The following is a 72,089-nucleotide window of genomic DNA, read 5'->3' as shown; positions in this document are numbered from 1 at the left end:
TGGCTTCCAGTTTCACAAAGCTACCCGGGAGGCATTTTCCTTCTTCATCCCCAAAGGTTGCCGGCTCGTGGACTCTCTGCTTCGTACTACTGCAGCATTCTCTGCTCTCTCTGAATCTCCCATCTCCAAAATGTTCCCTCTTTTATAGGACTTCAGAAACTAATCAAGACTCACCAAAATGGGTAGAGACATGCCTCTTAACAACTTAACAACCACTCTTGATGAAATCACATCTCCAGGGAGCTGATCTAATTACAGATTCAAACATACAATATTGAATAAGGATTATTCTGCCTTTACAAAATGGGATTTAGATTAAAACATGTCTTTTCTAGGGGACATACATCCTTTCAAACCAGCACACTATCAAGTGGTGAACCCAAACAAAAGAGATCAAGCATTTTACTCCATAATTTAATGAACATGTAAATAAATGTGTTAGCATTTCAATCACACTTCGTGTACATATAAAAATAAATACAAAGAAAAAAACTATAATGTAATATAGTTCTGTTATTTAATATTAATCAGTAGTATAAACAATTACATAAGATATTCATAGAAATTCTATTTGAACCTCTCTGTCATTAATTACATCATTTTATTTTTAATGGGCTGCTTAGATAATAATAGATACAAAAAAATTCCAGTTTAAAAACTTTATTAAAGATCTTAATGTATATTGAAATTCATATGAAGGCAATTATCCATTCAAGCCAACTATTGTAAGATTTATATTGTTACTCATGTTTTAGTGGGCAAACATTGCATATTTAATTGCATGAAAATATTTTAACAAAAAATTCAATGAACAAGTAAAATAATTGCACTTTTCCACAAAAAAAGAGTCTGGAACTTATAAGATGTCTAATAACTTACAATATCCTACAAAAATAAATAATTTATGATTATTTATGATGTAGAAAATGAACTAATGACTCTTTAAGGATAAAAGTGATGACATAGGTAGATAGAGCCTGCTTGGAATATTCAGGATTTTGTTGCTTCATATGTTTTTACTAATTCCACATGGTTCATATGCTGTAAAATGTTTCAACTTTGTTCCAAGCACAATATTACCACCTAAAATCAAAATTAGGAAGCAGAATTTTTTAATAGCTTCAAAATGGCAACTATTTAAAGAAATTTCATCATTAATATATTTAAAATGTGAAAACAAAGTCAATGCGTAGATTCCCATGACTACTTAAAAATTTAAATGGTGATTAATACTTTCAGAATTTTTGTGTTTACTAAAGTACTAGAATTTCCAAGTATTCTTCATGGCATTTTCAACTCTGTCTTTATAAAAACATATTAGTGAATTATGTAATTAAAAAATATGATTTCTCAGATTGTATTTAAATAGGAAAAAATCAGCTCTTATATAAGTTTTCTTATTAAGACAATAAACACAAACCATTATAGAATTCCTACTACAGATTTCCATAATGCTAAACATAAATTCACCTATTTTAATGTTATTTTTATCCACCTTACAGACAAGATTTTGATGCTCAGCTTCACTCCTGGTGAGTAGTAATGGAGTTGAGATTCAAATGCAAACAATTAAATCTAAAAACTGTGTTTTTAATCATCACACTGTAATGCAGTGTATCGTAGTTACACATTTTTAACTTTATTGTTTTATTCAGCATCTAGTATGGAGTGTTTCCAGTTATAGTGCATGGCAATATGAAATAAAATTATAACAAAATGTTTAGTTTTGCCAATTTTTTTTGGAAAATAAATCTTCTTATAATATGACATACTTGAAGGCATCATACATGAGGTAACGAAATGGCAGGGTAGTTACCTCCAAACTGAATAGAAATTTTAAATAACAAATAAAAGCTTTCAGAACCAACATTGACAAAAATCTGGAAAGCAGACAAAGGTTTATAGAGACTAAGAAAATTCTGATTCAAGGAAAAAAGTAGTTAAAATTGTTGGGAAATTTTAAAAATTGCCCTTGAGTCAACTCTTCCCTGGCTGAGTGGTAGTATTGAAGATGGCAGCACTTGTTCTCAATGTGGGAGCCTGATCCCTGGATGCAGTGGTGCGGAGCAGAACTCAGTTAAAAAAAGAAACTATTGCTTTGTCTATTCGAATCTTGTGGTTGGGAGCTTTATGGAAGGGTGTTCATTTTTGTTTCACCTAGCTCAGAATGCACTTGGAATGGAAATGCAGAGTGCAGTTCTGTAATTTGTTTTTTTTTAATGAAGAGGTTGTGGATTTATAGAACAATCATGCAAAAAATATAGTATTCTCATAAGCCATCCTATAATTAACCAAATAATTAATCAATAATGATAAACCAATGGTAATTAACCAAATGTACCATTGGTCTGGTACATTTGTATCAATTGATGAAAGCAAATTTTTAATAATTCTTCTATTACTTATAGTATATGATTTAACTTATGATTCACTGTGCTATGCTGTTACATGAGTTTTTAAACAAAAATTATCCTAGTAACATATATACAACCTAAAATTTCCCTTCTAACCACACTTGCATATATATATAATTCACTGCTGTTAATTACATTCGCAGTGTTGGGCTACCATCACCACTATGCATTACCAAAATTTTTCCATTGTCTCAAAGAGAAACTCTCTATATTTTAAGCCATGACTCCTTAATCCATAAAATATTTTAAACCTAAAAGAAAAACACTTAGCCACTTGGGGGGAAAGATTTTGGTTTAGCCTTATAATAGGTCACTTAAACCCCAAGAAGAAAGGAAAAGGAGAGATTCTTCATGAAATTAGGGCATGTAAAATTTCCCGTTTATTTTGGGGAATTTATAAATTTACTTGCATGCAAAGTACAGGATACATGCTCACAGAAGTCCTGAAAATACTAAAATTTAAACTCTGTCTTGTCTCTAGGCTCAGTGCAAACAGAAACTGAAAATTAAGGAAGCCTTGGAATTGGCCTGGACAACAGATAATGAAGTGCAACAGGTGACAGCCAGTGTGTAAAGACTGTGGGCAGTGTTTTGGGTGTATCTATTTATTTATAGTTCCTGGAGTTCAGATACATAGCCATCAAAATAACAGCTGGATATGAAAGAAAGTTACAAGGAATTATGAAGATTTCAGGGACCACGTAACAAGGCATATGGTTCTGCAAAAAATTTTAGTAAACATCAGCAAATCAAAAAATACAGCATCCAATAATCAATAACAGCAGACCCTGGTTTATAGGAAAAATTTATGATTTCCAAGGTTACCACATAATGTTCAAATGTCCAGTTTTCAACAAAAATAACAAAACATTCAAAAAAGAGGAATGCATTTACCATTCAAAGGAACAAATTAAAATAACTGAAATCATCACTGAGGAAGTCCAGACTATTAATTAATTTAACAAAGATTTCAATGAACTATCTTTTATCTTCTCAATGAGTTAAAGAAAAACATGGACAAACAGCTAAAGGAAAATGGCTTATGAACAAAAGGAGAATATCCATAAAGAAAGAGAAATTAGAAAAAGTAATCAAGTATAAATTCTGGAATTAAAAAGTACAGTTACTGAAATGCAAAATTCAGTTATGGGTTTAACAGCAAATTGGCAAAACTAGAAGAAAGAATCAGCAAAATTGAAGATAAATCAATTGAAATTATCCAGTCTTAGGAGCAAGAAAAAAAAAAAGAATGAAAAAATAGAATGGAGTTTAAGGAACCTTAAACTTGTCATCAAGTGATTCAACATACATACTACAGGAGTATCAGAGAAGAGGGTGTGAAAGAGGCAGAAAGAATATTTGAAGAAATCCTGATTTAAAATGGTCTAAATTAGCTTAAAGACATAAACAAAGTCCCCCCCACCAGAGCCTCTTTTATTGCTCAGATGTGGACACTCTCTAAGCTAACTCTGTAAATACATTCACTACAACCTGCTTACACGGGACATGACTTGAGAGGTCTAAGTCAAGTGTGGCACATGAATCCCGGGGTATGAGCCTGGCCCTAGCTAGCAGGATTGGCAATTCCTTCTTGACTAAAAGGGGAAAAAGAAATGCAATAAAAGTGTTAGTGGTTAAGGAGATAGCAAATAGAATTTAGAGGTCATTCTGAAGGTTACTATTTTGCAAGCTTCAACCAGATATTAAAAATTGCCAGAGTATGCCAAGCCTTCAACAATAGTATTCCTGAAAACCCTACAGAATACCCTGGGCTCTATCTAATATTCTATAAAAGCTTTTTCTGTAATTTTTTCAGAAAATTAAGGCCTTCAGATTGTTCCTATTTCCAATAATCCCTGAAAGCCAGGGGTCCCAGTATCTCCAAGAATATCAACCAGTTTTACTCCTCTACCCCAAAAGGTACACATGCCTTTCCGGCATGAAGAAATTAAAATGGTAATTGCATAGATATCCCTGACGATTGAGAGAATGACAAAATAAGAGGGATGAGGTATAACTGAGAAATTAGCATTTAACAAATGATTATTACTGCTGACTCATTATATAGATATTTATTTTTATTGTCCACGGTATTAGAATAGCTGGAAGGAATACCTGAAGTAGTTGAACTATAATCCAGTAGACTCGATTCTCGATGATGATATAACAATATAGCTTTTATCATGTGGCCATGTGGTTGCTTAAACCTTACGAATGACATTGTCTTTATCCAGTGTATGGGTAGATGAGTAATAAAATAACAACACAGAAAATAGTAAGTGGGGATAAGGGGTGTGCAATTTTTGAGGTGTAACTTTTATTTTTATTTCTATTTTATGGAGTAATACAAATTTTCTAAAATTGATTGTGATGATGAATGTATAACCATATGATGATGCTGTCAGTCATTGATTGCATATTTTGGACGGGTTACATGGTTTGTGAATATCTCTCAATAAAGTCGCATTATTAAAAGAGATGCAATCACATCCAAAAGTTTTACAAAATTTAATAAAGATAAACTCAAAATGATCTACAAGTAACACATTTTATCAAGATGCCAGAGTCAACGATAAGGACAGAATCCATATAACAGCAAGAGGAATTCATGCTGTACAAGGGACTTTCAGTAAACTTACAGCTGATTTCTCATCAGAGATCATGGAGACCAGAGGGCCGCGGGGTCATATATTTAAAGTGCTGAAAGAAAAATCTCTCAGCCAAGAGTTCTACAAGAAGCAAAACTCTTTCAAAAATGAAGGAAAGATTAAGACATGCTCAGAAAAACAGAAACTGAGGGAGTTTGTCACCAGTAGACATGCCCTACAGTAAATACTAAGACAGTCCTTCATATTGAAATAAAAGATACTAGACAGTAACTCAAAGCTGTCTTCACAAATGAAGTTCTCTGGTATTTACCAAATAGGTAAATATAATGACCAGTAGTATAATTGTGTTTTTTTGGTATCCACACTAGTTATTTGTTGCATAGTTTCAAGACAAATGCAAAGAAATAATTATAAATACATGTTATTGTTTGTGCAATGTCTAAATACATAATTTTTTCCAACAAAAGTATAAAGTGGGGAGAATTATGGGGCAGTGTAAGAACAGTAAGCTATAGAAGCTAATTTGTCATAAATCCAAATTATATTTTTATAAATTCTGGATGGTAATTATAATAAACATTTTAACCACAAGAAAATATATTCTAAATATATGCCAAAAATTGAAAAGGTATCAAAATGGCACTGAACCAGAAAATCAACTAAGCATAAAACAGAAATTAATGAATAATATAGGAATAAAAAAGCAAAACCAATAAGCAAATGACAGAATTGAGCATTTCCATGCCATTAATTAGCATAAATATAAATGGGTTGAATTCAATCAAAATACAAAGAATTCACAGAATGAATAAACACACTGATCCAACTCTAAGTTGTGCACTTCAGATCTAAGGACACATAAAAGTTGAAAATGAAAGGATAGAAAAAAGAAATCCCATGAAAATGCTAACCAAAAATGAACTAGAAACTCAAAAACTATTACAGTAAACAGAGAAGGACATTATATCTTGTTAAGATGTCAGTTTGCAGGAATATATAAAAACTTGAAACATATAAGTCCCAAACAAGCATGTCCCAAACTATATGAAGCAAACATAGATAGTTCTACGATAATGTTTGGTTATTTTATTATCCCACTTGCAATCATGGTTGATTCCACTAGACAAAAACTAATAAGGAAAGAAAGGACTCAAAGAACAGTTTGAAAGCAGCTAGAGCTAACAGATGTGTGTTGGACACTCAACACAACAAAAGAGGTATATATATTTTTCTGAAGTGTACATATTATATTCTCCAGGATAAGGCACATGTTAGGCCAAAACAAAGTTTTATTGAACTTAGAAAAATCAAAATCATGGAAAGTATCTTGGTCAATCACAGTAGAATGAAACTAAAAATCAATATCAAAAGGGCAACTGGAAATTGTACAAGTGTTTAAATAAAACAACACACTCATCATTAACCAATTGGAGAAAGATGATATCACAGGATAACTATAAATATTTAGAAATGAATTAAAATAAAAATGAAACATTATAAAATTTATGGGATGCAGAGAAGCCAGTGCTCAGGGGAAAATATACAGCTGTAATTTCTTAGTGTTTTAAAAAAAATCTTGAATTAGTAACTTTGTCAGCTTCTCCTCACACTTAGAGAAACTTGTAAAAGAAGAGCAAACCAAACCTAAATTTAGCTGATGGAAAGGAGATAATGAAAAAGATTAGACAGGAGATAAATGAAACAGAGATTACAAAATAGTATAGAGAATATATAAAATCACATATTAGTTCTTTCAATAAAATGATTACATTGACAAACTTTTAGCTGGACTGAAAAAAGAGAGAAAAGACCCAAATAACTAAAATAAGAAAGGCAAATCATGACCCCACTCTAGACAAAAAGTAAAAAAGGTTATGAGGTATACCATGAACAATGTACACCAAAAAATTAGAAAACCTGGATAGAAATCAATGTTACTAGAAACATGTAAATTTATTAAAATTAACTCAAGAAGAATTACAAAAACCTGAACAGACTTACAACAAGTAAAGATTTAACTAGCCCCACTGTTGAATTCTACAAAACATTCAATGAATAATTAGCATCAATCCCTCTCAAATGCTTCAAAAAAATAAAGGAGGATGGTACATTTCCAGATGTGTTAAATGAGACCAGCATAACCCTGGTATTGAAGAAAGGTAATGTCATCACAAGAAAGGAAAATTACAGACCAATGGACATTTTGAATATACGTGAAAAATCTGTGACAAAATAACAGCAAACTAAAGTCAACAGTACATGGAAAGAACTGTACACCATCATCAAATGTGGTTTATCTCAGATATGTAAGGGTGCAGTGGTTCAGAATAAGATGTAATACACGATATTAATAGAGCAAAGGGAAAGAAAAAATATACAAGACCAATTCAATTGATGCAAAGCAGCATTTGACAACATCCAACATCCTTTCAATAAAAAAAAAAAAAACACTGAATATTAGGAAGAGGAAAGAACTTCCTCAACATGACATAGGATATTTAAGATACAAAGAGAGTTTACATTATTTTCAAAGGTGAAAAACTGATGACATTCGTTCTAAGACCAGGAACCCAATAAGAAGGCCCACTTTTGCTACTGAAATTCAACATTATATGGAGATTACTAACAGTAAAATAATGCAAGAACACTTTTTAGAAAGGCATCACTTCTAGTTTGTGAGCTGCTAGAATGTGATATACCAGAAACAGAATGCTTTTTATAAAGGGAACTTTAGAAAGTTACAAATTTACAGTTTTAACCCTATAAAAATGTGCGAACTAAGAGATCCAGGAAATTATACCTTAATTCAAGGAATGTCCATGGTTCAGTAACACCTCTGTTAACCGGGTAGTCACATGGCTGGCATCTGCTTGCTCCTGGTATCCATACTTTAAGCCTATATTACTGTAGGGGTTCCTCATTTTGCTTCTTCAGGGCTGGCTTTCATCTCCTGGCTTTCCTTCACTCTCTCCAGATTCTGGCATGCTTACCATTTCATGGCAATGTCTGCTGGGCTCCAAGCATGTCCAAACACCTGTGTCTCTGTTCTCCAAGTGTTGGCATCTGTGTCAGCTCTGTTCTGAAGTTTCTGTTGGCTCTGTCATTTCTCTCTCCAACATGTTTCCCCCTGCTTTTTTTTTTTCTTCTTTTTTGACATGGGCAGGCTTCAGGAATTGAACCTGGGTTCCCTACATGGCAAGTGAGAAGTCTACCATGGAGCTATCCTTGCACCACCTCAAAATATTTCCTTTTTTAAGAGATTCCAGTAAACTAATTAAGACCCACCCACAATGGGTGGAGTCACATCTCCATTTAATAAGGAGGTCAATTAGCATCTAACATTAATTGATTTTGATAAGAATGCCAAGACCATTCACTAGAGGAAAGAGTATCTTTTCAGCAACGATGCTGGGAAAACTGAATGCCTACATGCAAAAAAAATATTGGAGCCCTAATTCACATCATATTTAAAAATTTCAAAATGGATCAACATTGTAAAATAAGAGCTAAAACCATAAAACTTTTAGAAGAAAACATAGAATAAAATTTTCATGTCCTCCTAAGATTTGACAACGGGTTCTTAGCTATTATACAAAAAGCATAAGCACCAAAAGAAGCAGGATAAATTAGATTTTCATAAAAATTAAAAACATCCAAGCATCAAAGGCCATTTTCTAGAAACTGCAGAACTCTCCAGAATAGGAGAAAATATTTGCAAATCATGCATATTATAAGGGACTAGTGTCCAGATTATATAAAGAACACATCATTCTACAGCAAAAAGACAAGCACCCTAATTTAAAAGGGCAAAGAATTTAGATAGAATATTCCCCAAAGAAGATATAAAAAAATGCCAACAAACACTTGAAAAGATTCCCACTATCATTAGTCATTAGGGAAATGCCAATCAAAACCACAATGAGTTACCCTTCACGCGTAAGTATAACTCTAATAATATATACTACTACTAATGATAAAGCATGAGCAGAGATGTAAAGAAATGGGAAGCACTGGGAATTATGGTGGGAATGTAAAATGGTGCCACCATTATGTGAAACAGTTTGGCAGCTCTTCTAAAGGTTAAATATAGAATTATCATATGATCTGACACTTCCACTTCTTGGTATATATCAACAAAACTGAGGACAGAGATTCAGATACTTACCCACTAATGTTAATAGATACACTATTCACAATCACAAACAGATGGGAACAGCTCAAGCGTCCATCCACAGATGAATGGATAAATAGCATATGTTATCCACTTGAATATCATTCAATCATAAAAAGTAATGAAGTTCTGATACATGCTACAACATAGATTAGCTTTGAAAATATTACTCTAAGTTAAACAAGCCAGACACGATGGGACAAGTGTTGTTTGATTCCACTTATATGAGGTATGTAGAATAAGCAAAATAATAGCAGCAGAAAGTATATAATAGGTTACCAGGAGCCAATTAAGAGTTACTGCTCAATGACTACAGAAATTCTGCTTGGGGTGAGGAAAGATTTTGGTAATGGATGGGGTGATGGTAGACCAACAGTGTAAATATAATTAATGACCCTGAATCTTTTATCAACAAATGGTGAAAATGACACTTCAAAGCCAAGGAAATAAACAACTTCCATTATAGAGTTATAATTGGAAAAGTCATTAAGATAGCTAATTGGAATAATTATTCAAGAAAAAGCCAGGTATAATAACCGTTATGCTTATTCATTTGTAAACTGGACCTCATTTTGACTAAGCAAAAGGAGATGACTTTTGGAAGAATGCTGACTAATTAAAGCAATTAAGGAAAGGTTTGAACAATCAGAGTTGTGAAGCCGAGAATTGATACAATTCATAAATTTTCACAAATAAGTTTCTGTGACTATTTCAGAAACTAACAAAAGGACTAAACTTTTGCATCTTCTAATGTGTGTGTGTGTGTTTATTGTTCAATATTCAAAAATTGATTGGCCTAGCTTTTGTCATGTGACCAATCATATGCTCAGGAGGATTAAGTCCTGCAACCAACAGAGTATGGGTGCTGCAGTTCATCCAAAGATGTCAGGATGGAAAGAAAGAAAGGAGAGATAGAAATGGAGATAAGGGAGGAAAGGAGAGAAAGGTGGACAAACTGCATTATAGATAACCTACTTAAAATGTATTTCCTTGCTTAATGGTAAGATGCATGTCTTAGTTTGCAAGCTGCCAGATGTGAGCAGCTTTTAAAAAAGGGAATTTAATAAGTTACAAGTTTACAGTTTTAAACCTAAAAAAAAAAAAAGTCAAAACTAAGGCATCCAGGGAAAGATACTTTAATTCTAGGAAGGTTGATGGTACAGAATACTGTCAGCTGGGAAGTCACATGCTCGCATCTGCTGGTTACTTGCTCCTGGACTCCATTGCCTTCAACATCTGGGTTTGTACAAATTTCTCACTTTGCTTTTCCAGGTCTGGTCTTCCTCTCTTGGCTTCCCCTAGTTCTCTCCAGGTTCTGGCTTGCTTAATATCTCATGGCACTGTCTGCTCAACTCCCAGTATCTCCAAATATCTGTGCCTCTGCCTTCATGTGTCAGCATCTGTCAGCTCTCTCTCTGTTGGATCTGTTGTTTCTGGCTCTCTCCAGTATGTTTCCTCTTTTAGAAGATTCCAGTAAACTAATCAAGACCCGCCTGAAATAGGTGGAGTTACATCTCCATCTAATCAAATGTCACATTTGGTCATGTCACATCTCTGGGGAGATAATCTAATCAAAACAGTCTAACCTAGGGTATTGAATCAGGGTTCAAAGAAATCGTTGTTCCCTCAAGATTGGATCAGGATTAAAACACGACTTTTCCAGGGTATATAATACTTTCAAACCAGGACAGTGTAAAAGTGTAATAAAGGGTGCTACTCAACTTTTTATGTTTGACTATTGATTGATTTCAAGCCCCACCTCTTGTTCATTCCATTTTGCCTCACATCTGGGCAAGATGATAGGCTTTGTCTGTCCCACTAGGAAGGTCAAAGCATGCAGATTCTGACCCATGTATGTGGGAATCCTCACTATTCCACTCTTAACCATAATAAAGACCAAAGTCACTCTTCCCCCTTGCTCTTGTTTCACTTGTAACTGATTCTTAATCCTTCTCTGTTGACTCTTTTTTTCTGTTTACTATGTGAGGAATAAACTTCAGTTTATTTCCATTCCATTGGTGCCTGTTAATCACTCATTTCAATACTGATAAATTCCTGGTCAGGAGGCTCGCCGGTGTCAGGCAGAATATTCTAGGAACACAAATAGAAGAAAAGTTTAATAGAAAACAGAATTTAAAGGATAGATCAGAGATAAGAAAGCCAAGAACAAAAAATTCCTTAAGGGTAGTTACAGCTCTTCGTTTTATCTGTCTCTATATTATTTTACTAAAATGGGTTAATTATAAATATCCCATTTTCCAGTTACAACAGGTATATGTTGTTAACAAATTACATATTTAGTTCTATGGTCCAAACAGTCTATTTTTATAACATAAACCCATTCCTGCTTCCCTCCTTCCTTTACATGCAAAAGTGCTTTAATTGCCTTTATTCAGACTTATGCTTCTAAACATAAAACTTTGTTTCTATTTTATCATCCATGTAATCCTTTGTGTCATTTGCATTTTGTTTTATAATATTTCTGTTTAAAGATTTCCTACTGATTTTTCTCTCCCATTCTTTGTTAATCAGTTCTACATATGATAATGTGAAGTTTCATGTTTTTAATTTGCATTTCATCTGTCCTTTGAGACTTCTCTCATTATTTTTAATACTTTTGCTCACTTTGTTATTTTAAAGAGGAAAACCATTGTCTGAAAACTCCAAATGGTAGATATGTACATTTACTTTACATGCTCTGATTGTTTTTAAAATTAAAACAGTTTTGTTATTCAAAAAGAAACAAAGATTCACTCAGACATGTTTCATATTTTGTTATAACTTAGAAAATTTTAGTCAATGTATCTGAAATATGTTAGTTTTTAATCAAGCCAGAACTAGAAATTATGATTTATCTTAATAGTCAATTTTCCATCACCTCATATAGCACTTTCTACCCCTGCTCCAGACAATTATGCCTCATTTTTAAGCTCTTGCTTTGCATGTAATATGGTACATTAATATGTCTTGTCTTCTTCTTTGGGATGTCTGTACAAAGACATGGTTACATTGCACAGCCCCAGATAGAGGGCACCATATATATTTTAAAAGATGTCGTTATTTACATACTATGATCATTGCTTAAATTATGATACATTTATAAAACATTTTAATATTTTGAAGAGCCAGTTCCTCATTGATGTTTCAAAATGTTAAACAATAAATAAACCGATCATTCTTCTACATAACTCTTAGTGTATAATTTTATATTTCCTCCAAAGGAAATAAAATCCTATAAGAATTTTTGTGGGAAAACACTATTTTCATGTTGTTATTATGGATGAAATTTTATCCCACTATATGTTAATCTGACTTGTATATTTTACACAGTACTTATTTAAAAACAAACTATGAAAAACACTGCATGGTATAAATTCATTAAAATACCAAATGATATAAATTCTTAAGAGGAATAAATTAAAGAATTGAAACACATAGACTGAGGTGTCAATTTCTCCATTTTCTTCCATTTTCCCAACTCTTATTTTGAAGGAGGATGTAGGCATGACCTTGGAATTTCTTTTTTCCACATGAAAATTGTGGTAATCAGGTCCTTTAAAACACAATTTTATTACATTGATCACTCATTTCTAATTAAAAATTTATTTCCTCGGAAATAATAATTTGAAGTTCATATGAAAAATCCAGTATTTGAATTTCAAGGACTGTACATGTTTCCCTTCTAATTATCATGATGAATGAAATCAGAACTCCATCTTTTCTTTCCAGACACTCACATGGTTACCGTTATGGAAGGTACTCAGAGGATACCTGTCAGAGATTGGATCATGTCCCCAACATAAGACATTTTGAAGTCCTAAGCTCTGGTCCTGTGGGTGTGAATCTATTTGTAAATAAAACATTTTAAGAAATATGTGGCCTCATTTGTGGATTCATTTGTGAAGACGGTCTTCAAAATTTTATTTAAATGAAGCCAAAGGGATCTTAACCCACATGGCTGGAGTTCTTCTACACAGAGGACTATTCAGACACAGTCAGTCAGCAGGAGCCAATAGTGAGTGGAACTCAGTATCAGACACAAGAAGAGGGCAGGAGCTCTCCATGTGATTAGGCATGGCCAGAATGCTACTGACTCTGAGACAAAGCAAGCCCTGCCAGTACTTTGATATTGGACCTCTAGCCTCCAAAACTATGAGAAAATAAATTCCTGTTGTTGAAGCATGTCCTTTGCATGGTATTTATCCTAGAAGCTCTGGCAAACTAAATAATTTATTTTTTTTAATTGCACCTTCCTTGGGTTTCATGTGACTGATAAAAAAGATTTCTTCTGAACTGTATCATTTCTATTACATTTTTGTTATTTATTTATCATTACAGATTTTGAAATGCAAAAGTTAATTATATTTATATTCATTGTTTTTCCCTCTTCTTTTTTTGCATTTAATCCCTATACACTATGTTTATTATTCTTTTTATTTTCCTATGGGTAAACTTCAGCACCTTGTCATTTACAGCTAATCCCTAGTATTAAATATATTCCTGTTCCTATGCAATTCTGTTCATAACTGATCACAATAAAGAAGGGTTTTCATGGTAGTAAATGTCAACTATGTTTTAAAAACTTAACATGCTATAATATAGTACTATACAATTCATGTTTTGGGAGTTAAAAATGTAATTACCCTTCTTTATACAGCTTTATTTAGAAAATGAGTGCATGATATATAACATGCAAATATCTAACTTTATTCCATAAGAGTAATCTATGAGAAATTCAGAAGATTTTGATAAGAAGATTTGAGTTATTGTGAATTATGGTATATGCACAACTTGAACACAGAAATAACGAAAATAATTTTAAATGTATTTTACAGGTTTATTTATCATATTAACAGTAAATTGTAAATGCATCATACTCTTTTATATGCCTTTCCTATGCAATATTTCCTGTGAGGAAAAATACTAAGAGCTACTGTAAAGTACTGGTTAAGGAAATTCAATAAATATCATACATGGGTCTAGAAAAGCAGTAAACAGCTATATTTAAAAACATTTTTGGCAATTTAATAAAAGAATACTGGGAGAAGCATAAATATTGTTTCCTTAAGATATGAAAATATGAATAAGTCCCATATCTTCATTCAAATCTTATATTAAAAAAAGATTTAGTCATTGTTGAGATTTGATAAGCTGATTTTAAAGTTGTATAAAATAAACAAGCTAAAATACAATGTCTGCCCCTTCTAGACTTTCCTTGCCTTCCTTATAAGATTATCCTTTAGATTTATGAAAATAATTTAGTATTTATTCTCTTTCCCTCTGATTTAATCTTTCAGCATCTTTCAGTCCTTTAATCTCTGCCTCTTATTCACTCTCTTTGGTTTTTGGGATATTTTTGTTTATCATGTTTTTTGATGTTTTTTCTGTATCTTTCTCCATGTGAGTTTGTATATTTGTAACTCTAATAAACACATCAGGTGACAGTCTCTCCATGTATGAGTTCTTTTTCTCCATGTTAATCAAACCTTGTATCATATTTTATATTTCCAGCTGGTTGACTATCTACTTTCATGCCTCATATTATTTATACTGCTTTATAAGCATCAGAATAAGTAATTCTCTTTTAATATATTGCTCTATTTCCTAGACATATTTGAGGAATTATTTTTGATGATAAACAATTAGATATAATAATGAGATAGATAGATAAAAGCTGTAAGAAAGTATATACTAATGAATGTGTGTCTATGCATATAACTTTATGGTAAGTGCTTTCTATATGATGATACCTACCTTCTGAGGTTGAAAAGATATATTTTTACTGCTCCCGTGTTTTTCAGAAGGATATAGAAGTAGATTTCCAGAGGCAAGTTGCTGTCGGTAGTGGGGAGTCTGCACACCATGAAGAGGCATTTAACATAAGAAAAAATTTCTATCATATTCTTCAAATAGAAAACACAGAATTTATAGAACTAATTATACGTGACTAATTAAATTATTTCAATTCAATATGCAACCATTTTAAATCAACAGAAAATTGGATTTTTAGAGAGAGAATTTTATTAGCCCCTCATTATGCTAAATTAGCATTTTTTGAAAGCAATAGAAATAGCCAAGATTGAAACAGTTAATTCAATTTGGAGTAATTATTGAATAAACATAACTGATAAATGGTTTCTACACCATGATGTATAAATAAAGTATGTTGTTCAAGTGAATAGAAAGATGGATTGTGAAGGCATTAGGGAAACAATGACTACTATGTAAGAAATGATTATATTGTCTGCAGTGACAGCCTCCAATCTTCTTACATGTCTGAGTAGAATCTGGGAGTACTCATAATCTTTTTTACTGCCATTTTATTTTCATCTGATTTATCTAAAATCTTCTAATTCTAATCTTGATCTTTGCTAGTATCTAACAAAGTTATTTTAAATGCTTATTTCACTCCATATTTTGTTTAAATTTTTTATTAAAGAATTTGTAGATTCACAGGAAGATCATGTAGAAAATGAAGTATCCCCATAACTCCCCTCCACTGTTAACACTTTACAATGATATGGTAGCTTTGTTACAAACGCTGAAAGATATGGTAATTGCACCATTAACTATAATCCACAGTTTATATTAGGATGTATTTTTTCCCATATACAAACCTATTACTAATACTTTGCATTAGTGTGATACATTTGTTATAATTCAGGAAAGAACATCTTTATAAGTGTGGTAACACCTATAGTCCATCTGTAACAATAGGGTTCACTATGGTGAAAAATTCTATGTTTAATATTTTAATTTTAAGTCTAGCAATATATATTCAAACTAAAATATACTCTTTTAACCATATTCAAATACATCATTCAGCGCGGCTAATTACACTCACAATATGATGCCACATTACTGCCATTATTTCTGTACAATTTAAACATTAACTCCCCATTCCTACCTCTACCCTGTTACCTGGTAACCTATATTCCAGTTTCCAACTCTGTTAATTTACTTATGTGAATTATTTCACATCATCAAGATCATACAATATTTGTCCATTTGTGTCTGTCCTATTTCACTCAGTGTGATGTCTTCAACGTTCATCATTGTTGTTGTATGTACCAGAGTTTCATTTCTTTTTCTGGGATAAGAATATTCCATTGTAGGTAAGTAATACATTTAGCTTATCCAAAATGTGATGAACAGTTGTGTTACCCCCATTATTGGCAATTGTGAATAATACCTTCATGAATATCAATGTGCAAATATCTTAAATATTTAAGATATTTAAATATCTTTAAATTCTTGCTTTCAATTCCTTTGCGTATTTACCTAGAAGTGATATTGCTTGGTCATATTGTAATTCTCTACATAACTTTCTGAGGAACGCCCAAACTATCTTATTCACAATGCTATCAGCAATGAATAAGTGTTTCTGAGTGTTCCTATTTCTCCACATCCTCTCTAACACTAGAATTTCCATTTTAAAAATAGTAGCCATTCAAATGGAAGTGAAACACTATCTCATTGTCTTTTTTTTTTTTTTTTCACATGCGCAAGCACAGGGAATCGAATCCGGGTCTCCAGCATGGCAGGTGAAAACTCTGCCTTCTGAGCTACTGTGGCCTGCCCCTCACTGTGATTTTTTTTTTTGAAATGTGAAAGCAAGCTCATTTATTTTGACTCAACTAATGAACGGTTAAGTTGGGCTTATCGCATGCCAGGCTTTGTTCTAAGGACTTTATAAATAGTAAATTACTTAAGCCTCGTAACAATCTCAGATGGAAGTTAGTACAATTATCCTCACTTTGGAGATAAGAGAACAAGGGACAGAGAAGTACAATAATTTGCCCAGGGCCCCATAACTGCAAAATCGTGGATTTGGGACTCAAACCCTAACAGGATGGCTTCTATATTCTTTTTTTTTTTAGACATCATACCATTCTACATATGCACTCAGTAATTCTTAACATCATCACATAGATGCATGATCATCGTTTCTTAGTACATTTGCATCGGTTCCTCACTGTGATTTTTATATGCTTAGTGATGTTGAGCATCTTTCATGTGTTTTTTGAGCATTCCTGTATCTTTGGAGTAATGTCTATTCAAGTCTAGATATTAAAATCCTATTTTATATGTAATTTTCAAATATTACCTCCCAATGTGTAGGCAGTCTTTTACCTTCATGCTAAAGTCCTTCAATACTCAAATGTTCTTAATTTTGATGTGGTCCCAATTATCTGTTTTTTGTTGCTGTTGCTTGTACTTTGGGAGTGAAGTTAAAGAAATGATAACCTAAGACAAGGTCCTGCAGATGGTTCCTATGTTTTCTTCTAAGAGTTTGATTGCACTGGCCATTATATGTAGGTCTTTGGTCAATTTTCAGTTCATTTTTATTTATGGTGTGAGGTAGGGGACAACTATCATTCTTTGATATATGGATATTCAGTTTTCCCAGGACCATTCGTTGAAGAGAGCATTCTTTCCCAATTGAATGAAATTAGCCCCTTTGTCAAATATCAGTAGGATATAATTGTGAGGTTATGATTTCTGAGTTCTTGCATGGATTGCATTCTTTATGCCACTACCATGTTTTCCTGATTATTATAGCTCTGTAATTAATGTTTTAAAATAGGAAAATTTGAGTACTTCAACTTTGTTCTTTTTCAAAATTTCTCCAGCAATTTGGGGTGCTTTACCTTTCCATACAAATTTGGTGGTTGGCTTTTCTATTTTAGCAAAGAATGGTATTGGAATTTTGGCAGTGACTTTATTGCATCTATAAATAGCTTTGGGTAGAATTGACATCTTAACAGCATTTTGTCTTCCAATCCATGGACATGTGATGCATCCCATTTGCATAAGTCTTCTTTTATTTCTTTTAGTAATGTCCTATAGTTTTCTGTGTATAAGTCCTTTACATCCTGGGTTACTTTTTTCTGAAGATATTTGGTTCTTTTAATTGCTATTGCAAATGGAAATGTTGTTTTTTTTTTTAATTTCATCTTTAAATTGTTCTTTGTGTATAGAAAAATATTTATTTTTTCATGTCAATCTTTTTTACTCTTCTGAATTTGGTTATTAGTTATAGTAGCTTTGCTATACATTTTTTAGAATTTTCAGTTTATAGGATCAGACCATCACATCTTTCCAATTTGGATGTCTTTTATTTGTTTCTCTTGCCTATTTGCTTTGGCTAGAATTTCTATTAGAATATTGAATAAGATTTTAACTGTGGGTAAACTTGTATTTTTCTGATCTTAGAGGGAACTTTTTCAGTCTTTTTACTTTGAGTAGGATATTACTGTGGATTTTTCATATATACCCTTTATTATGTTAAAAACATTTCATTCAATTCATAAATTTTAAAGTGTTTTTATTAAGAAAGAGTGCTTGATTTTGTCCAATACTTTTCCACATTAAGATGATTATGTGGTTTTTTTATCCCTTCATTCTGTCAATTGGTGTATTACATTAATTGATTTTCTTATATTGAACCACTCTTTCATACCTGGGATGTATCTCACCTGATCATGGTTCAAATTTCTTTTAATGTGTTGTTGAATTTTTTTATTTTTTTTAATTTTTTATTAATTAATGGAAGAAAGAAAAAAAAATTAACCCAACATTTAGAAATCATACCATTCTACATATGCAATCAGTAATTCTTAACATCATCACATAGATGCATGATCATCGTTTCTTAGTACATTTGCATCGGTTTAGAAGAACTAGCGACACACCAGACAAAGATATAGAATGCTAATATAGAGAAAAGAAATAAAAGCAATAATAATAGTAAAAAAAAATAAAAAACAAAAACAAACAAAAACAAACAAACAAACAAACAAAACCTATAGCTCAGATGCAGCTTCATTCAGTGTTTTAACATGATTACTTTACAATTAGGTATTATTGTGCTGTCCATTTTTGAGTTTTTGTATCTAGTCCTGTTTCATAGTCTGTATCTCTTCAGCTCCAATTACCCATTATCTTACCCTGTTTCTACCTCCTGCTGGACTCTGTTACCAATGACATATCCATATGCAAAAGAATGAAAGAAGACCCATATCTCACACCTATACAAAAGTTAATTCAAAATGGATCAAAGATCTAAACATTAGGTCTAAGACCATAAAACAGTTAGAGGAAAATGTAGGGAGATATCTTACGAAACTTACAATTGGAGGCAGTTTTATGGACCTTAAACCTAAAGCAAGAGCACTGAAGAAGGAAATAAATAAATGGGAACTCCTCAAAATTAAACACTTTTGTGCATCAAAGAACTTCATCAAGAAAGTAGAAAGACAGCCTACACAATGGGAGATAATATTTGGAAATGACATATCAGATAAAGGTCTAGTATCCAGAATTTATAAAGAGATTGTCCAACTCAACAACAAAAAGACAGCCAACCCAATTACAAAATGGGAAAAAGACTTGAACAGACACCTACCAGAAGAGGAAATACAAATGGCCAAAAGGCACATGAAGAGATGCTCAATGTCCCTGGCCATTAGAGAAATGCAAATCAAAACCACAATGAGATATCATCTCACACCCACCAGAATGGCCATTATCAACAAAACAGAAAATGACAAGTGCTGGAGAGGATGCGGAGAAAGAGGCACACTTATCCACTGTTGGTGGGAATGTCAAATGGTGCAACCACTGTGGAAGGCAGTTTGGCAGTTCCTCAAAAAGCTGAATATAGAATTGCCATACGACCCAGCAATACCATTGCTGGGTATCTACTCAAAGGACTTAAGGGCAAAGACACAAACGGACATTTGCACACCAATGTTTATAGCAGCATTATTTACAATTGCAAAGAGATGGAAACAGCCAAAATGTCCATCAACAGACGAGTGGCTAAACAAACTGTGGTATATACATACGATGGAATATTATGCAGCTTTAAGACAGGATAAACTTATGAAGCATGTAATAACATGGATGGACCTAGAGAACATTATGCTGAGTGAGTCTAGCCAAAAACTAAAGGACAAATACTGTATGGTCCCACTGATGTGAACAGACATTCGAGAATAAACTTGGAAGGTGTTGTTGAATTTTGACTGCTAGAATTTGTTGAGTACTTCTGCATCTATTTTCATAAGACATATGGTTCTGTAGGATTTTTTTCCTCATGGTATCTTTATCTGACTTTGGTATGGGGATGATATTCATCTCATGAAGTGTTGGGGGCATTCCCTTTATTTCTTCTTTGTGTTGTTTTGAAGCTTTTATAAGATCATGTGCTTTTAATGCATTCCTGTAGGTGTAGACCCATTATAGGTGTGAACTTTTGATTATGTTATTTCAACTGAAAGATGACCCACCTCTTTCAAGATGTGTCATAATTGTCTTACTGGAGTCCATTACAAAAATATTAAAGAAATTTAAAAAAACACAGAGAAGTTCATGGAAAAAGGCCCAGAGAAGCTGAGACAAGAGCACACCCACAGTAGCTGAGAGAAGATGACACTGAAGCCAGAAGCTTGAAGGAATGAAACCCAGGAGAGAAGGACCGGCAGATGTCACCTTGTGCCTTGCTAACAGAGGGTCCCAAGCTTGCTGGTAAGCAGTCTTCAGAGAAGATATCCTTTTGCTGATGCCTCAATTTGGACAGTTTTACAGGCTTAGAATTGTGTACTTGCAAGCTTAAAAATCCCTATTGTTAAAAGCCAGTCCAATTCTGATATTTTGCATTTTGTCAGTTTTAGCAAACAAAACACTTCAATTTCTTTTTTTTTTTTTAATATTGAGCAAGATTGGTATTAATCCTTCATGGAAAGTTTGGTAAAATTCCCAAGAAGTCATTTGATGCTGGGTTTTACTTTTGGGGAGTGTTTTATACAATAACAATAACAATCTCTTTATTATTATATATATAAATAGCAATCTTTTTATTATTTATTAGTTCATTGATAGTTTGTTGATATCTTCTATTTCTTCTAGAGTCAGTGAACGTGGTTTATGTATTTCTAGATATGCATCCATTTCATCTTGGTTGTCTAATTATTGGCAAGCAGTTGTTTATAGTATCCTCTTATAATCTTTTTTATTGCATTGTGGTTGATCATAATGTCCCCTTTTTATTTATAATTTTAATTATTTGTAGCCTATCTTTTGTCTTTGTAATTCTCACTAAAGGTTTATTGATTTTATTGATCCTTCCAAAAACCAACTTTTGTTTTCTTTATTCTCTGTATTGATATTTATACTTGATCTTAGCCAAAAGGCCAAGAAGTGATTCTCTATTGATATTTTATATTCTATTTCTTTTATCTCCGTATTTATCTTTGCTATTTCCCCCTTCTGCTTGCTTTGGTTTCAACCGCTTCTTTTTCTCAAAGGTCCTTCAGTTTTTGTGTCAGACCTCTGATTTGAGATCTTTCTTCATATATAATGAAAGCATTTAGAGCTATATATTTCCTTCCAGGAACTGCTTTGGCTGCATTTTATAAATTTTGGCATGTTTTGTTTTCATTTTAATTTGTCTCCAGATATTTCCTAATTTCTCTTATGATTTCTTTTTTGATCCATTGGTTGTTTAAGGTGTTGTTTAAATTCCACTTTTTTGTGAATTTTTATCTCTCTGTTAATGATTTCTATTTTCATTCCATTCACAGAAGAGACACTATATGATTTCAATATTTTTTAAAATTTATTGAGACTTTTTTGTGACATCATATATTTTATCCTGAAGAAGAATCCATGAATTCTGCTTCTACTTAGTGAAATGTTCTATGCATGTCCATTGGATGCCTTGCCTTATAGTATAATTCAAGTCTTCTATTTCCTTATTGATCTTCTTTCTAGATGTTCTGTCCATTATTGAAAATAATATACAAAAATATCCTTCCTTTATGGTAGAACTGTCCATTTCTGCCTTCATATCTCTCAATATTTTCTTTGTATACTCTGGGGCTCTACTGTTATGTGCATTGATATTTATTATTGTATGACTCATTGAATTGACCCTAAATCTAGAGACCTGCTTTGTCTCTCATAACAGTTTTTAACTTAGTCTATTTTATCTGTTATTACCACTGATACCTTAGCTCTCTTTTGAGAGAGCTTTATATGGTATATATATTTCCATTATTTCACTTTGAATCAGCATATATCTTTGAATTTACATAGTGAGTCAATGTAAACAGCATTAATTTGGATCATGCTTTTTTACCATTCTGCCAATCTCTGGTTTTTGACAGGACAGTTCTATCTGTTGACATTTAAAGTGATTATTGATAATACAGGATTTTCTTCTGTCATTTTGCTATTTTGTCTTTGTAAGTTCTATGCATTATTTGATCCTCAATTCTTCCATTGATGCCTACTTTCATATTTATCTGATTTTTCTTGTTGAGTCCATTCTCATATTTTTTCTGAATACATTTTTCAAATATGTTCTTTGTAGTTACCATGGGATTAAAATTTAACATCCCAAATCTAAAAAAATCATTTTTGACTTGGTACCAACTTCAATAGAACACACTTTTCCTATAATCTTTTGTCAGTCCACATTTTTTCCTACTTTTTATAAGTATCTTTCTACATGTAAGTTCAAAACCATATGGTCATCATGACTTTTATTCATTCAAATTTTAGTACATATAAGAAGCAGTGAAGTTACATACCAAAATATGCAATACAACATTACTGACATTTATAATTACATATATGATTTTGCCTTTATGACACGTCCTCATTTCTTTATGCTTTTTTTTTAACATGGGCAGGCACTGGGAATTGAACCCGGGTCCTCAGGCTTGGCAGGCAAGCATTCTTACCTGCTGAGCCACCGTGGCCCACCCTCTTTATGCTATTTTGATTCACAGTCTAGTGTCCTTTCCTTTCATTCTAAAAAACTCCTCTCAGCATTGCTTGTAAAAGAGGTCTAATTGGTTATGAAGTTCCTCAAAATTTGCTTATTTGGAAAGATCTCAATTTCTCCCTATTTTTGAAAGATAACTTGTTGAATATCACATCCTTGATTGGCAGTTGTTTTCTTTCATCACTTTAAATATTTTCAATCACTTCTTTTTTGCCTCCATAGTTTCTGATAAGAAATCAGTATATAATCTTAATTGGATTCCCTTGCAGATAATTCATTGCTCTTCTCTTGCAGTTTTCAGGATTCTCTCCTTGTTTTTGGCAATAGGCAGTTTGTAGCTGAGTGTGGTTGTAAGACTTTATTCTGAATGGGTTTTTGTTAGTGTTCTTGAATATGCATATTCATGGCTTTCATTAAATTTGAGAAGTTTTAGGCCATTATTTATTTGGATAATCATTCTGCAACTTTTTTTTATTCTTCTCCTTCTAGAACTCGCATAATGTATATATTGATATGCTAGATGGTGTCCCATGGGTCTCTTAGGCTGCTTGCTCTGTTTGTTGTTTTTGTTTTTATTTTTCTGATCCTTAGCCTGAATGATTTCAATGGCCTTGTCTTTGAGATTACTGATTCTTTCTTTTGTTACCTCCACATTTTTATTGAAAAAAATCTACGGAACTTTCAACTTTAGTTACTGTGATCTTCAACTCCAGTATTTATGTTTGTTTCTTCTTGAAAGGCTGAAAGAAACTCCTATTTCTTCATTCATTGTTTTACTCATATCCTTTATTTTTAACCTGTGTTTTCTTTTGTCTCCTTGAGTATATTGAAGATCATTTTTTAAAAGTCTTTGGTAAATTCACAGTCTGCTAATCTTGGTTGATGGTTTCTGGATTTTTTATTTTGTTTCTTTGGTTGAGTCATTATTTTCTTTTTCTTTGCCCATTTATCTCCTTTGCACACCAAATATTTTAGTATTTTAAAATGTAGTCCCTGAGTTCTTTATTCTTTAATTTTGTGTGAAACTAATAACATGATAGAGATTTTATTTTAATCCAGGAGTACATTAAAAGAAAATAACAAACAAATGAATGCAATAAAGCATCTTCCACAGTATTTGCAGATTGACTTTGCTGTGACTGAGGTCTCTTTCAAAGCTTAGCCATCCTATAAAGACCAGCCAAAGTAGATGCATAGTGCAGGATCCTCTTTGTCTTATCTGAGACTGCATAGTGCCATGGAGCCTGCTTCTTTTTTTGGGTTTCTGCTTTTTTGTGTCCTTAGGAATTGCCTAATTGGACACCCCTCCTACTCCCTTTAAAATAGACATTTACTGTCTTCTGAGTGCTCTTTCTTCTGACTTAATGCAGATAATTCCTTCTTCAGGCTACTTTGAATTTTTTTTTGCACAAGGTACAGGCTGTTTACAATCCACTTTTATACCTTTATGGCAAACTCTGAGACGGAGAGGCTGAGACAATTTCCCCAGGTCAGTCCCTCAGATTTCCACCTAATAGATTGGAACTCACATATATGCACCCCAGTATGCACACAAGCACCACTCTGCTACCTCTGGAAAAGGGGTAGGGACTCACAATTGGTGCACAAGCTGGCACCACAGTACACTAGGAAGGGGTTGAAAGACCAGCCAGTATGGATATGAGGAGTTTCTTCTATGGCTTTTGAAGCCACATTTTCTTAATTCAATACCAGCCAAGTTATTAAAGGCTATTGTCCTTAAGATTCTCTTCAAATTATCCCCAGGGGAGATGGAACAATGACTGCCCCCTGAGCAGGCCCCCAATGATCTGAAGTTGCTTATCAAAAACAGTGATCAGCAATCAGACTGCACAACCCCTGAGTTTGGAAGGCTAAATCTTCATGTTCCAACTAATATCAGCAAAGGTGTTTCAGGAGCCCAAGCTGCAGTGTACACTGCTGCCCACCATGAAACTGAGGTGTTGGAGTCATAGAAGCAATAGGTAGGGTGAAAGTCACTAGTATTTGTCAGGTCTCAGAAGAAGAACTTTACATATAAAATGGACTTTTTGACCCGGGCACCTCTCAGATTCTTTCTCTCAGCTTCTTTTGCAGAGCGAAATGTGACAGCAAGATAAAAATCATGAAGTTTATGGCTAAGAGATGTTTGAAAGCCCCAGACATGCTAATGCCGCACCCACCGGAAGGCCTGCTTGATAACCCTTGCCAGTACTTGAAGTTGCCCATCAAAGGAGAGCAGTTGGTCAGCAACCAATCAGATCGTAAGTCGGTGAGCTCCTATCCAATCAAAGGATGACACATCACCTAGTCAGCACCCACCCCTCCCAGCATAATTTCCCTTTTAAAATCCAGCTCCCGGAATGAGGGACTAAAACCATTTTCTTTCTTTCTGTTGGCTCCACAGGTGGGAGTCATTTACAGGTTCCCACCTGCCTTCTCCCAACTGCTTTCTCTCTGCTTTCTCCTTTCAATAAACCTGTTAACTCACTATCCCATGTGGAATCCTTATAAAAGTTATCTTTACCTTATTAATTCATGTTCCATTCCTGTTAATGAAAAAAAGAAACTCTGTCAGGTTCTGATAAAATGTAAAACTTGGACTTTGAAGGGATTTCAAACCTCATTCCTTCCCTAAATTAAAACTCAATTTGGCTTCCCTCACCTGTATATAGTAAGGGTATAGGTAATGACTTGCTCTTTAAATCAAGTTAAAGCCATGGTGAATAAATTAAAGGGTCGGTTTATGTAGAAAATCATATTTATAGTTATCTCCTGGTTGCCAGCATCCACTTTATGCCAGAAAATATAATTATAGACTTAAATTATCTGTAAGGCCTTTATGGCAAAGCATACATTGCATGTATCCATGCATGGACTTTGTTCTCCAAGAATAAATTCTGTACATTCCCCCTCAAACTCTAGCCCTGTCTGTAAGTTCTATACTCTCTTGTTGATGAGCTCACAATCTTTTAGATTGGATACCTTCAAGATTCATGTCTGATACCTTCTACTCTCCACTTGACCCAGAGAAGGCTCAGATATTCTTATGGACAATGTGAAAAGTCCTTGCTTCAACACTCCAATTTCTGGGTCATTATAGATTATTCCAGTCAACCTCCTGCCCTCTAAATGTTCACGGAAAGGCACACACCACTTACTCCCCAAACATCAGGGTAAATTGTTCATGCCATCTCAAGATTCCATTCTCACGTTTCACTCCTTTTTTCTGTCCTGAGCAAACATCAAGTCGGGAAGTACAATGATAGTCTTCCTTATTAACGAAATGTTTAATCTCTTGAAGTAGTTCTCATGAAAAGACACCTCAAACTTGTCTTTCTCCATCTACATTTACTATTCAATCTGACGATTCGCAAGTTTCGATGACATCAGAAAATTTTCCTCAAATTTCTAGTTTCCTCTTTACATAGAGTGGGTGTGATTACTGCTTGTTGGCAAAAGTTACAAGATAAATACTATATTTCTATCAGGACCTGGAAAAGCTTCCAGGTCATTAGAATTCAAGATTTACTTTCCTCAACTTTAGAGTTTTAGGAAAAAATACACAGACCGTATATAAGGTAATATTCAATACTCTTATATATGTTTTATATGTCATTCAATGTTGTTTTATATCAGTGTACTCTTAAAATGTTTTAATGCAAAAATAATGCTTATTTAAACTTCAATGCAACTAACTCATGCATTTGTTTAATTAAGTCTCTTTTATCTAATAACCCTAATAACTTCATTATGCAGTATATTCATTTCAAAATTTAAAAACAAAGAATGCTAGCCTGAATAAAAAAGAATACTTATGTATGGCTGCTTCTTTGAAAACAGTTTTAAAGTGTCTTTAAATGCTGTTTGACATTACACCTTATAAATCTAGTTCTAAAATGTTTCTGAAGTCCAAGAACTTGTAGAATGCTGAAATGAGCTCAATGTAATAATAGAAAGAACCATTTAAATTTTAACATTGAAAAGTCCATTCCTACTGAGAAAACAAGTTATTAGTAAACATCTAACACTTCCTACAGAGAAAACAATTTATTTCCCACAGAGAAAGCAGTGTATGAGCAGAACCTTCACTAAATATATAATCCGGTTCTAAGGAACAGATGCTGATCAATAATTCAGTATCTAAAACTGAATGATAAAAAGACCAATGGTAAATATTTATGGAGTAAAAATTTGTATCATTGTTTTCATGACTGGACAATAGAAAAAATCTACAACATTATCTATGTTTCTCCATTGTCATACAAAGGATATGCTTTCAATATGGACAATAATTGTTAATAGCAGAAAATATTAAAATATTAATATTTTAAAATGTCACCTTATGTGTGAGACTAAAGCAAAAAATGTTTGTTTGGTACAAAATTTGTATTTTGACTAGTGCATTTTCTAATATAACTTATGTAGATAGTTTGATTGAATGCCATAAATACTTGGAATCTCAGGTAGCACATGAGATTTTGTTAGTTTGTCCAGAGTGATGCCCCAATGAATCCCAGAGTGATTCGATCAGTGAGTGGAAAAGTATTTGCAAAGCCCCCTTTGGGGAATGGTGAGAACAGGGAGAAATTCAACTTCCCCAAGTTGAATTCTTGATATTCTCACAAGCAGTGTGGACAACCAAAGGTATAGGTTGAGCCCACAGTCTTGGGGGTTTGTTCATATGAAACTTAACCCCCAAAGGATAGGTCAAGCCTACTTAAAATCTAGGCCTAAGAGTCACCCCCAAGAGAGCTTCTTTCATTGCTCAGATGTGGTCTCTCTCTCCAGCCAACATGACGAGCAGTCTCACCACCCTCCCCCTGTCTGCATGGGACATGACTCCCAGGGGTGTGGACCTTCCTGGTAACGTGGGACAGAGATCCTGGAATGAGCTGAGATTCAGCATCAAGGGGTTGAGAAAAACCCTAGAATGAGCTGAGAATTAACATCAAGGGATTGAGAGAACCTTCTCCACCAAAAGGGGGAAGAGTGAAATGAGACAAAGTGTCAATGGCTGAGAGATTCCAAACAGAGTCGAGAGGTTATGCTGGAGGTTATTCTCATGCATTGAGTAGATACAACCTTGTTGTTCAAGATGTAGTGGAGAGGCTGGAGGGAACTGCCTGAAAATGTAGAGCTGTGTTCCAGTAGCCATGTTTCTTGATGATGATTGAACAATGATATAGCTTTCACAATGTGACTCTGTAATTGTGAAAACCTTGTGTCTGATGCTCCTTTTACCTACCATATCAACAGATGAGTAGAACATATGGAATAAAAATAAATAATAGGGGGAACAAATGTTAAAATAAATTTAGTTTGAACTGCTAGTGATAAATGAAAGCAAGGGGTAGGGGGTATGGTATGTATAATCTTTTTATTTCTGTTATTGTTTTATTTCTTTTTCTGTTGTCTTTTTATTTCTTTTCCTAAATCAATGCAAATGTTCTAAGAAATGATGAATATGCAACTATGTGATGATACTGAGAATTGCTGCTTGTATATGTAGAATGGAATATATGTTAATATTTTTGTTTGTTTGTTGTTAATTTTTTTAAATTAATAAATAGAAATGGGAGGAAAATATTTGTGGATATCTATCATTCACTCCAGGGAATATTTTCATCAAGAAAAAGTTCAGTCATTACTTCTTAATTTTAAGTACTTTACATAGCCAACCTATTTATCTAATAAACTCCTTCAAATAATAGACAGATAACAACAGAGGATTGAATGGAGAAGCAGAATGTTTTAATATTATCTTAAATTTCATCTTTCTACTAATAAGGCTGCTAATATATTATTGTTAATGATGAATGCTTTGGTTCTTACTGTTTCTGTCCTTCTATTCTTATTTCAATTATGTCCTGTACCTGGATAAAATTATTCAAAGTCATGACCTCAACTTCCTCCTAAATAGTAGTGAGTTCAGAAACTGAAAAAGAAAAAAAAGAGAGAAGAAAACAAACAAAAATAATAGTGAATTAAAAAGCACTAACTCAGACTGGGCTTTCTATTAGAGTTCAAGGCATTTCCAATCATCTATTGAGGTATTCTATCTCCATATCAGGATGATATCTCCATTTCAACATAACTTGTAATGAATTCTTTATCTTTGATCTAAAATTCATTCACTCTCTCATATTCTCCACTAAAATGAATCATGCAACCATGTAACAATCGCTTTAAATTATCTTAACTTTGAATTCCAGTCACAAGCACAGAGCTAGTGAATATATTACTAATTTCACCAGGATTTAGTGCTCTATATTGCCTTCCAGACACATGCAAATGTAAAATAAGCCTAACCATTATTTTCTTTGGCCAATGAAAGGGAAGTTAAAATGAAGATTGTGATTTTATTAATGTATTTATTATTAATAGTAATTATAATATTAATGAATGAATTAACTCATTAATGAATTGATGAATTAATCTATAATATAAAGAACAGCACCAAAAGGACTTAGCATTAAGAAATGAATGCTTAACCTTATTAACTAATGATATTTGGGAATGTTTGTTAATGCATGATCAACTGGCTTATCCTTACAGATACGGTTTCCATATTAAAAAATACTCAGTAACTGTTTCTCAATTTCAATCAATTTTGAAATGCTTCTCCTCTTTCCTAAAGTAAGCTTGTAAGAATTGTTGATTTAGCATTTTAAATATCTCTCTGACTTTTAATCTAAATTTTACCTCATGTTTTACTTTCACCACCATCATCTTGGAAACTTATCTCTTGTCATGCATTCCTTAAACCCATTCCCCTTAATGTCACATCAATATCCTTTTAAAACAGTATCATTTCCTGGTTAATCTTCTTCCCCTGACAATCAGGTTGAAGGGATTATTAAGGTTTGCCAGGAAATAAACCAAAGATCCAAAAGGAAAAATGAATACTTAAAACTTAAAGTTAAAGTTCTTCTAAAGTCAAAATAATCTATCAAAACCCCAAATATAGTGGATTTCAGAGGTAGAATCAGTTGAAGTTGATAAGTAATGAAGAAAATTAAAAATATGTTGTCAATCTAAAGTTGGTACTCCAGTTACCAAGAACCCAAAGAGATGAAAGCATGGTGTAATGAGTTCACTGGCCACCACAACTTGTAATCTAGACAAAAATCTAGGAAGCGTTAACTGAGATAAATATTTTCCAAACGTCCACAATCTTTACATAGAAAAAATTCAACTAATCTGCTCTGTTTTTACACTAAAAATACCCAAGCTACCTGTTGAGTGTCTAGGAAACACTCCCTAGCCAGCTAGATGTATTCCACAAGTACATATTAATAACCTATTATGTGTCAGCCACTATTCAAGTTTCTTTGGATACATTAGTGATCACACTGCAAAAATGCCTTCCACGTGAGGCTAACAGTGAAGAATTACAATAAGAAATAAAATGCAGTAAATAGAACTTTTTATTATGTTAGAAGTTGATGATCGCTATGCGAAAAAAAAGAAAAAAGAACCAGAGTGTTTGTTGTGAGGACAGTTTGTTGTATTTTAATAAGATACTACATATAACCCCCCTTGGAAAGATGTGATGATGCCTAAGATAGCATTCTGGGTGTAAAAGAATATTCAGTGTAAAGGAATATCCAGAGCACAGGCAGAAGAGTGCCTGGAGTATTAGAGCAGGTGGAGACCAGCATGGCTTGGGTGCAACATATGTGGTTGTAAATATCAGGAAATATCAATGAGGAAAATGGGAAAGAGATCACATAGAGCTTCACAGTCCATTTTTACAGGGTTTTCTTTGTATGCTGCATGGTGGAGTCACATTTTATTCTTTTTTCCATGTGAGTATCCCATTGTTGCAGTGCTGTTGAATTTTTGTTTGGTTGGTTTTTTGTTTGTTTGCTCATTTGTTTTATTTTTGGAAAGTGCATGGGCTGGGAATTGAACCTGAGCCTCCCACAGGGCAAATGAGAATTCTACCACTGAACTACCCTCACACACTCCCGCCCCATTTTTACAAAGAGTTTTTATTCTGAGGAAAATGGGAAATTACTGAAGGGCTTTCAGTAAAGTAATGAAGTAACATGACTTACAGTCTTAAAATATAATTCTGGCTTATTGTACCTTGTAACAGAACAAGGGTAGAAATAAGGAGACTTTTAGAAGGCTTATTCAGTCATCTAGGTGAGCAAGAATAGGGTTTTTAGCATATTTGTGAAATAATATTTTGCATACATTTTGAAGTCAGAATTAATGAAATTTGTGTTGGGTTAGATGTGGGGGGTTAGTAAAAAAAAAAAAAAAAATCAAGGATGACCCCAGGTTTCTTTACCTGAACAATTGGGTAATTGTAGTGCGAAAACCAGGAACGAGGCCATAGGCCTCCAGGAACGTTCCTCAAAGTTAGAAAGGCTGAAACTAAGGATCCGCAGTTTCAGGAAGCAGGTTTTATTTGCTGTGGCCATAGGGCTCAATCAAGTAGCCTCTGAAAGTCTGAGCCCCAAACAAAAGGCAACCTTAGCTTTTATAGACTCTTTGACATGTTAAAGACAAGGTAAACAATTGGCTGATTTAAGTTGAGAATGGCCCAGAGCTGAACCATTGAGGGACCCACACCCCAGGAATGTCTTCCCTTGCCTACTTGCATCCTGAAGGCTCCAGGAGGGGGTTTCTATCCCACGAAATGTGCCTTATCTCACTTGCCTGGAGGAAGAGGGGGGTTGGGGATTTTCCACAGAGAGCACAGCTAAACCAGAAAGAGGGGAAGGCCTGCCTGCTACATAATGAAGATACAAACAACTATGTCAGGAAAAGATCAAGCCTTGAGGTTTAAACATGTTAAATTTAATATTGAACTGGAGATATCAAGTAGGCAATTAGATGCATTAACCTGGAGTTCAGGAAGTATTCTGGAGAATTTCTTCAGTGAAAGGAAATCCCTTTGTTTGTTCTTTCATAGCCCTATTCTCCAAACCAGATATTGTGTTAGTACAATTCAGTGTCATTTTTGAAGATTAAATATCTTTGATGTTTGATTCTGTACATAAGAACACAAATTTACTGTATCATATAAAACCTTACTTCTCATTACAAACATGCTAATTAAGATTCAGAATGAACTTGAACAAAAGCCGTATGTCTGACTATTGAGAATGTCTCTCCTGAAAACTGTTTTATCCTTTTTTTCTGTTAGTTTTCTTCACCATGCAAAAACATAACTTATTATCCAATTTAAAACTAAGCATAGCTCTAATTATTGACTTTTTAATCAGTGTATAAGGTTAATTTCTCTATGGAATGTATGTATTTTGTTCCTTAGTGAGTTAGTGATCATACTTCAAGTTAATTCACAAATACTTTCATGTGTGTTTTCAGTATAATCACAGACATCTAGAGAGCCATCCATTGTTCAATTCTGCTATGCCCAACATCAGAATTAATCAGAATTTGTTGAAGCAGAGCAGTGCCAAAGAAAAACTGCATACTTTTCAAAATAAGTAAATAAAAATTCCAAACACATGAGTTTCATTTATAGCCACACAATATAAGTTTTATTCAGTAACTTTTGACTGTAAGCATGCTAAAATCATGACATCCTTATTTAAGATTTTATTATTCTCATGTTGGCTGCAGCTATGACCCTAAGGAATGTTAAAGTAAAACAAGAGAGAAAGGGATCAGGGGGTCCAGAGACAGCAGTATTCAGACAAATTTATTTTCAGCCAAGTGCAAAATTTTATACTGGCAAGAAAGGTGATAAAGTTCATCTGCATGCAAAAGCTAAGGAGCATAGAATGCAAAAGCAAGTTCCAGGAAGTGAATACTTCTAAGGTTACCATGTTAATTTCCCTTAAGCAAGTCTCTTCCACACCTCATTGTGCTTTGCCTGCATATCTCAGCCTCTATTGAAGTTCCAGATCCTGAAAGCTCAAGTCTGCATTTCCTCATAGACTTGTGTCTGCAAGCTTTAGGTTAAACATCAACCTTCTAACTCCTACATTCTCGCATTATGATTCTTTACTATCATTGCATTTAATACAAAATATGTAGCAATTCACTAAGATAATGGTAAAATCTATATTTAAATAAAAATCCAGGTGATTTCTAAAATGAAATGTGTACATTTTTTTCATTTATCTAAGCCAAACTATTGCTCAATATGGTTGTATTCCCAACTCATTTACTGACTCATAAGCATATATAAAAGGCATATGCAAATATCTCAGGCTTAAATTTTACATCAGAGATTAAATCTTTGAATGCATAGGTTGTGTTTAACTTAAAATCAACTTTCATTTACAAATCCCAAGATGGCAAGGCCATTAGCAGAATATCTTAGGCCCTCAGCAGAGAGTATTGCACATAATAGGGACTCAGTGAATACATCAAAAAAGAATGAGAGAATGTGCTGTGCTGCCAATTAAATATTACAATAAAATCTTTTCTATTTACTTTTCTTTCTAAAGATACTAAATAAAATCTTTTTCACATTATCTTGATGGGCATTTTACTTCAGAGTATCTTTTAAGTTATAAAATATTACTTGGTAAAATGTTTTATTTGCTATTGGACAGAAGGAGAATATGAATACATGATGTTAATATTAGTGTAATAAGGAAACTACATGTGAAATACACCCAAAACCTAGTTAAATTTAGAAAGGGTCAGACTCACAAACAATTTGATACCTTATTGTTTTTTCCTCATGTTAAATGATATCTTAAAAATCTGCATTTAGCCATTCTGGGATAGTATAATTTAGTGTGCTTCCTAAATGAAAACTGTTTCAAACTGAATAAGTTCTGTAATTTTACATATGGATACTGTTTATGGTAACATTTTTCTCTTTATCTTTCTTTGACAAACAGTAGTGCCTTAATAAGCTAGTTTGTGTTTAAAAATGATGCAGGGGTACCTAGCCCCAACCCCCACCCTGAAAATGCATGCTCTCCCACCCCAGTCACACCCAATGCACCCCACACACTCATACACCCACACCTGCGCCAGGCCTACCTGATTCCACATGGACTTCACATGTGAGGCCTGCCCCCAGCCCCATGCCCCTTCCTGTGCATGCTGGTATCTCAGCCCCATGCATGTGTACACCATCACCCTGACCCACCCCTCCAAACCCAGCACATAGGCACACCTGCATCACACCCCCCACATCCACATCCTGTCTGCTCCACCCCAACACCCCTGATCTCTGCACCTTAAATCCACCTCATGCACACATTCTCTGCCCCTCAGGCACCCTGACCTTTGCACCTGAAACCCACAACTTCTGCACACACTCACTTCTGCACATCATTGCAACCCCCAGATCCACCTCCCACCGTGCCCTGCTTCCATGTCCTCTATTCCATGCACTGTCCCTGTGCTCTGAGACCTGCGCAAGCTGCACTCTGCCTCTGTGGCCACCTATGCTGACCCCTCCACAACCCTATACCACATACCCCATGCTTCTGGGCACCAGCATGACACCCCTGCTCTGCATTTAGCCCTGCACTGCAACCCACCACCGTGCTGCTGGGCCCTACCTAAGCTTTGTGTCCTGTCATTCACTCATCACACAAAATACAAAACTTTAGACTATTGCAGAAAATCAACTTCCAAAGTAACCTTATCACAATAATTACATGCTTCAAAGGCAACAGAAAATCACAAAACATATGAAGATGCAGACAGATACAACCCAGCCTAATGATCAAGTTAAAACACCAGAAGAGACACAGTCTTTGGAACAACTAATCAGACAACTCTACTGAATAAATTCAATAGGGTTGACTGATGACATAAGGAAGACTTAGAAGACACTAGAAGAGTATAAAGAAGAATTTGAAAGAATAAATATAAAGCTAACAGATATTACAGACATTAAAGATGTATATAAAAATAAAATATATACTAGAGACACGCAACAGCAGATTTGAAGAGGCATTAATTCATGAAAGAATTAATGAACTGGAGGACAGGAAAATTGATGTAAAGACATCATAAGAGACAAGGAAAGGACAAATGCATATTAATAAAAGAAGAAATTTACCAAGAAGAAATAACAATCATAAACATACATGATTCTAATCAAGGCACTCTAAAGTATACATTAAGGCAAACAATTGCAAAATTAAAGGGAGTGGTAGATGTTTCAACAATACCAGTGTGAGATGCCACTCTCCTCTATAGATAGAGCAACCAAACAGATGATCAAGAAGGAAATAGAGAAGTTAAACAATTTGATAAATGAATTAGAACTAATAGACATATGTAGATTGATTTACTCCAGAACACCAGGATATACATTCTTATCTAGTGTTCAAAGAACGTTCTCCAGGATAGAGCATATGGTTGGGCACAAAAGATTTCTTCATAAATTTTAAAAAAATGAAATTATGCAAAGCACTTCCTCTCACCACAATGGAATGAAGCTTGAAACCAATAACCAGCAAAGAACAGGAACATTCACAAATATATAGAGATTAAAAAGGCATTCTTAAAACAACCAGTGGGTCAGAATAGAAATTAGTAGAGAAACTAGTAACCATCTGCAGATAAATGAAAATGAAAATACAGTATATCAGAGCTTATGGGGTGCAGCAAAGACAAGCTGAGAGGGATTTTTTTGTTGTTTTTTTACCCTAAATAACAAAAATGAAGAAAGAGCAAAAATCCAGGACATAATTTCTCACCTAGAGGAACTTGAGAAAGAACAGCAAACTAACCCCAAAGCAAATGGAAGAACAGAAATAACAAAAATTAAAGCTGAATTAAATGAATTGGAGAACAAAAGCACACTAGTAAGAATCAATGAAATGAAAGGTTGATTCTTTGAGAAAATCAAAGATGGACCCCTAGCAAGCTGACAAAGAAAAAAGAGAGAGACTGCAAATTCACAAATTCAGAAATAAGAGTGAGATCATTACAAAGTGTTTTGAAGAAATAAAAAAAAAATCATAGGAGAATACTATGACAACTATACAGCAACAAACTAGACAACTTAGATGAAATACACAAATTCCTAGAAACACATGGACAAGCTACAGTGACTCAAGAAGAAATAGAAGATCTCAACAAACAATCACAAGCAAAGAGATTCTATTATTTATCAAAAATCTTCCTACAAAGAAAAGCTCAGGGCCAGATGGCTTCACAGGTGAATTTTATCAAACATTCCAAAAAGAACAAACAGCAATTCTGCTGAAACTTTACAAAAAAATTGAGAAAAAGAAACACTACCTAACTCATTTTAAGAGGTTAACATCGCTCTAATACCAAAACTGGGTAAAAACACTATAAGAAAGAAAAACTGTAGACCAATCTCCCTAATGAATACAGATGCAAAAATTCTCAACAAAATACTAGCCAAATTGAATCCAATGACACATTAAAAGAATTATACACCATGACCAAGTGGGGTTTATACTAGGAATGCAAGGATAGTTCAACACAAGAGAGTCAATCAATACAATGCAGCTCAATAACAAATTGAAAGGGAAAAATTACAAGACTGTCGCGAGTGATGCTGAAAAATCATTCAACAAAATGCAAAACCCTTTTTTAATAAAAACAGCTCAAAAGGTAGAAATCAAGTGGAATTTCTTCAATATGATCAAAAGCATATATGAAAACCCATAGCCAGCAATGGTGAAAGATTGAAAATTCCCCCCTAAGATAAGGAATCAGAAAAGGATGCCGTGTGTCACCACTATTATTCAACATTGTACTTGAAGTTGTAGCTAGAGTAATCAGGCAGGAAAAAGAAATAAAATACATCCAACTTAGAAAGGAAGAAGTAAAACTCCCATTATTTGTAAATGACATAATACTATACTTGGAAAGTTCTGAAAAATATATACCAAAGCTTCTTGGGCTAATAAACAAATTCAGCTACGTGGTATGATATAAGATTAATGTGCAAAAAATCAGTAATTTTTTTCAGTAGTGTTTTAATACACAAGCAGTGACCTAACTGAGGAGTTAATTAAAGAAAATAATTTCATTCAAAATAGCAACTGTATGAATCAAGTATCTTGGAATAAACTTAACTAGGGTTGTAAAGGACCTGTGCATGGAATACTACATAACATTGTTAAAATAAATCAAAGATCGAAATAGGTGAAAAGACATTCCCTGCTCAAGGATAGATAGGTGAAATATAGCTAAGGTATCAATTCTACCCAAATTGATCCACAGATTCAATGCAGTACCATTCAAAATTCCAACAACCTACTTTGAAGATTTGAAAAAGCTAGTTACCAAATTTATTTGGATGGGAAATAGTCTTTGACTAGTCTAAAATATCCTTAAAAAGAACAAAGTAGGAATATTAACACATCCTGATTTCAAAGCTTATTTTTTGACAGTGGTCAAAACAGCATGATACTAGTACAAAGGTAGAAGTAGTGGCCATTGGAATATAATTAAGAACGTGGAAGTAGACTACTAAATCTGTGGTCAACTATCTTCAAGAATGCCCCCAAATCCACTGAACTTCAGAGAATATAGTTTCTTTTAGCAACCTCCTAAGGACTGTTGCTTATGTATAAATAGGGTAAGAAGGAAAGCCACTATACCCCTTGATTTCCTGTTCTTCTGAGTATTATTTCTCCCCTAGAAGGTAAATTTGAGACAATGAAACTCCTCTTAATGTTTCCTGGGTGCGAATGCAAAATAATGAATTGATTCTCACTACTTACAGATTTGTAATTCTAATAAAAACTATTTTTTGTCTCAGTGAAAATGAACGTGTTCTTAATGGAAACTTCTTATCTTTTTTATTCTGTTGGGTAGTTGCAGTCAGTTCTTAAATTCAATTTCATCTGACATAAATTGATCTCATATACACACACGCAATACCATACTTATGCTTTCAGACATTACACTTTTGTTTCTTAAACTAAATCTATGAATAAACAGTTGTATAAAATGCAATTAATTCCTCTTTTAAATATACTGAACTCTTAGTTCTTCAAAAATTTGAAAACAAAAATTTGGATTTAACTGTTTTGCTAAACTTGGCCCAAGTCTCCTGCTCATAATATGTCATAGAACACAGTCTAATAAAACAAAAACCTTTAGACACTCTCAGATAAACCTAAACTAAAATTAAAAAATTCCACCTGTAACAATGCACCAGCAAAAAGAGAAGGCACCTTAACTTTTATTAGAAAGAAGATTGCTTTCCTGTTCCATAAATTAGCATTATTTACAGCACAGTTTTAAGAAAATATAAGCATTAATCAGCAAGAAATTTCATCTCTGTAATGCCCCTTATAAAGTCAAGTTTTCTAAATGAATTTCTTGACAATATTTGGCAAGACAATTCCATCCCATTCTACTCCTTAAACATATGAAGTACAGCCATCACAATAGACAGATGAAGCAGCCAGGAGGGTTGGGATTGCACTAAATAATGGTGGATACTTTCAGTGACTGAAACCACTTACTTCAAGTATTTTTCCATCTTATAGTTCTTTTGACAGGTAGGTAAGTCCAGTATCAGTTATGCTGTTATGCTCAGAACTGGAAGTCCTTGGTGTAATTATAAATTTAACCAGTTTATTTTCACTGTGTCTCCACCTCCCTCAAATATTTCTCTTATGTAATTTAATTTTCACTTTAGTATATAAAGTAATATATCAAGAAAAGAAATGTGTCTGCTATAACTTCTAACTATTTCATATATTGAAATGCTTATTACCAATCCCACTTCTAATTTGTTGATTCTGGAATTCAAGGATGAATCTAGGGTTGAAGGTACAAAATCCTATAATGGAACACTCCTTTCCTTCTGTAGATATTGTGAGTGTGTAAGTGTGTGTCTCAATTTATTCTCTCTTTATATGGGATCTTTTGGGATTTATCTATCTCTGCCTTTGATGATCTGAAACCCAAATGGAAAGTTTCCATTCTATGGGTATTTTCTACTCCAAATACAATGCCTTCTTTGGGCATCCCTTTCAATCTGAAGTTGACTGATTATTTCAGCTTGGAGAAAATTTGTTTTATCATTTCTTTGATTTTTTGATCTAAACTTCTTCTGAAATTCCTAATAGATGGATTAGTTTTCAAATATATCCTTCATTTGTCCAAACTCTAAAATTTTGATATATCTAACTTTTTTGCAATAAAATTTGAGAGAATTATTTGGCTCCCTTTTCAAGGAAATTAATTCAAATGAGCTTATATCTATCCCACATTATAAGCTCTTATGTATTTAAATTTCAATTTAAAACATCAAATTTATATTTGCAATATCTCTATAAGTGTCATACCAGAGACTCATGTCTCTGTGCTCATAATTTAGCTTATGGGATTGCTCTGCAATATTAGCCACTGGAAAAACTTCTCTTGCTTTTTCCTATTTCATGTAATTATTGAATCTGTATGGAGTACCCATGAACTTTCACGGTCCTTTAAAATAATGTTATCTTATGTGTATTTAAGCTAGTGTTTCCTTGGGTTTCATTCTTTTGTTTAAGTAAAACTTTTAGTTTTCTTTTTTTCAGAACAATATTGACAGTTCAGAAATAGTTTCCTCTTTTTTTATACACCATTATCTATTGCATTTTCTTATATTCTGGTTAGTTTATGTACTCAATCACCTTAATCTGTTTTCCCTGGTATTAATTTTAATAATTATTTGACTTTATTTGATAATTCATTTTACTGTTATTGCTTTGTTCAGGATTTTTCTCTTATTTCAATATCAGTCATAATATTTTTCTATGAAATCATACATTAACTTAAAACTTACTTACGACTTTTACAACTCGTTGACAGCTTATTTTCTCTGCAACAGGAAATTTATTATGTTTTCTTTAGTTTAGGTCTGTTGTGGTGAATTCTCTCTATTTTTGTTTATCTGAATGAAACTTGTTGCAGTTTCACTTTTAGAGATCTGATTTTAGTTAGTATTTAATTCCAGTTTGACAGTATTTTTCTTTTAAATGTTTGAAGATATCACTCCATTGATTTTTTGTTCCCAATATTTCAGATGATAAATCCACTGTTAGTCCTACTGTTGCTCTTTTAGAAGTAATATGTCTTTGTCTCCTTTCATAATTTTGCTTTGTGTTTTTCCCCCAGAAAGGTTACTGTGTTTCCAAGTTGTGTGTGTGTGTGTGTGTGTGTGTATGTGTGTGTGTGTGGTGTGTCCTGATCTATTCTGCATCTGGTCCATGGTGTTTCTTGAATGTATGTCTTAATAGAGGTCACCAATTTTGTAAAATTTTATTGTGATATATATTCAAATACTGTCTCTCTCTAATATTCAAATTGTAATTTAGTTATGCAATTTCTTTCTAATTTTATTTGCACTTTCTGCATTTTCTATGCTTTGTTCTCTCTATTCTTCACTTTGGCTGTTCTATTAGTTGTCTTTTAATCTGTAGTTGATGTATTTCTTGAAAACCCTTAATTTTCAACTATTATATTTTTAATTTCTTTTCATTAATTTTATGGTTTCCAGTTCATTGCCAAGTATTCTACATCTTCTATTTTTTGTTGAGCATAAGCAAAATTATTTTAAAATTTATGTTTTATATTTCTATTGTATAGATTCATGGATAGGGAATTTGTCTGTCCCCCTCTAATTTTTTTCTCATCTTCAATTTTGGTATTATCTTAGAAGCTTATTTATTTTGAATGAGTGACAGATATTCTTATAAAAAGTTTTATTACATATTTGATCTTATAATGTATGATGCATTCCTCCAGTGAGGAGTTTTTGTTATGATAGGTCGTGTTTACTCTAACAATTTCATCACATTCAGTCAACTTGAAATGATTCAAATCTGGGCTTCAGTTCTTGTGAGGGGTTGACTATTTCTACTTCATCTATACTAGTAGGCTTAGGCTTTGAGATTCCTGTCCAAAGTTGTGGATATTTACTAAGGGGCTTGAATGTTATGGTGACCTGACCTTTGATTTTCTTGTTTCATAATCTAATTTGTTCAGCATTATTGTAGACTTTATTCAGTATCTGGAATAAGAAAATGATGAAAGAGGAAATGAAGTAGCTGATCTGGCTGCATCTCTAGGCTTTTATCCTTTCTCAGATTTTGGCCCCAAAATTCCTCAAGGCCTCAACAGCTTTCAGTTTATTCTTCCAGCACATATTTTTGGACATTTAATCTACTCTAGATTCTATTGTAGGTTTGTCATTGTGGAGCATATGCTATATTTTAATTTCCCTGTTAGGAATAAAATGGAATGTTGATATAATTTGCCTAGAGAAATGTAATAAAATTCTTCCGAAATGGCAGAAAGCATGGACACCTTTTAAACATGACTTTAAACATGTCAGTGGGGGTGGGAGTTTTCTTCAGAAGCAAATATGTCAACATATTAACATAGCTGAATCTGGCTCACAGGCATATGCATGCCTAGTATACTAGTTTTTGTACTACTCTATGTTTCAACGATTGCAAAATATAAGAAAAAATAAAAGAAAAAGACATAGCTATTGAAGACCTGGCTAATATCTCATTGATTCCAAGATGTTACTCCTATGGAATAAAATTATTCTGTTTGTGTGTTCCAGTATTTATTTAATGTCAACTGATAATAGATATTAATCATCTCTACAAAATACCTTGTCACAGCAGCATCTAGTATGGTGTATGAACAAATAACTGGACACCAAAGCCTGTCTAGGTTGTCGCATAAAATTAACTGTCTCAATGCTCATTTACCAGTTTTGACTGTAAGTGGATAGATGTGTAGCAATCCAGGATTGTGAAGGTTAGGGTGATCAGGAACTCAGACTCTATCATGCAACATGAGTTGTACCACATGCAGGCCCTAAGCTCAGATGTGAAAGCTGTGGATAGCAGGATCATAGAAGATACAGTAGAAATGATGAATATTAATTGTGATAGCAACAATAACTACAATGACAATAAATGTAGTTTATCCAAACAAACTTCCTCTTAATGTTTTCCTATGGAAGAGAGACTGATCAGATTCTTGGGGGAACGGCTTGCCAAACACATATGAAGATTGTATCTAAGCTATGCAAAGGGTAAACTGTAGTAGCACAGTGGTTCTACCTATATCTTCCTTCAGTGAACTTTTTGCTGCCACCCTTTCTGGAGTTAATACATGTCTCACTATCAACCTCAGCGTCAGAGGCATGCTTCACTCAAGATTACACCATTACTAAGCTAATGAGCAGGAGGGTCCAGCTATTGCAACTTGGTGCAAGAAAATACTAAAGGGAAATGCTAGCTTAGGAGCTGTGCATCAGCTTGACATGGATGTTCTAAGTACTGCATCCCAGTTGATGCTCCCCTTCTGCCCAAACCAGTTTCCATAACCCACTTCCTTTCACAGGGGGCAATACTTGATAAATGTCTCACACCTGAAATTCTGACTCCATAGCTGCTATTTAAAATTCTGGCTCTCTAACTTGATCTCTATTACTTTAGGCAGCAAAGACAACTTTGCTGTTTCTTGGTTCCTCGTCTGAAAAATGGGGAGTATCGAGTTCATAAGATAGTAATTAAGAATTAAATAAGTTAATTGTACTTAGTACTGTGTTCATCCCATAGCAAATACTCAATAAATTATAAACATTATTGCATGTTCACTTATAAATTGTTGGGTTCAGGTCCAAAAAGTTTGGAGAGTAAATAAAATATAGTAAAAGGAATTGTTTTTCCCAAATACTTCCATGGAGGGAAATGAAGGCATGAAGATCAGGAAGGAAATTATTTTCCAGCTATGTTATCTAATGAAGGATTAAATGATTTTCCACATAAGGTTGTGGCAAAGTAGAAACCTAATCTTTAATATTATGTTTTAGAAGTCTGTCTTCCCTGATAGACAGCAAATTTCAAGAGGGCATTGACTGTAGCTGCTTAGTTTAGCACTTCCATAGGTATTCAGCAAATATCCACCAAAGTATTGAATTCGTGATTAACCAATGAGTAAATCATTGATTTATTAAATAATTGAATGTTAATTTCAATGTTCTCATGGACATATGAGTTTTCAATCACAATTAAGGTTTTATAAAATTGTCAGGGGGTCAACAAAAACATAAATATCAGGCATAAATGAAGTCTGAGGGAATTATGTACAGAGTTTCAAATGACTTAATTGAAAGGAATTTGGAGGACATATTCAGTATTAGGGTATAAGATGTATTTCTCAATTCATAGACATGCACAATACACATGAAAATACAGTCACACAAACAAAAGTATTCTTGCCTTACTTTCAAAACACCTTGTATTAGTTAGGGTTCTCTAGAGAAACAGAATCAACAGGGAACACTTGCAAATATAAAATTTATGAAAGTGCCTCACGTGACCGTAGGAACGCAGAGTCCAAAATCCACAGGGCAGGCTGCAAAGCCGATGACTCCAATGGATGGCCTGGATGAACTCCACAGGAGAGGCTCACCAGCCAAAGCAGGAATGAACCCCGTCTCCTCTGAGTCCTCCTTAAAAGGCTTCCCATGATTGGATTTAGCATCACTAATTGCAGAAGACACTCCCCTTTGGCTGATTACAAACGGAATCAGCTGTGGATGTAGCTGACGTGATCATGACCTAATCCTATGAAATGTCCTCATTGCAACAGACAGGCCATCGCTTGCCCAATCAGATGAACAGGTACCACAACTTGGCCAAGTTGACACCTGTTCCTAACCATGACATACCTGATATATGCAGATTTGAAAGATACTTCCTTGTCAAACTTACTTGTTAACTGAAATATGCTGTTTATTGACAGGAGATGTTTAAAGTAATACAGATGTTTCTCATGTTCAAAATCTTTCAGATTTTAGATTTCTTGTGAAATGAGCAGATTAACATTGACCATTTCAATCTGAAGGAATTTTTAAAAAAACAGACTTTTACATTTATGTTTTATTATTTGTTTTTAACCCTTATATCAAATTTTACCATTTGATAACTTAAATGTTTCTCTAAAAGTTCTACTGAGAATGAGAGAAAATATATGTTTTTTTATGCTATGTCAAGTAATCACATACGTAGCTTACTCCACGAGAAACAAAATAAACATTTATTCCATGTTTTAAATGACCTTAAAAGGAAAAATTGCCCTTTGACAGCTCACTTTCAGTTATCAAATGGAGATTACCATTCTACTGTCTAGCAAATTGTCACAATGAATCATATACATAAATATATCATATAATTCAAACTAAATGTGAAATTACTGCCTTCTATAAACCTAGAGGCAAAACACATGCTTTTGTTTCTTCCTCTATTGCTAATATGATTGAATCTTAACTAGATTTATTAGAAATTGATTTTTGGAAGGGAGTTTATAGGGATAATAAAAGTCATGGGCATCTGGGAATAATAATGTCAACACAAAATTTGCTACTTACGCGTTCAGTTATTGTTTGTGATTTCTGATTTAGCCCATGGGCAGTTATTTCTTCTTGCAGTGACCCATTTTTTGTCCAGTTAATTTAGCTTCATAAATTGTTTTAATTTTCAAAGATTTTAATACATTGCAAAGCTAGTAAGCCCCAAGCTAATACATTATCTTCCTTCCATATAATACATCCTATCCTCTATTCTTTTTTTTCTTTTTGATATCTAGCTATCTCAATTTCTGGTGAAATATCAGATACCAGAGTCAAGTAACCCTAGTACCTCACTCTAGCATTTGAGAAAATATGCATATGGGGCTATCAATTTAAAGTATAGAAATATTACCAAATTTCTATTTATCTATCAACTGATGTGACTTTTCACTATTTACTATTTATTTTTTAATATATAGAAATACAATATATAACTATACATATCCATATAAATATTGATAGAGTTGTATATGGTAGATTAAATTATGTACTTCATGTAAGACCTCTTGAGGATTTTAATTTAATTAAAGGGTGACCCAATTCAATGACAGTGGGTCTAAATCCAGATTACTGGAGTCATTCTCAGGAGAAAGCCAAAGGAAAGAGCTAAAAGCATCAAATCAACAGAATCCTAAGAGAGAAAGGAGATGGCATTGCTATGTGACCCAGAGGCAAGATGAAAGCCATGGGTTACCCAAGACAGTGGTAAGCCTGCATCAGAATGCGACAGATTTAAGGGAGAAAGCACAGCTTATTGACAGCCTGATTTTGGACTTCTAATTTTGAAGCCATGAGCTGGTAAATTCTGATTGTTTAAGCCAAGCCATTGCATGGTATCTCTTGCAACAGCCTGGCAAACTAAGATAATATAAATATAGATGTTATTTCTGTTGTCTTCTCCTGTCTCTTACTTTCCCTAACCTGTCTTTATTCATGATTCAATAAATCTAAAGTCAGTACAACCCCATACAGGAACTGTTTAAAGGGTTGAAAAAAGCTTCTACTAGAGATATGAATGAAGCCGATCTGGATAGGAATGAGGTAGGTCAGAATACAGGGGAAAGGAAAATATCATCCATATTTTAAAACAATTCCTGGCCTTAGAATTGCAACTTGTAACCTAATAAATCTCCTTTACAATAGCCAATCCATTTCTGGTATATTGCATTCTAGCAGTTTAGCAAACCAAAACACAAGGAATTAAGTTAGTACTTTTCCATCTGGAAAATCAATGCCTACAGCATTGCTTTTATATTATATGTTTTGTGAAATTATCTGCTGAATAAATTAACGATTTATTCAGAAAAGAATCATTGGTTAGTATTCCTTCTGTTTATGAAAATCTCAATGAATAGAGGTTAGTCATTTTTATTAATACACATATTATATTTTGGATGTACAAGCATCTATTTAAATATCCATTTTTTAATAAATTTATTTGCTCTTTTAAGAAGACTAGAACTCATAAAATGTTCATTAATATTGTTTGTGAGCATTCTTGGGAGCTTAAACTGGAGAAACTATACACCTAGCAATGTTCTAAAAATGTCACTCTGAGCAACTGTGCTTGGGGTTCTAGGTATTGAGTCTTGAGTATTATCAAGGAGAATTGAAAAAAGACTATTGTGGAAATTCAGGTGAGAGATGCTAGTAGCTCAAACCAGAAGGGTATTAGTAAAAATAAGAAATGCGTGGAATTTGATATATTTTAAAGTAGAGATAGCATGATCAGATGATTGTTTTGATATATATTGTTAGAGAAAAATAAAGGAATCTAGGATAAAATAAAGATTTTTTTAAACCTGGTCAACTGGAAGGGAGGTGTGATGTTTAGAAAAATCAATGGAAAATCAGTGCCTAGAGTACTGCTTTTATATTATAGACTTAGCTAGATAATGGTGTCTAGTTGTCTGGTCAAGAAACACTGGCTTAACTGTTGCTGTGAGATATTTCATGGATTTGAATAATCAGAATGTTGATTTATCTTGATTCCCTAGAGTAGCATGACTACAAAAGCTTTGGTAACAAGTATGGGGTACTGTGATTTATAGATATCAGAAATGGTGGAATAGCTTTCTAAATGGAGAAGAAGAAGGTACTGGAAGAAAAGTAATCCTTGTTTTAAAATGAAATTTGTCAAAATTTGTTCAGATGTTGGATGTAAGTTATAATTTGAAAGCACCAAGCTGGGATACTTAGCTGAAGATTTCCAAATTAAATATGGAAATTGAGGCCTGGCTTCTTCTTGCAGGTTATAGTAAAGTATGACAGAAAATGGATAAGCTGAGAACTGAAACTCTGGGTAAAAAAAAAAAAAAATTGAAATAGATGGTGTGGAAAATTCTGGGTTTCCAGAAAGTAGTGCTCCATATGAGGATTTAACCAAACATGGAACCAAGCAGCTATTTCAGAAAAAGCCAGGACTGGTAATAAAGTTATCTGGAAAGGGTTTGTGTAAAGTCCTACTGTGTCATTGTTGTGACCTCTGCACACTGCAAGTCAAAGCAACAATTTTTTGTGAGATCTGTATAAACAGAATCACTATCTGTCTGAAATAAAAAGGAAGGAAACAAGGCAAATTGAAGAAAAAATGATTCCAAAGGCAGAACAATAGAAACTAAGCTCTGGAGCCAGGAAATCTCAAGCCAGGAGATCAATCCTGCCTATGCATGTAGGAAAGGAAAGCTTGCCCTGGAATTTAAAGAAAGTGTAGCATAACTCAAAAAATCAGAAATCAGGGGAATATGTGTGAGAATAGGCATTCATGATGTGGGATAATGGTGGAAGTAATATGAAACTAGATTAAACTGGCTTTATAGATATGGGCTCACTAAGTAGAGATTCTGGATAATGTTGTAGCTCAAGGGGTTGAAATGGATTTAACAGCTTGCTTGGATTGTTGGATGAAACATGGATCAAAAGGTGGCCGATATTTTCTGAATGTGAAGTGCCAGAACTGCGCTGGTACAATGCATATTAAGGGATCCAAAATTTAGAGAAATTGGAATGTTATAGTGGATTTATCATGGAAGATTTGCTCAAACAACCCAGAGATGTCCAGAGGACACACCTTTTACCAGGGTAACTGTTTTGTTGAAAAGAAAATTATCAGATATTTCAGGGTTAGAGACTAGATCAGAAGTGGCATTAATTCCTAAACATCACTCTGGTCTAGTGTTTTGTTTGTTTAATGCTGCTGGAATGCAATATACCAGAAATGGAGTGGCTTTTATAAAGGGAATTTTTTAAGTTGCAAGTTTACAATTCTAAGGCTATAAAAATGTCCAAAGTAAGGTATTTTGGACAGAGTGGGGACTAATGGAGGTTATGTGATTGATGGAGTTTTAGCTCAGTTACAATTCACAGTGTGTCCAGAAGGCCCCCAGACCTATTCTGCAGTTACATCCCCTATTCTGTAGTACTGGAATGCATAATTGGAATATGAATTCTGAGCGTCTGAAAGAATCTCTGCATTAGCTCCCTGAATTGGGGAGTGAGGGTTATTCTGGTAGGAAAGACCAAGTGGAAGTCACTACAATTGCCTCTACCCAGAAAAATAGTACATCAGAAGCAAAACTGGATTCAGGGAGAGATTATAGAGATTAGTGCCACTCTTCAGAACTTGAAGGATGCAAGGGTGGTGATTTCCTTCACATCCCCATTCAATCCTCCTATTTGGCTTGTGCAGAAGACAGATGGGTCTTGGAGGATGACAGTAGAGTTTCATAGACTTAGCCAGTTGGTAACTCCAATTGCGGCTGTTTTTCCCATTGTACCATTGCTTTGAGCAAATCAACACATCCCCTCATCCCTGATATGTGGCTATTGATCTGACAAATGCTTTTTCTCAACAGCTGTTAGTAAGGAACACCAGAAACAGCTTGCATTCAGCTGGCAAATGCAAAGGTGAAGAGTAAGCTGCTGCATCTGACCCGTCTTATGACCAGAAAAGAGATTTGATGCCTAGAAAACAGAACCAATGCATAGGCAGCCTATTTGGATTTTGGGTACAACATATTTGTGCCCGTTTGAAAGCATTAAATGTGCTGTAGAAAAGCCATGTTTTCCTGATCCAGCTCATCAAAGCAACCATTTCTTTTATTTCCTGTTCAGCAGTGTTGGTTGGAAACTTGATTAGATCGGATTTCGAGAACCATGAGAGTCCATACACCCAAAGACCTTTGGAGATGAAGAAGTAAAACGTCCCTGGGGGAGCCTCATGAAATAAGAAGCCTGGAGAGAAAGTAGCAGATGTCAACATCTTTGCCATGTGGCTTTCCAGATGAGAGAGAAAACCTGAACTTCATCAGCCTTTCTTAAATGAAGGTAATCTCTTATTGGTGCCTAAATTTGGACATTTTCATAGACTTGCTTAAGTTGGGAGATTTTCTCAGCCTTAGAACTGTAAACTTGCAACTTATTCAATTCCCCCTTTTAAAAGCCATTCTGTTTCTGGTATATCACATTCTGGAAGCTAGCAGCCTAGAACAATATTCCTCATTTGGTTGTGCTATTTACCAAGTAACCAGAAAAGCTACTAGTTTTGAGTGGGAACTGGAACAAGAGAATGCTTTGTGACAGCTCAAGTTACTGTACAATCATCTCTACCACTTGGACCATATGATCCAGCCACTCTAATGGTGTTGAAAGTGTCCAGTGGCAAATAGAGATGCTACTGGGTCATTTGGCATGTCCCTGTAAGATAATCCCAACACAGTCCCTTAGGATATTGCTTTAAGTCCTTGTCATCACCTTCAGATAAATACCCTCCTTTTGTGAAATAATGGTCCACCAAGTTACAATGAGAACCGAGTTGCTTATCATGAATGGGGTGTTATCTGAACTAGCAAGCCATAAATTTGAGCATGGACAACAGCACTCACTCATAAAATGGAAATGGTATATAGGAGATAGGGCTCAAGCAGATCCTGAAGGCATAAATAAATTGCATGAAGAAGTGGCCCAAATGTTTTTGGCCCCCACCTCTGTCATTTTACCTTCTCGTTACCAGCCCAGAGTTATGTCCTCTTGTGGAGTACCTTACAGTCAGTTGACTGAGGAAGAGAAAACTCAGGCCTGGTTTACAGATGGTTCTACACGATATGCAGGTATCACCCAGAAGTGGACAGTTCCAACATGCAACCTATTTCTGGGCTCTCTCTGAAGGACAAAGGTAAGGGGAAATCCCCCCTGAGGGCCAAATTTTGAGGGGTGTACCTGGTTGCTCATTTTGTACCGAAGGAGAACTGGCAGGAGGGGGCCTTTGTATACTGGTTCATGAGCTGTTACTAATGGTCTGGCTGGTTGGTCAAGGACTTGGAAGGAGCATGACTGGAAGATGGGTGGCAAAGAGGTCAGTTGAAGAAGTATATGTATAGACCTTTCTGAGTAGGCAAAACATGAAGATATTTGTGTCCCGTGTGAATGCTTACCAGAGGGTGACTTCAGCAGAGAAAGGTTTCAATAATCAAATGGATAATTAATATGATGACCCATTCTGTTGATACCATGCAGCTCCTTTCCCCAGCCACCCCTGCTATTGCTATAGGCACTGATGAGTGCCCTATCTGCCAGCAGGAGAGATCCACACTCAGTTCCTGAAATGGCACCATTCCGCAAGATGACCAACCTGCTATGTAGTGGCAGGTTGATTACATTGGACCACTTCCATCATGGAAAGGACAGTGATTTGTCCTAACTGGCATAGACATATATTTTGGATATTGATTTGCTGTCCCTGTATGCAAATGCTTCTGCCAATTCTACTATCTGTGGATTTAACAGAGTGCCTTATCCACCACCATGGTATTCCACACAGCATTGCTTCTGATCAAGGAATCTTCCTCACGGCAAATGAACTGTAGGAATGGCATATTTTCATGGAATTCTCTGATCTTTCAATAGCACCCATCATCCTGAAGCAGGATTGATAGAACTGTGGAAGGTTATTTGAGGATTTATTTATGCTGATAACTAAGTAGTAATACCTTTCAGGGCTGAGGCACTGTTCGCCAGGAAGCTGTGTGTGCTCCAAAGTAGTGCCCACTCTGTGGAATTACTTCTCCGATTGCCAGGATCCATGTGTCCAGGAATTGAAATGGGAATAATACCATTCACTATTACTCTTAGTGATCCACAAGGAAACTTTTTCTTCCTGTCCCTGAAACCTTGAACTCTGGTCTATATGTCTTAGTTCCAGAAGGAGAAATGCTTCCACCAGGAGGCACAAAAATGATTCCATTGAACTAGAAGTTAAGATTTCCATCTGGCCACTTCGGGCTTCTTATGTCTCTGAATCAACAGGCAAACAAAGGGATTATTGTAGTGGCTGGGGTGAATGATACCCTGTTGCAGTAATTATGGTGCAAACTGTTTATTTACATCCTGTTTCAGTTCCCACCAATTTTTAGCTAAGCACATTAAGGAAGTTAATAACTTCTCTACACTTCAATTTATAATAAAACATATACTGTTATCTACATTACAGTGTTGGCATAAGAATTAACTGATGTCCTCTACTGAAAGCTTTTAATATATAGTAAGTTCTCAAAAACAATAATACTGATTATTATTCTTTTTCTTGTTACTACTACTACCACTACTATTCCCTTCCCATATTATTCAGTTTGACTTAATACATGGATGACTGGTAGTTTTATGACCCTTCTCCCTCTTTATATTTTTATACCTCTCCAATTCTCCATCCTGCCGGCATCTCTTTCTCTGAGAAAACAAACAGAACAAATAAAAGCTGCTCTAGCAGCTTGGGTATTGCTATCTTTTTTTAAACAGTCTTTCGCAACATAAAGATTATTTTGTGGGTAACATTTTTCATATCTTTTATTACAACTTGAATGCATTTTATCCTAAAGGACTCCATTTCTGCCAAGGTGAAGCTGAAGAGAAAGATAAATGTGAAGTAGATAGATTCATTAACTATATCCCTAAGGTTCCATACTTACCTGGTTCAAGACCTTTTCTTTTGCCTCACACTCTGTTTAACATTTTCAACCTCCATTTTTGCTTTGCCAATTCTTACTTGGTTTACTCTTAGTTCCAAATACTAATAGCTTGCATACTGAAATGCTTATTATCCTTAGCCCACATAAATAATTTGGAATGTTGAACATCCATGCAACTTATGTATTTTTAAGAAGGTTTTAGTGGTAAGTATACAGAGAGGAAACTGTATATCTATATCTGTATCTCTCTATATATAAAGAAAATGCACATCCTCCCCATTTCCTCTTTAGTAAACCATGGTGAGGCCCTCTGGCGGTCCCAGATTGTATGTATAGATGTAAATATGGTTCATGTCAGCAAATTACAAACCCGACTCTTTCATCTCCTTTACAGAAATTACTGATAAGAATTTTATAGTTATCAGAGTCTTTTATAATGTTACTAGGTGGAATTCCTAAATTGAAAGATATATTTCCTTTATCTTAATATTCTGAGTAACTAATGTAAGGTTTGGAATATATTAGGTATTCACAGTTTTTGGAAAATATTTGAACCAAATTCCATTCTATCAAACTCCAGATATAAATGTTTCTTTTACTTATATACAATGACAAATAATTCATTTATGTGTGATTGTCTTTGCCTATTACTATAGCTTCTGCTATCACTTTAAAGAATGAAAACATAAACCATTCCCTCCAATACTTTTGTACTCTTAAGAAATAATGAGTGTTTCTTTAATCTATAGCCTTAAATGGAGTCTTGGGTTCTCTACCTAATGACATTTAATGAAGAAGATGATGACAATATTGCTTGATTTTCACTCTCTACAATTCTTCTCTGGCCACATGTTCTGGTACATGTTTTGATTATTTCATATTCATTATCAAGTCACATATTGAATTGTATAAGAAAGTAGCTTATTTAGTAAAGCAACATTGACTTCTATATATAAAAAACAAAAATTCTCAAAGATCTCTACATGCTTATAAAAGCTGCCAATGATTGGAGGCAGATAGATGACCAAAAATTATTTAAGGTCATATAGCTATCACAATAATTAAGATTACCAACTTATTCCAAGTTCAACCCTTACAAAAGAGGGGTATAATGTTTTGAAATGTCCAAATGAGATGTGTTTTCTTCTCCCAGTAAAAGAGAAAGGGAGAACATATAAGACAAGAGCAAATGAAATATTCCCAGCAAGGTGAGTTTATTGTTGAATGAACTGCTTCATCGGCAGACCTACTCTAGTGCTTCCAAGATAATGGAATTTGGCAAGAAGTTAGTTGGAAGACCTTAAGATGTTTCTCCCGATATTTAGGAACATCCACAAAAAAAGAGACTAGTGCCTGCTTCTGCGATTAGGATTATTAAAGTTGGGAGACATGCCTAGAACCGACCAAGAAGAAAAGTGAAGGGCCCCTCCATGTTAATTCAGTTGGAGATTGCAAGAAGAAGCATTTGTTAGTGTCAGTGACTCCAGTGAAGATGTCACATTACACTCAGAACAGTAAAGAGCAGCAACAACAAATGGAATTAGATGGATACAAGGACTGAATTGGGATAGCTCCACCGTGGGCAATGGCCATTTCCATAAGCTGTTCATATCCCCTTCCACTCCTTGCCCCAAGCAATAAAGGAGATGGGCTTTAAAGAGGATGGGATACAGTAGTGTCACAAAATAAAGTCCTGCCTTTTACATCCTGCTGGGAGGGTGTGGAAGATATGAAATTGAAATTGAGTTCGAGATTAAATTTTTAAATCAGACTTGTGTTTTCCTAAAGAAAATAACCAGAAAGTAATGGAATGTGCCCAAGATATCATTAAAGGAATGAGAAATGAGGTTATGGGAGGATATGAGGCAGAAGAGCTGCATGTAGTTATAGGAAATACATAATTTTTTTAAGAAATCAAAATAAGAAATTATATTACATGGTTGACACATTTATACACAGAGATGTGTTAATATTTGAATTTTACTAAAACATGTGGAAATTAAGAATATTTTTTTCTAAATGTGATTTGCTAAATTCACTGGAAATGTATATTTTAGACTTGCAAATTAAAGTATATTATCAGTAATTTTGGCTAAGTCATACTTTGTTTAATTTATTATTAAAATGCTTTGGTGGGTTGACATAATTAAGATTTAATATTCATATTGAGTTTCATAGGGATGCTAAACATTTTAAAGAGATCATGGTATATTTTCCAATATCTCAGTCTCCAAGTTTCAGAATCCACACTGGAAAAACACAATGATGATTTTGTAATAATTGCCATGTGTAAAAATCACATCCTACCAGCTAATCACAAGTTCATATATTTTTTTAAAATACATGTTTTAAAATATTTTTGTTCTTGAAATAAAAATACCTTCCTTTCTTTTCCAATTTTTAAGGGTTCTATTATATTTTCTGTGAAGTGTATTGTTAAATGATACTTATCAACAGTTATTTTTATTTTATCTCTAATGCTATACTTCTGGAAAGCTTTAATATCAATTGCCATTCTATGTTCATAAAGCATTATAGTTATTCACTGTTTATACACTAAAAAATAGAGAGGCAACTGATTCTAATTCAGCTTTAGGAACCTTGGCTAATTGTCTGAGGTTACCTAAATGAGTAACAAAAATCTACACTAGAAAGTAACAGCTAAAACCACCTCTTTTCACATTCTCATTTTGAAACTTTATAACACAGTACATGTTCAAAAGTTTTGTTTACATGAATAAAATTTTAAAAAGTTTTTATTAAAAATATGTACTACAAATTCAAAAGTTATATTTTAATGTTTGTTTGGATTCAATCTTTTATAAATAATTTCATTAACCTAAGACTATGTAAAATTTCAAATCATTATAGCATAATAAATTATCAATTTTGTTGAAACAAAGTATATAAATAATTTTAGGGATTATATCTGAATGTAGAGTTAATAGTATTCAATGAGAAATTAAATCCAATCAAGCTTTTGAAGTTAAGAAGTCAATACTAAATTCAGTAATTTTATTTCACAGCAATAACAGTTATGCAATAATTTATGGGGTAAGCAAATGCGTTAAATTGATACTAAGCATTGTCTTATTTTCTGTTTGGAAATAAAAGAAAGATGGCTGAGTTCCCTGTATGGCAAGCATAATATTAATAGAATACTAAAAGCAAAATGATTCCTAAAATCATCAGAACCAATTAGCATTAACTAGCATTTAATGTTAATCTTCATTTTAGAAACAGTGGTGCATTTCTTAATAAATTAGAGGCCAAAGACTCTGGCAGGATTATTTAAAATGAATTTTAAGAAGGGTGAATTTAAACAATTCAGTGTGTCTTGCATGTTCCTTTTTTTCCCCTTATTTGGCCGCCTGAAATATATTTCAATTAATATATATATATGCAAAATACTGACTGAATTGGGTATATTATGTATTGGAGGAGTCATTGGGCTACATAAATAGTGGTACTGTCAAACTAAAGTGATAAAGACTGCTTTCAATGAAATTATTTTAATATTTATTATGGAAAGTATTAAGTAGTATTAATTTCTCAGAGAGAAAAAAATATTCCTTGTAGAATTGTTTAAACTCAAAGTTTTCTAATTCCACATTGAATTACAATTTTTAAATCTATGTTAATAGGCTCTAAAAGTGGTCAGGATTGATGAATTTCTGTATATACAATACAAATAGAAACTCTGTACAATGAAGTTATCTTTCTACTATTGATCTTTAGTTTAATTCTATTATGGTATGTATTAGTTTCTTAGCTGCTAAAACAAAAATTATAAAATTGGTAGGTGTAACTACAGGGATGTATTGGCTCATGGTTTTCAGGTAAAGTGAAGTCCAACATCAAGGTATCAGCAAACTGATAGTTTCTTCCCCAGGACTGTGAGATTGTGATATTTTGGGGTTGTCTGCTGGTGATCCATTGGCATTTCAGTCATGTGGCTCCAGCACCTTCTTTCTCGTCCTGGCTCTGTTGGTTTCCAGGTATTGGCTGCTCCACATGACTTCTAATCCTGCATCCACTTTCCTTGGTTTATAGAGAGTTCAAACACGTTAGATTAAGGTTCATCTTCATTCATTCTGGGCACACCATAAGTAGTAACACCTTCAAATGTCTTGTTAACAAATAGGTCCACAATCACAGGATCAAGGATTGGGACCTGAACTTTCCTTTTGTGGGGGACAAGATAGAATCCTCTAAATTGTCCCTATTTGTATGATTTCAACTGGTATGATTTCAATTCTTTTAAATTTGTTTTATGGCTTTGGATATAGTCTATCTTGGTGAAAGCTGTATGGACACTTGAATATTATTTCCACTGATGTTGCATAGGGTATTCTATAACTGTCTATTAGATCCTGTTGTTTGGTAATGATTTTATGGCCCCTGTGTATTGCTTGTTCTAAATAAGTGCTGAGCTTTCCTATAAAATTGTGGATTCTTCTATTTCTCCTTTTGGTTTACCCTACTTTTGGAAATACAGCTATTAATGCATATATATTTTGGATGATGTCTTTTTGTTAAGTTGACACTCATAATTATGTAATAGTCCTCTTTATTCCTGGTAATGTTCTTTGCTTTTAAGTCTACTTTGTCTGCTATTAATATAGCCATTCCAGTTTTCTTTTATATATTTTAAATTTTAATTTTATCTGATCTTTATATAATAACATTGAGTTGAATTTATTATATACAGGTAAAGTTGGGTCATGCTATCAATTCTGAAAATTGTTATTTTTTGATGGAATATTAAGCCTATTTAAATGTAATTACTTTTCTGTGTGGATTTATCATTCCTGATTTTTTATTTGTTTTCTGTTTGTTCACAAATGATTTGAAGTATTTGTCAGATAATTCATATATATTATCTTGTCACTGGTTTCTGTTAATGGTTTTTCCCATTTGAGTTAGTATTTCCTTGTTTCTCATAACAAGAAATTTAGAATTGCCTAGTGGACATTGTGAAATTATGTTATGAGATGCCAAGTCTTGTATAAATATGAAGAATGCTGATCTTTCTCTTTGTGCTGACAATGACCTTGATTTGATTTGGGCTGCGTGTCCCAACCATCATATTGCAGGGTTTTTATTTCATTATCTGTTTCTTTTTCAAAACTTGTGCAGTGATAGTTGGATGGTCCCCACTTATACTCTATCCTGTGACCAATAAGGGACATTAGAGATGGGCTATACCATAGATCAGTTATCAAAATCTATGGTATATTATTGAGGACTAACTCTACACATGTACTGTTCCTTGGTGAGCCTTGTAGCTTAGAAAACTACTTATGAAATAATTATCCTGAACTCCTCTCTTTCTGGATCTGCACGGTGTGCTAATGATTCCTGGGACTCTTTTTCCTAACTTTCAACTAGAAAGCTGTGACTTTATTTATACTACTCTTGAGAGACACCTCCCAGTGCCATGGCCCATGTCCAAGGCCAACTGGTGAGAGGACAGAAGGATAAAAAAGCGAAGGGAGTTTAGGCCACACTTTTAGTACTGCAGTTCTTCTGATTAAAAAAAGAAACAGATTTTTTTAGATCTATGGCTTCCCTAGGCTGAGCATGAAAGAATGTAGAGAATATAGAAAATATGAAATACAGAGACATTGAAAGACAGAAGAAACAGGGGATTTCACCCAAATTCTCTGTGTGTTAGAAAATCCTTTTCCTGTTTATTATGCATCAGCACATTACTGGAGATTATAAATGAGGGACAAAAAAAAAAAGACAAACTAATGCTATTTTAGTAGTAGTTTGAATTCTGGTCTTTATTCTAAATATACGGAATTCTAGTTACTTTGTAAGAGTTATCAAATAGGCTTTTTCATGCTCTTTTCCAGACTTTATAGCTAAGAGGTGGGGTGAAATGAGCTAACTCCATTTGTGTTAGCCTAGGTTCTCTACAGAAACAGAACCAACATGAGACATCTGTAAATATGAGATTTATAAAAGTGTCTCATGCAACTGTGGGGATGCAGGAGTCCAAAATCCATAGAGCAGACAATGAGGCTGATAATTCTGAAGAAATTTCTCTAGAAACTCTGCAGGAGAGACTCACTGGCTGAAGAAGCAGTGAAAATTCTCTCTTCTGCTTTAAAAGTCTCCAACTGTTGGGATCAAATCTAACTGATTGTATTCTCTCATTTGTGGAAAACACATCCTTAGTTGGTCATAAAAATAATCACTCACAGATGCAATCAACTGATTGACGATTTAATAAACCACCCTTCTTTTTTATCAACCAGCCACAAAATATCTTTGCAGTGATGGTTAGGTCAGTGCTTGCCTGACCAGACATCTGGGCACCATCACCTGGCACAAGTTGACACCTGAACCCCACCATCACACCATCTTACCTAGATTTGGACTTCTTTATGGTATCATTTAATGAACAAAATTTCTCAATTTTAATGGGGTCCAAATTAACAATTGTGCGTGCTTGCATGTGTATGTATTGCTTTAAGAGATCTTTCCATACCAAAGTTATGAATACATTACCTCATCTTATCTGTCAAAGCTTGATTGATTTGCTTGTCAAGTTTAAGTCTCCAACTTATCTGGAGTTGGTATACTGAGAGATGTAGAGAGGGTCAAATTTCTTTTTTTTTCTACATGATTTTCTACATGACTGAAAACTACTATTGACTAAAAAGGCAGAACATTTCTCCTTGCTTTGGAATGCAGTATATATACTTAGCCCTAATATGCAATAATCAATTTAAGGACTCTGTATCACTGATATATTTCACTATCTTACATGAACATCATATCCTCTTAATCATTTTAGATTTTATTCCTAAATTTTAATATATAATAAAATATCAAATAACTTCAGAGAAAATAGTGCTCTTTCTCATTCCCTATTAATGAGAAAATGAAAATTAAATCTGAAGTGCAATATTAGTTCATGCCCATCATAATTGGATATTTTTTAACTTTATTACAGGGAATATGGGAGAAATGGGAACTCAAACATTGCCTGCTAGTACATAAATTTACCTAAATGTATACATAGGGCAATTTGGCATATATCCTAAGGTTGAATATGTTCCTATCTTAGCTGTTTAGTACATATATATTTTGGAGAAAATAAAGTAGAAACAGCATTGCGTTTAATAGGGAAGTAGAAAAATTATTTTTGGTTATAAATAGAATATTTATACAGTTTTTAAAATGCAGCAACTCAATCTATATGTGTCAGTATGGGTGGATATCAAAATCATAAATATTAATGGAAAATACAAGCTGAAATTCTAAGTATGAATCAAATTATATAATTTTTAAATGAACAAAATAATACATTCCAATCTATGAATAGGTAAATAAATTAATGGATGATAAATGCACACAATCATGAAAAGGAAGATATATCCCAATTGTAGGATAGTAACTGTCTCTAAGGAGAAGCCAAGAGGGTTAGTTTGCACCTTAGTTGTTTCATTATCATATTATTGAGAGAGATAGAAAGAGAGGATGAGAGAAAAGGATTTTAAAATATTGCAAAAGTGTTTCATGTTAAATCTGCATGTCAGGAATATGGATTTTATTATATTATTTTCTTTTCTTGTAAATATGAAATACTGTATGAATTTTGAAATGATATTCTTTGGAACTATTGAAGATTTTGAGGGTGTTTTATTTTGCTAAAACTGCCAGAATGCAATATACCAGAAGTAGATCAGCTTTTACAAAGGAGATTTATGAAGTTATCAGTTGTCATGGTCAGGGACATGTGTCAAGTTGGCCAAGTTGTAGTACCTGTAGTACCTGGGCAAGTGCTGGCCTGTGTGTTGCAATGAGAGCATTTCATAGAATTAGATCATGATCATGTCGGCTGCATCCACAGTTGATTCCATTTGTAATCAGCCGAAGGGGAGTGTCTTCTACAATGATTGATGCTTAATCTAATCACAAGAAGCATTTTAAGGAGGATTCAGAGGAGACAGGTTCCATTCCTGCTTCTGCTGGTGAGCCTCTCCTGTGGAGCTCATCCAGACCATCCATTGGAGTCATCTGCTTCACAGCCTGCCCTGTGGATTTTGGACTCTGCATTCCTGCAGTCACGTGAGACTTTTTATAAATTTTATATTTGCAAGTGTTCCTTGTTGATTCTGTTTCTCTAGAGAACCTTAGCTAATACATCTTGGTACCAGGAGTGGTTCTTAAGAAACAGAATCTTAAAAATAGGTTTTATGAATAGTTTTCAACTCTGATAGGACTCAGAGACAGTAAGGTTCTGATTCCCATAATCAGAGTGGCACTCCCAATCCATGGAGTGAGTTGGCAAAAGAGATAGTTAAAATATCATCATTCAGTTATCCTAATGCTTTGCTTGTATGAAACCAGACTCTGGGGGATAATGTTTTTGACACCTTTACAGAGTTTTGTAGAAAGAAGAGGTATAGAGATGTTGGTTGGTTGTTGTTAGATACAGTTGCTACATTAAGGGGCAAAATGGGTGGGCTTAAGACTACAAATGAGAAGCTTAAGCGCTGCCTGAAAGATGTAGATGTTTCCAATGAGTATCCTGAAGGAAAATCTTATGTCCTGTACCTGTAGACTTGAGCTCTCCAAAAATCAGGCTCAATATCTTATTGTTAGAATAGCAATTTTACAACGTAAACTGAAATCTCAGTCTTGCGTGGTGTCTGCCATTAAAGTGAGGGCATTGATTGGAAAGGAGTGGGACCCTGAAAAATGGGATGGTGACATATAGATTGATAATGATGTCAAGGGTGAGGTTGAAACCTTAGGCCATGCTGAGTCTTCTCTAGATAACCCTGTAATAGTCTGCCCTGAGGACATAGCCTCCCCACCTCCAGCCTGCCTTGACGAGTTGGCCACCCAACCTCCTCCTGAAGGGATTAGCCCTAGAGTGATTAATCCTGTTTCACCAGATGAAACTGCAAATAAAGACCCTGAAGCAAATGACTTGGAAGATATTTCTAATTATTTTCATGGCCCACCCCCACCACCCCTCGTTTCTTCCAGACCTAGAACTAGACTAAAGTCCCAACAGGCCCCTAATGGTGAGGTACAAAGTATCACACATGAGGAGGTACGTTATACTCCAAAAGAACTGTGTGAGTTTTCCAATTTATATAGACAGAAATCAGGGGAATATGTGTGGCAATGGATTTTAAGAGTGTGGGATAATGGTGGGATGAATATAAGGCTGGATCAGGCTGAAGTTATTGATATGGGCCCACTAAGCAGAGATTCTGCATTCAATGTTTTAGCTCAAGAGGTTAGAAAAAGTGTTAACAGTTTGCTTGGGTGGATCAAAAGGTGGCCAACATTACCTGAGGTTGAAATGCCAGAACTGCCCTGGTATAATGTAGATGAGGGGATCTAGAGGCTTAGAGAGAGTGGAATGTTAGAATGGATTTATCATGCAAAGCCTGCTCTTACACCCCAGGAATGTCCAGAGGATGCACCTTTTATCAGAACAGTGAGAAATAAATTTGTGAGACTAGCACCATCATCCCTAAAGAGTTCTGTGGTTGTACTTCTCTGTAGGTCAGATATTACTGTAGGAACTGCTGTCACTGAGCTGGAATCATTAAACACAATGGGGATGACAGGATTCCGAGTTGGCAGAAGCCAGGTGGCAGCACTTAACAGCCAAAGACAGGGTAGACATGGCTATTATAATAGACGACAAACTCAAAGCAGGCCTCAAAATTATATGACATGCAGAGATTTGTGGCATTGGCTAGTAACTCATGGGGTACCTAGAAATACAATAGAAGGGCAGTCTACTAAATTCTTGTTTGAACTGTATAAACAGAAGAGTTCTAGGTCAAGTGAACAGAAGTATAACCTGAATTGCAAAAACACAGAGTCACGGCCCCTTAATCAATTTCCAGACTTGAAACAGTTTACAGACCTAGAGCCCCTTGAATGCAGGAGAGGTCAGGTCCCTATGGGGGAGAAACCTGTTACACTGCCACAAATTTATACTGTTAATGTTCCTCCAAGCCTTCCCCAAGGAAACTGATGGCCTTTTACCAGGGTAACTGTGCATTGGGGAAAAGAAAATGATCAGATTTTGGGGGGATTATTAGACACTGGTTCATAAGTGACATTAATTCCAGGGGACCCAACACATCACTCTGGACCACCAGTCAGAGTGAGGGCTTATGGAGGACAGATAATCAATGGAGTTTTAGCTCAGGTCCATCTCACAGTGGATCCAGTGGGTCCCCGCACCCATCCTGTAGTTATTTCCCCAGTTCCAGAATGTATAATTGGCATTAACATACTGAGCAACTGGCAGAAACCCCATGTTGGCTCTCTAACTCATGCAGTGAGGGCTATAATGGTGGAAAAGGCCAAGTGGAAGCCACTAGAACTGCCCCTACCAAGCAAAATAGTAAATCAGAAGCAATACTGGATTCCTGGAGGGATTGCAGAGATTACTGCCACTCTTAAGGACTTGAAAGATGCAGGGGTGGTGATTCCCACCACATCCCCGTTCAACTCTCCTATTTGGCCTGTGCAGAAAACAGATGTGTCTTGGAGGATGACAGTGGATTATTGTAAGCTCAACCAGGTGGTAACTCCAATTGCAGCTGCTGTTCCAGATGTGGTATCATTGCTTGAGCAAATCAGTACATCTCCTGGTACCTGGTATGCAGCTATTGATCTGGAAAATGCTTTTTTCTCTATATCTATTAGTAAGGACCACCAGAAACAGTTTGCTTTCAGCTGGCAAGGTCAGCAATATGCTTTCACTGTCCTACCTCAGGGGTATATCAACTCTCCAGCCCTATGTCATAATCTTGTTCGCAGAGACCTTGATCATTTCTGCCTCCCACAAGACATCACATTGGTCCATTATATTGATTATATCATGTTGATTGGACCTAGTGAGCAAAAAAATAGCAACTACTCTAGATTTACTGGTAAGGCATTTGCGTGTCAGAGCATGGGAGATAAATCCAACAAAAATACAGGGGCCTTCCACCTCAGTGAAATTTCTAGATGTCCAATGGTGTGGGGCATGTCTAGATATCCCTTCTAAGGTGAAGGATAAGTTGCTGCATCTGGCCCCTCCTACAAACAAAAAGGAGGCACAGCGCCTAGTTGGTCATTTTGGATTTTGGTGACAACATATTCCTCATTTGGGTGTGCTACTCTGGCCCATTTATCGAGTGACCAGAAAAGCTGCTAATTTTGAGTGAGCATCTGAACAAGAAGAGGTTCTGTATCATGTCCAGGCTGCTGTACAAGTTCCTCTGCCGCTTGGGCTGTATGATCCAGCAGATCCAGTGGTTCTGGAAGTGTCAGTGGCAAATAGAGATGCTGTCTGGAGCCTTTGGAAGGCCCCTATATGAGACAATGCAGACCCTTAAGATTTTGGATCAAAGCTTTACCATCTGCTGCAGATAACTACTCTCCTTTTGAGAAACAGGTTTTGGCCTGCTATCTGGCCTTAGTAGAGACTGAACTTTTAACCATGGGCCACCAAGTTACCATGAGACCTGAGTTGCCTATCATGAGCTGGGTGTTGTCTGACCCACCAAGCCATAAAGTTGGGCATGCACAGCAGCACTCTATTGTAAAATGGAAATGGTATATACGAGATAGAGCCAGAGCAGGTCTTGAAGGCACAAGTAAGTTACATAAAGAAGTGGCCCATATTTCCATGGTTTCTACTCCTGCCACATTACCTTCTCTTTCCCAGACCAGAGCTATGGCCTCTTGGGGAGTTCCTTACAGTGAATTGACTGATGAAGAGAAAACTCAGGCCTGGTTTACAGATGATTCAGCACAATATGAAGATACCACCCGAAAGTGGACAGCTGCAGCATTAAAACCCCTTTCTGGGGTATCCTTGAAGGACAGTGGTGAGGGGAAATCCTCCCAGTGGGCAGAACTTCAAGCACTGCACCTGGTTGTTCATTTTTCTTGGAAGGAAAACTGGCCAGAGGTGTGTTTGTATACTGACTCATGGGCTGTTGCTAATGGTTTGGCTGGATGGTCAGGGACTTGGAAAGACCATAATTGGAAAATTGGTGACAAAGAGGTCTGGGGAAGAAGTATGTGGATAGACCCTCTGAGTGGGCTAAAAACATAAAGATATTTGTGTCCCATGTGAATGCACACCAGAGGGTGACTTCAGCAGAAGAGTTTAGTAATCAAGTGGATAAGATGACCCGTTCTGTGGATACCAGTCAGCCTCTTTCCCCAGCAACTCCTGTCATTGCCCAATGGGCTCATGAACAAAGTGGTCATGGTGGTAGGGATGGAAGTTATGCATGGGCTCAGCAACATGGACTTCCGCTTACCAAGGCTGACCTGGCTATAGGAGGAAGTAGGACTGCAACTACACAATGGAGGTAAAGAAGAGTTTTCTTGGAATATAGGAGATCCCCTAGGGCGTCTTTTAGTACTACCATGCCCCATGATTAAAATCAATGGAAATTTGCCAGCAGCAGAGACCCACATTCAGCCCCCGATATCACACCATTCCCCGAGGTAACAAGCCAGCTACATGGTGGCAAGTTGATTACATTGGACCACTCCCTTCATGGAAGGGGCAGCAATTTGTTCTAACTGGAATAGACACATACTCTGGATATGGGTTTGCTTTCTCTGCATGCAATGCTTCTGCCAAAACTACCATCCGTGGGCTTACAGAATGCCTTATCCATAATCATGGTATTCCACACAACTTTGCTTCTGATCAAGGAACACACTTCACAGCAAATGAAGTGTAGGAATGGGCACATGCTCATGGAATTCTCTGGTCTTACCATGTTCCCCATCATCCAGAGGCAGCTGGATTGATAGAACGGTGGAACGGCCTTTTGAAAACTCAATTATGGTGCCAACTAGGTGATAATACCTTGAAAGGCTGGGGCAATGTTCTCCAGGAAGCTGTATATGCTCTGAATCAGCATCCACTGTATGGTGCTGTTTCTCCCATAGCCAGCATCCATGGGTCCAGGAACCATGGGGTGGAAATGGGTGTGGTACTACTCACTATTACCTCTAGTGATCCACTAGAAAAGTTTTTGTTTCCTGTCCCTGCTACCCTGAGCTCTGCTGGTCTACAGGTTTTAGTTCCAAAATGGGGTGTGCTTCCTCAAGGAAAAAAAGCAATCATTACCTTCTTCCACTACCTTCCTGCATATACTGGAAACACATTAAATCTCTCTAGAATAGGAGAGACTGGAATCTCAGACTGCGACCTGGTCACTTTGGGCTACTTATGCCCCTGGATCAACAAGCCAAGAAGGGGATCACATTATTGTCTGGAGTAATTGACCCTGACTATCAGGAGGAAGTAGGACTGCAACTACACAATGGAGGTAAAGAAGAGTTTTCTTGGAATATAGGAGATCCCCTAGGGCGTCTTTTAGTACTACCATTCCCCGGGATTAAAATCAATGGAAAACTGCAACAATGCAATCCAGGCAGGACTACTAATGGCTCTGAAACTTCAGGAATGAAGGTTTGGGTCACCCCACGAGGCAAAGAACCACGGCCAGCTGAAGTGCTTGCTGAGCATAAGGGACCATGGAATGGGTAGTGGAAGAAGGTATTGATAAATATGAACTTCGACCATGTGATCAGTTACAGAAACAAGGACAGTAATGCTGTTTTGTTCATGTCATACTATTTAAGTTGTAAGATATCAAGTTTAAGAATGAATGTTGACCAAGGATTTGCACCCTATTCTGGAGAAATTTAATGTGTTTCCAGTATATGCAGGACAACTGAGTATTGTCAGGTAAAAGAAAAAAAATGCATGTTTTATTGTTTTCATTTGGAAACTAAGTATGGTTTAAGGTGATATATTTATAACTGCCAAGTTGACAAGGGGTGGACTGTCATGGTCAGGGACATGTGTAAACTTGGCCAAGTTGTAGTACCTGTTTATCTGGTTGGGCAAGTGCTGGCCTGTCTGTTGCCATGAGGACATTTCCTATTATTAGATCATGATCAGGTCAGCTGCATCCACAGCTGATTCCATTTGTAATCAGCCAAAGGGAAGTGTCTTCTACAATGATTGATGCTTAATCTAATCACAGGAAGCCTTTTAAGGAGGATTCAGAGGAGACAGGTCCCCTTCCTACTTTGGCTGGTGAGCCTCTCCTGTCAAGTTCATCCAGACCATCCATCAGAGTTGTCAGCTTCACAACCTGCCCTGTGGATTTTGGACTCTTCATTCCTGTGGTCACATGAGACACTTTTATAAATTTTATATTTGCAAGTGTTCCTTGTTGATTCTATTTCTCTAGAGAACGCTAACTAATACACAAGTTTACATTTCTAAGGCCTTAAAAATGTCCTAACTAAGGCATCCAGAGAAAGATACCTTGACTCTGAAAAAAAGGATGAGTGGCATCCTGGTTTTCTCTGTTATATGGGAAGGCATAGTGCTGAACCTTTATAGCCAGCCTGTGTTGAACCTTTCTTAGCTTCTCAGAGGCAACTGGATTTCTTCTCTTAGTTTCCCTTGTTTCTCTCCAGTGTTGGCTTGCTTAACTTCTCAACAAAAGCCACATAAGGATGTCTGCTGGACTCTGGTTCCTATCCAGCTTCTGTCAGCTCTTCTAACTTCTGGTATCTCCTGGGACTTCTGCATTTCCAAACATCTGCATCTTAGCTTTCACTGAATTGGCTATCCAAGCATCTCTTTCAGCATTCCAAGTGACTCCAAATGTCTGCATTTGTTGAACTGTCTCTCTGTGTTTCTCTCTGTGAGCTCTTTTAAGGACTCTAGTAAACAAATTAAGGCACACCTTGAATTGGCAGAGACACATCTGTATCTAAACAAAAGGTCACACCCATAATTGGGCGTGTCACATTTCCATGGAAGCAACCTAATCAAAAAGTCCCACCCTAGAATATTGAATCAGTATTACAACATATCTTTTCTGGTCTGTATAACATTTTCAAGCCAGCACAGAGAGTCAACATTTTTTTAAGAGCTTTTAACATAAATGTGAGCAGAAAGTTTATAAAACACCTGGGATGATACATGAATACATGACGTAATAGAAAAAAATATTTATTATTTATATTACATTTTGTTTTTTCATTTTTAAATGTGAGTTATTTTACCACTCTTGAATAAGTATAAATATCACAATGTTATGTCAGATTAAAAAAAAAATCCTAGCACACAGGAAACTTTTAACTAAGATGGGAGAAGAGCTCTTTATAAGAGCAAATTCTTTTAGTGGAATAGATAGAAGAGGTAGTATGCACATGGAGAAGGAAGAGCAATTTATTCATTGTTTTCTGTTAAAGAAAGCATAATTTATGGATTCAGACACAAGTACATTGATAAATTTGGTGGCAAATATATAAACTGATTCTATTCTGTCTGCATGCTGCTATTTCCTCTGAAAAGTTACAAGCTCCTTTTGCTTTTGAAACTGAAATTGAAGGTAGTGAGAAATTGCTGAGATATTGAAGTGTGGAGAAGAGTCACAAAATATTTATATTGAAGAGCAGAGAATCATTTACCAGGGATATATTACAAGAAAGCTAAGCAAGACTCAGAATACACATGGCAATTATGGACATTAATTACAGGCAAAATCAATCCAAATGGTTCTTTATGTTTCTTTAGCCATGTTCAATCCCTTTCCCCCATTAGAAGACTAAGTTTTTGAGAGTAATGCATTGCCAAAGAAGCTATGTGCCCCAATTAAAAACTGTAGCAGATTCAAAGCAACTCTTGTGCACTCAGAACTCTAGGGATAAGAAATGAGTTGGAAAAACAAGGAAAGTGTACACCCTATTACTCATGCCCACTCCTTCTTGAAAGTAGAACAACCAGCTTGCATGCCTTATTTGAAAAGTGTTTCATTAGCTTAGCAAGACCTCACTCTGAAATTTAAATAAATATATAAATACATGATATATATCTTAATGACTTGAAATAGATTTTATGGATATATTGTCCAGGTGATCATCTATTCTAGAAAAGATTGTCTACAAGAGAAACTAGAGTATACTTCATGGATTATGGAATTAGTCTCAAAAATTTACTCTTCACACTGGTGGTGAAAGATATGTCCTCTGGATATCCCTGGGTGGGTGATCTGAACTTACAAGGTAAATCCTTTCTAGTATTTGAAACTCTCTATGCTTTTGGACCCCCTCATCTACATTAAATTAGGACAGTTCTGGCATTTTTGACTTCATGAAATGTAGACCAGCTTTTGGTCCATGTTTCAGCCAAGCACCCAAACAAACTGGTAGAGCCATTTTTAATCCCTCATGCTTCAACATTGAATTCAGAATCTCTGCTTAGTGAGCCCATATCAATAAGTTCAACTTGAACTACTGTTATGTTTCTTCTCCATTATCTCACACCCTTGATATCCATTCCCATATTTCTCTGATTTATGTCTGTATAGATTGGAAAAATCATGCTTCTTTCAGAGCATAGTGCACCCTCTCATGTGTCACACACTTTGTAGCTCATTTTTCAGGGGCTATTTAGGACTTCAATCCTGTTATAAGCCTGGAAGCAAAGAAGGGTTGTGGAAGTGGGTCATGATAATAATTAAAAGTGTCTAGCAAGTCAATTACCTCAGGGCATTCCATTGTACTTTCATCTGGTAAAAAAGGAATAATCTCTTCAGACAGAGATGTGAAGGTTATTTTCTCAGAGTATGTGGTTGTGAGTTTACCACATGCTGTAGGGTTAATCTTGTCAGGTGGATGTTGAATAACTGGCTCCTCAGGGCAGAAAAGTGCAGCTTTATCTGTCAAAGATTCAGCATAATTCATGATTTCAATGCCCCCATCATTATTATTATCAACCCATATTTTCCAATTTCAAGTTTTAGGATCCCATTCCTTTCCAATCAATGCCTTCACTTTAACAGCAGACACCTGCAAGGTTGAGAATTCACTTTATGGTGTAATGCAGCCACTCATATGAAGAAAGCCTGGGTCTGGTTTTCAGAAATCTCAAATCTGCGGCTACACGAAGTAAGATTTTCTTTCAAGGCACACATAGAAATGTTCACATCTTCATAGTGTACTTAGGATAAAAATTGGAAAACTTGAGTTGATCCTTTTCTTTTACAACTGTATTCAGAATATTTAGGGACAATCAGCCAACATCATTATACCTTTTAATTCTACAAATCTCTGCTAAAGTGTCAAAAAACACTCATTCAGAGTCTTGCCTCTTATAGGAATTTGAGTAGCCATATCCAGTGGTGATATTTTGCATATCTCTATTGTCAACTCAGACCATGTACAATCAGTGCCATCCTGAATCTAATCAGTGACTTTTCATCTAATTAGGTTAGAGAATAAATTCCCAATTCCAATTCCCATCACCAACTCAGAAATCGCATCCTTAAGATTCTGTTTCTCAAGAACCACTCATAATACAAAAATCTGTATTAGGGTTCTCTAAAGAAACATAACCTTAGGAATACAAGATTAGATATAAATATAGGTATAGATACAAATATATAGATACGTGTGTGTATAGATATAGATATAGATATATGCAGTGTAAATATTACAAGTTTTTATAGAAGTTGGTTCCCATGACTATGGGGATGGATTAGTCCAAATTCCTTAGGGCAGTCTGCAAGCTGAAATAGCAATGAAGACTTTCCATGAATTTCCCAGGGGAAGCTGACTTGCTGAAGTAGTGATGAAAGTTCTCTTCTGACTACCAAAATAATTGCTTCTTTTAAAGCCTTCAACTGATTGAATGAGACTTCTCTCATTGTAAGGCAATCAGCCATAGATGATTGTAGATGTAATCAGCTATAGATGCAATCAACTTACTGATGATTTAAAACTATGAAATATCCTCCCAGTCACAATCAAGCCAGTGCTTGCTTTATCAAACAACTGGACACCGTAACTCGGCCATGTTGATACATGAACTCAACCTCACAATCACAGACCTTGGGGTCATACTGTCTGGGTTTGCATCTTATCCTCACTTTGTAATTGTGTGTATCCTTCAGCAAGCAAATTAATTTCTAATCATACAGTTGTAGAATGGTGATGATAATGGGTTTATGAGAAAATCCACAGAAGAAATTAAATCAGGTCAATTCATATCAGATATTTTATAACTAATTTGGAAAAACATTTCATATGTGTGTTAAAAGATGTTCACTTTTATTGGTATTATAAATATGCAAACTACATATTTTTTATAAATGGCCTTTTAAGAAGACCATCTTTAATTGACTGTATTTCTGCTTTTTTATTCATATGTGTGGCTCTTTAGTACTTTTAATGATAATGCTTATTTAAGAATTTGATTGATTAAGAAGACAGACAGGATTTTCTGGTGCACAACCACAGTGTCCTGGAAATAAGCAGTATAATACCAGGGCTTCCCTTCCCAAGAGTGAGAGCTCCTGGCTGTCTTTGCCCTGAACTTCACAACAGCATGAAAAGCTAAGATTATTGGGTCCTGGCTTTTATCAGCTGAGGCAGATGCTGTCCATGCCATGTCATATTCTTTCTTTTCATAGCATTTTCTCAGCTGATGCAGACACTGTCTGTTCCATGTCCATATTCCTTCTTTTTATACTATTTTCAAGTTCTCTGGCCAAACCTCTTACTGCTCACATTGCAATTATTTGTCTGGGGGTCTTCCCTGGCCTCCAAAGACTCTACTGCCACCTCTGGGCTGTCAGAGAATGCAGGAAACTTAACCACTCCGAGCCCTCAACCAGTGATAAATTGACCTTGAGAGGGATAAATCAGAAGCAAGAATTCTGCATTGTACACCAGAGTTACCCATCTGGAATAAGCTTCAATTGCCTGCAGTGATAATTTGTTTGAAAATACAAACCATTTTGGCTTCCTTTCTTCCCCTGTGTTACATTCCCAATCCATTTTCAGCATCTCAGAATTTAACAAACAAAAAAACTACATGTACTTGAATCCTAATTTCAAATTCTGCTACTGGATAATTCAAACCTTGCCAGGCACAGTCCCTTAAGCAGTTGCCATTTGACTCTGGTTGTCTGTTACCTTAGTTCAAAATCTTATGAACCACATGACCACACTTTGTGGGAGTGTCATCCTTTTCTAAGTGACAGCAACATAACTCACCCCAAGGTCTCTGCAAAAATACCTATATAGAGACAAAAATGTATTCACTTTGATATTTATATTGGTTAACATTGAGTAATAAATGCATATGACTAATTAATATGTGTTAAATTTTAAACTCAAATACAAGTTTTCAGGCAGAATTCTATGACACAAATGTGACTCAAAATAGTGCAAGAAAATATGTGATTTCCCTTAATTATGCTCTTTTTTTCTCTTTATCATAAGCATAAATTTATTTTGTGATATTTGTGTTTATTGTTTGCATATAAACATTAGGGAAATGACAAAATACTGTATAAATATTACTGCTACTGAATTCCATGTTTTCTAAGTGAGAGTTGGAGAAAAACAAAAAAAACAAATTTAAACGGAGAGGAGAAAAATATTGTTTAGGGAGTCAGAGAAGATTGAATACTCGAATCTAATACTTATGAGCATAGTGACATAGTAAAAACTACTTAAACTCTCTAAATCTCACTCACCTTATCTTTAAAATAAAAAATACAGTACTGAGTGCCTCATAGGGTTGAGGGGAATATTAATAATAAAAGCAAGTAGAATAAAGTAGAATTACCACTTTACCTGCACCAAAGCAATCTTTAACAATGTTAGCCACTTTCTTATTACGAATACTAGAAGGACTGTTAGTATACTCTTATTACAATTATTGTCATTATTATTGTGATGAAATCAAACAAAATTTTAAATAGAGGAGATATGGCAAATTCTCTGTAAGCTAATATACAAGCCATGGAACTGTATTTCAATTCCAGTTCTTCTGTGGGACATAAATTTTAAGGATTTGTTTTTGGGTCTAAAGGCTATGAGAGTCAATGCTCTGTCTTAAAGAATAAGAACAATAAATCTGCTTCAAAAACAGGTGAACCTTGAAAAATTGAAAACTTAAACACAGGAAATTATTACAAAATAATTTTTCTATAATGACTTTAAGCAAAGAAGTCAGCGTTAATTGAAAAGATATGGACTTTTGGTTTTCAATGCAATCAATCAATTACTTTTCCTGGATTAAATAAATGAGTTTTCAGGGAAAAGCAATGTCCTAGAAATCTGGAGAGACAAATGCATACGGTGATATACAACAACTGAGATTTGTTTTCCTGTAGCATAAACTTCCAGAGCTATAGACGAAGTGAAATACTGAAACGGTGTTTTGATGAAGTGTTAGTGTCTGAGGGTAGGACTAGCCTGAGCACGAGAAACTCCTGGGCACCACAGCCTTAGGGGCCTCAGGAATTTTGTGGGCTTTATTAATACCTCGACCCCACTAAGTGCTCAAGCCTAGGATTAAAAAAAAATCTCCTCCTGGGCTCTGGCAGGAGGGGAAAGGTAGCCATTGTGAAACACCCCACAGTCTTTCTGATAACAGTGGCCTATTCTTTGGGTTACAGGACATTACCAGCAGAGGCATCTGAAATCTTGTGCAGCTGGGAAAAAAGAGGAAAAAAGAATCTCTCAAAAAAAAAAAAAGTGTTTTTTTTTTTCTGTTATACCCTCCTGCATTCATTTCCAGCTTTTGGTCTCATTAGAGAAGGAAAAATAAAACAAACTGAGCAAAAAACATAATAAATGGGGCAGGGATTAAAGAAAATGGATAGAGAAGGATATGAAAAAAAAAGAGAGAGAGAGAGTGGAAGGTAGGGAGGAAAAATGCTACGTGAAAGGGAAAAAAATGTTTCTAAAAACTATAGTCCCAAGAGACAGGC

Source organism: Tamandua tetradactyla, chromosome 5, assembly GCF_023851605.1.
Source record: "Tamandua tetradactyla isolate mTamTet1 chromosome 5, mTamTet1.pri, whole genome shotgun sequence".
NCBI lineage: Eukaryota > Metazoa > Chordata > Mammalia > Pilosa > Myrmecophagidae > Tamandua > Tamandua tetradactyla.
This window is presented reverse-complemented; position numbering follows the sequence as displayed.